Consider the following 61,406-nt stretch of genomic DNA (forward strand, 5'->3'; position numbering starts at 1 on the left):
AGCTTTAACCGATATTCAGTTTTGATGAGGAGTAATTTTTGTAACTCCGCTTTTTGTGTTTGAATCTTGTTAGCCAATTCTATTGTGGGTTGAGAGTAATAGTCATGTTCCAGATCAGTAAGGACTTGTTGAATCGTGCGTATGTTATGATCACGCTGTTTTCGGAGGTTGGCAGCTTGAGATATAATTTCCCCCCTCATTGTCGCTTTATGTGCGAGCCATATTGTTTGATAATCAACATCTGGAGTCACATTTGTCTGAAAATATGAGTTCAGAGAAGATTTTAGGTGCTCCAATATGCCTTGATGAGACAACAGGGAGTCATTCAATCTCCAGGGGGTTAAAGTCCTCTTAGAAGGAAAAGACCCTACATCAATTCCAATTGGAGCGTGGTCGGACCATGACTGGATTCCGATCCAGGCTTTAGTGGTTTGTGCTGTGGTTTGGGGATCCAGGAGGAAAATGTCACTTCTCGTGTGGGTTAAGAAGCTGGGGGAGTGATACGTAAAATCCTTTTCTAACGGATGTCGGGCCCTCCATACATCAATTAGGGCAAAACTATGAAGCAGGTCCCTGAATTTCTTAGCTTGTATCAATTGTTGTTTGCTTACAGGTTGTGAGGCAGTTCTATAGATATCTATAGGGGGGTCAGGTGCAAGGTTAAAATCTCCTGCTACAACACATTTGCCCTTCCTATATTGCAAAAGATGTGTCAGTGTTTTACTTAGGAATTGCAGCTGGTTTTCATTTGGGGCATAGATATTAATCAGCGTGAATTGTTGATTATCTAGCATGCAGACTATCAGCAGGAATCTACCCAAGGGATCAGCCACCATGCGATGCATCTGAAATGTAGTAGAGGCACCAATTAGAATAGAAACACCTTTAGTTTTAGTATTGGATAAGGCATGAAAGTGATGTGGGTACCTTCTATTAAAAAATGCTGGTTGGTGGTGTTTTTTAAAGTGAGTTTCTTGAAACATCAAAACATCGGCCTTAGCTTTATACGCCTCATTAAGCGCTAAGTTACGTTTTTGCGGAGTATTCAACCCCCTAGCATTTAGTGAATAAAACTTAAAATAGTTTTGTTTTTCAGTGTAATCATCCAGCTGGGCAGCCAGTATCAGGGCTACAGGGAGCTGTCTTTAAGCACACCTCCCAACTGTACCATTTTTCGCAGGACAGCTCAGATTTTGACAGCTCAACCAGCATTCCCGGATTGTTACTGAAATGTACTGACTTTCTTTTTCATCCCCTGCACTGTACAGCCACAAAAAGATACAAAGTTTCTAATACTTAATTGGCATTTGGCAGGGAGTCCAGAATATGTGGCAGGTGCACTTCTATACATTTGTTACAATTTAAGATGAGCAAAGAAGCAATTGTAACTATTTAAAGTGGACCTGTTACCCAGACACAAAAATCTGTATAATAAAAGTCCTTTTCAAATTAAACATGAAATCCAATTTCTATTTTTTATAAAAGCATTCATAGCTGTTGTAAACTCATTTTAAAATCTCAGCTGTCAATCAAATATTGTCTGCCCCATCTCTTTGCCTTAGGCAGACAATTACTTTCACTTTCCATTCAGCACTTCCCAGATGTCACTGCTCTCCCCACATTCCCCCATTCACTTCACCATTTAATTGTATAGCCAGTGCATGGGGATGGACATCAGGTCCCCCATTCTGGTACACAAACAAGATTCTGAGATGATACAAGGCTTGTCTTAATAACAGTGTCCACAAAATGGCTCCTGCCTGCTTGCTATAATTATTAGTTCCCAGACTGAAGGAAACAAGATTCATATAATTTATATAGTGTAATTAAAGTTCATTTTGTTGGACTGATGTAATAAAATTATATATATATATATATATATATATATATATATATATTTCTATATATATATATATATTTCTATATTTCTATATATATATATATATATTTCTATATATAAATAAATATATTTATTTAAAAATATTTCTATATATAATAAATATATATATATATATATATAATTATTTTTTTCAAGAGGTGGTCTTTGTGGGTGTAGCTATGGGTGTCAACTGATACCAACGTTAAAAATTATTTATATTATTCATAAGGAACACAAAAAAGTGATTAAGAAAATAATTTTTATTTTAAAAATGTTAAGGTATGACAGAAAAAAATAGGCATCAAAAGGAAATGGTTGGTTGGACTATTTCTTCCTCCAAGACTCATCCCACTAGCCACCTGTTATGGATCAGAGATGGTTGTTATCTTCAGATCTCTAAATGTTTTTTCTTTACTGAGAATCCCATTTCCAGTATAATTTGCCTAGAAAAAAAACAGAAAGCGTTTAGCACTAAAATATATATATATTCCATTAGGCTTAAATGAATCATTTTCATTATGTATTCAAAATGATGTCTCCTATACTCAGATGTAATACCAAAAGTTATACCCAGTGTCCTAGTGTTAAATCTGTGTTATATTGCCTACAATCTTAATTTGTATGTTCTCACGTAATACCTTCCTATAATTATAAGGTAGTTGAATATTTTACTGTTCTGGATACTATTAAAACATATTGGCTTACAAATGTCTGTAACCTTGTTCTAAGTTAAGAGGAACTGCTTAGATTTGGGTTGAGCGTTACAACTAATAGCCATTTCCAAGGCTGAGGCGAGTGCTGGTGGCATAACTACTTGCCTGGGTGCAATTGCAACCCCCTCATCCCCTTGGGGCCAGTGTTAAACTTATCAGGGGGTTGGACACCTATTTTGTCCAATCTGCAAGACATTCCCATGGGGGAAGAGAGCCTGAAGTAGCAAGTACCCACCCATGGCATACTTATATAAATAAACACAGCCCAAAAACATTATGTACTCAGATTATATGCCTGAGGTTATATTATTCTTTAGACATTCATCAGTATCAAAGTTTCTGTCCCTTGACTTGCACTTACCTGTTTATATATAAGTTCAAATCCTCCCACATTACAGTTAGGGTCATCCTTGTAATCAATCACCACACGTAGCATGTCCTCTACCATTGGTGGAACAATTTTCCACATTACTGACGTGTCTTTGGTTATGCCAGGTTTGTATTGTATCTCAAGTAGCCAGGGCTGGAAGTTTTCTCCAAACAGAAAATCTGAACCAAAAAGGTCAAAACTGTTTTTCCTGTACTTCACATTTTCCCGAGTGGCCTTCATTGTATGAATGAGGGCTTTCTTCATCCCTGGTATAATGATTGAATCCCAGACTTGCTCTTTTCCGATTGTACAAAGATACTCTTTGAATTCGTCACTGTGCCACATGTTTTCTTCAGGCAGGTTGGGGTGACGATTTGGTGCATTCTTTAATTTTTTCTGTATGGCGTAATTACATACATGGGTGGCGCTGGAAGGATAAAACAATACAATTGTCAGGTTTATGTGCCTGATCCATCACTAGTAATCCAGTGTCGGTATCCAGTGAGTCACTAAATATTCTAATCTTGCCTTAGCCATTCATTAGATTTAGCAAGCTGACTACCATAGTTACAGCAAAATTATAGAGCCCTGTAACCAATGCAACTGCTACAGAATCAGAGGTTAGAAGAACAGAGTCTTTAGCATATTCATCCACTTCACAGATGTAAAGGAAACAAGCAAATACATTTCATGCCATAAAGTGATTTATCCCAAACATTATCGTATACACCGTGGATTAAACCTATAAATTACCTTTAAATTACAAGCAACAATGGCACAATTGTCCAAGGTGTTTTATAATGTAATTCTTACTTGTTCAATTAAAAAAGGTCTTATGATATTTATACCAGTTTGTAACATGCTAAAATAAGGCAGAGAGTAGTCTTATTTCTGTTTGTACATGAGCCTCTGAGAGTACAAAGCAGTGAAGTCATATCAACATCACGTCATTACTGTATAACAAATAAATAGAATGCAAGATTTTGCACCCTCTACTTACGTATCTAAACTCTCCAGCGTGAAGGGCTGAGATGAGAAACGGAGGAAACTGTGCTTATAGAACCAGATAGTTAAGGGGTACCAGTCCGTTATGAGGAAATGCTGACGGAGATCAAATTTGGTTCCATATACAAGAAGTGGCCTCTCTATGTACTTTTCAACCACCCATTCCCTTCCCAAGGAACATATGTCTTTCAGATCATTTCTGCAACGTATCCCTGTAATAACATGTAAAACATGAATCAATCTCTGTTTAAATCAATATTGTAGTAAACCATTCTGTAACACCTGAAGCAACAAAATCAGCATGCGTTGGACCAATAACTAAGGTTGCTCCTTTGAAACCATATTGGTCCTACATCTCACACATCTAATTAGGAATTCATTTATACATATTCTGCATTATTGCACAGAAATAACCATAATCATAACTGTGAATTGGCCATGAAGAATGGGAATTTATTATGTGCCAAAATGTATGAGATGAGATGAAAACCCTCATGGATCCTCCCAAAACCTCACTGGCGGTGAGGTTCCTCACCCTTGTATGGATCATATAGAAATAGCTATTACTATATAAGCCCTTGCATGATTTTCTGCATTAGTTACTGTATGTGAGTCATTTAATGTCCTGTGGGGGCACCCACCAGTAACCTGAACTTTTGTTTCCCCCTAAACAACAATTGAGTACCCATTTCACAGATTCTCTTACCTCTTCCTCTAGATAAATTTCTTGGTTTTGAAATCCAGATGTTTTTTTCTCCATCTATATCTAGTTGTGGGTTCACTCTTCTCAGCTTACATAACAATTGGTGGCAGTAATCAACATACTTGTCTGAATTCTGTATGTGCGCACCATGACTGTAACAATACAAGGGCAGGGATGAGAGACAGTTATACATAATACACATCACACTATTGCAATACAATGTTTATGGAGAATATTATAATGTATACCAATAAGTTTATTATTTACGATAAATATCTGTTCTATGTGATTTGTTTTAGGCCCTTGTATTCGTAGATTTTATGGTTTTTACACTTGCTAAATAACTAAAAAATCATGGATTAAGTAACTATAAGAAAAATTCATGAATTTGCGCAAAAACTATGATTCGAAGAAACAAACATTCTATGAACATTCATAAATCACCCCATAGAGTGTTCACTGTCATTGTTTTCCTATAATCAGGACAATTTCTTTCTAAATCTAAATTGTTATGAATGGTTTCATCTGACATTACTTACTGCATAACCTGATAGTAGTCACTTATGAAATGTTTTCTATCAACTATCCCGGCACATATTATGTCGTCTTCATCCTCATGTGTCAAGTCGTACAGATGAAACTGGCAAGCCACAAGGGCTGTTACTATAATATCTTCTGGAACAATTCTTGCAGGGCCATGATTGTTTATTTTAGCATCTACAGAAAAGAACATAACAGGAGGAGATTAATAAGAAGTGAGAACAATAAACAAATATAGTTGGTTGGAAAACCATGAGATGCCAGTGACTCTATTTCAAGTCTAATCTTACAGTGTAAAAATGAACAAGGTGTTATTGTCCAATTATAGTCACTGCAAAGAAGGGGTCTTGTTTAAATACTACAAGTAACTCATTTTCTGTTATCAGAGTAGCTGTAGCTATACCAGGTGCCGCTGCTTTTCCCTTACCTGACATGCAAATAGCCGTTTTTTCTTCCTTTTCTTTCCGGCTGGGAATAACTTCATCTTGCAAAGACTTTCTATTGGTTCTCAAAACCCATTTTAGGATACCACAAGCCGCAGTCATGGTAAAGTCATCTAAATAAAGAAACATTTTTTTGTTAGAATACTCTATTTAACCAAAAGATGAGACTAACTATAACTGTGAAAACAAACAGGGCCAATATTTCGTTTCTAAAAAGAGATGGAACTTTGAATTATATTTCTAAGCAGGTGATATTATGGATTTATTTTCCTTGACATATTAATGTATATAGGCACAATTTATAGTAGATACAGAGAGTTGGCGTTAACATGCACTATAATATACTTATGGGAACTTGTAATAGTCATTACATTAGAGCACATTGTATTTAGGGTGGAACATTATTTCATATGGACAGCTATATAGAACCAGTGGTTTCAGAATCCCTCTTAAACATTCTAATGACTAGGTGATAAGTGAGAGACATCAAGGAGAGGGGAGGGACTAGTCATGGCCTGGTCAGTGTTCTATATTGGAATGTGTGCTCTGTTGCCTTTTCAAATGTTATATAAATACATTTGTGTAAAAGCTAAACCATAATAACTATTCCATGAAAAAAATGCAATATATAAAATAACCTTAGTGTTAAACAAGGGGCCCCATCCATTTTTTACCCATGAGCCACATTCACATAAAACAAGAGTTTTGGAGCAATGCAAAAATGATAAAAGTCCCTGGAGGTACCAAATAAGTGATGTGATTGGCTATTTGGTAGCCCCTACGTGGCCTGACAACATACAGAGTCTTCTACATGGCAGTACACCTAGTTTATATGCAATTTAAATTTGCCTGGAATTTAAAAATAAGTGCCTGTTTCTAGGCCAACGAGAGAAACATCCAAAGAGTTGGTGAGCAACTGGTTGCTCATAAGCCACTGGTTGTAGATCACTAAGTTAAATAATACTTTGGTTTTGAAGGATATAAAGCCCAGATTTAAGATACTATACCCAAGACATAATGATATGATACAGTATTTTATGCACACTTACCAATGAATGCTTGTTTTTCATTTTTCTTACAAAACATGTAGCAACGAGGGAAGAAAGTGTTTGGATTTGCATCACACGACAAACACCATTGCCTTAATACTTTGCACAGACCACTCTAGAATACAAAGAACATATTTAGTTATGCATTTTATACATATAAAAAGTCAAAAAAGATTATAGAAAATAAATATACAAAAAATTCTAGGAATTAGAATGCGACAACATCGAGAGAGCCACTGATTGGCCATATTTCTGGCTTCTATATTCCCACCAGGTCACCTGTGTCTGAAGAAGTTACATTGTGAGTATGACCAGTAACAAGAGGCATCATATCATAGCCTTGTTTTCTCTTGGAAACCCTATGTAAAATAATTTCCACTTCCATTTACTGGAAACCGTCTTTGACTTGGAAATAATGGGTTCCAATCATGTTAACTAGAAGCCATATGATTCAGATGAAAGAAGCAGTCCTGCACAGGCAGACTGTAAACATGCAAATATCAAAATGCAATGCACCAGTATTTATTAATGGGCCAATGTGGAGCTATTTGGGCCTTTACACTGGTTAAATACTGGGGCCTCCAGTTCAGACATGGATCAAATCATCTAAAACAAGTTGCTTTTTATTTTTTGTTGGGCTATTATAATAAAACAGCAAATTTGACTGAGAATGTGGGGTTGAATTACGAATACATTTACAAATAGTATTTAATAAGCAATTCATTTTGATCAGTCTACTGCAAGATAGAAATGAAAGCTCTAATTGGTTGCTATGGGTCATTGTAAGTCACTGCAGTTGGCTCACCTTGCTTGTGGCGTACACACTGCAAAAGTGATTGGTTATCTGATCCTCTTTCAGAAGATGGAGTTCAATTCTTTTGCGTGTCAGGATGAGGTTGGGTTGTATGTCATAACGACTTATAATCTTAAAAAGAAAAATAAATACAAAGTTTATTCATGGAAGGCAAGTACACTCAAATGATTAGTAAACTTCTGGAGCATTATATTACTACTTTTACCACAGAAGAAATAACAACTGGCCTAGTAACTGCTAGTTATGCTGCTACCATACTCTGTAATTAAGTTGCACTAAGTACTGTAGCTTGCTAACTTGCTTGGCTCCTCTCCACCAGTCACATCATGCACTTTAACTGAATAGTAAATGTAGTGCATTTATATTTATGTTCATAGAAAGAAATATGTTTAGCTATAGGAAAGAGCAAGTCATTGTACACTGTTCTGGGTTGAACAATGACAATGGTGTGATAAAAGAAAGCATATAATAGTAAACATTAACAATATTTATCTTAATGCTCAATTAAATTGGCCATATCCATAAATGGTTAGATTAAGATTACCCACACATTTCTTACATAGATCTTTGTATTGTACAAACATAAATATGAATTTACCTTATGTCCATATGTTGGGTCACGAAATACAGTTTTCTTGGGACCATCATCTATAAAGAGAAAAACATTGCATTAGTATCATTATAGCAGTTTATTAGATTGCTCAGAAAGGTTCCACTAGTAGCAGATTCTGCCCATATTTCCCAGGCACATTAGGGAATATAATATTATCTCTATAATATTAAGGCTTAAGACTAGAGTACTCAACTGTGTAACAAAACCATGTTTTTTGGTGTCAGGTGCCTACAGAAAAAGTATTCCTTATAAATTCTGGCCTACGGATATGTTTACATGGAATATTTTCAGATCAGAAAGTCACTGGAAGATAAAGTTGGAAGCAACTTTCATGCAATTGTTGCCTATTCCATGAGGTTTTATCCAACTCTACTTCATCAACTTTGTGCTCATGAAACCCCAGGGCAGACATTTATATGCTAGCATGTGGGGAGCACTAGGTTCATTTTTATCATTAGCAATTCAATATCTTTAAAATCCTTGAAGAGATTTGTTTTTTTTTAAAGCAGACTTACTGAAGGTGGGGGCGATTTTCTTCACCCATCCTCTACTCAATAGGCCTCTCTCGAAGTCAGTGGATCCTTTAAAGTCAGTCCAGAAAACGTTCTTTTTCTGTGGGATATTTAAAGAGAAACGCATTAGAGATTCCAAATACAGTAATTTCTTAAAGGTGGCTTATACAGAATAAATTGCTTGCATGGGATCATGTTTCTTCTGTGTGATATTAAGGGACCTTAAGGTATATAAAAGAAACAAATTCATAAGTCTTGGGGTTTGGAAATAGCTGTAGTGGAAGAACATAATAGTTTGTTATACAACCAATACTAACTGTGTACTTGTTGCATATTGGGCAGATATCAGGGATAAATGTAACAATGCTCTTCCCATCTACCTATTTCCTTATGAGTTGGCTATCAGCATATCTACTCACAGCAATACACTGGTACCAATGTAAAATGTTTTTTAATATTGTCATTTGTAAAAATGGCCATTGCAGGTATATTCAGAATTTCTATGTTACTTTAGTGGATTGTGTCTATGTTAGACCCAGGTGCCTCCTTCCAGCCAATCATGGCTCTCACAACAGGACACATGAAGAGCAGAATGTGGCTTATCTGTTATTCACTTCTAGTGTTCTTTAACTTTTCTATGTAAAGTCATTATAGCCTTGGGGAAGTCAGGCACCAAACTAAGATCATTTACATTGTAGATGATGGACTCTCTGTGCAATGTCATTTTTAGGTTTTTTTCTCCTAATATACTTATATTCACAACATAGGCTAAAAGAATTCCTGGTGCTGGTACATTACTTACCGCAATTGCTGTTTTAACCTGATCTTCGAAGCATCTCTTCTGTCTGGATACACATTCGTCACAGTACAATTTATCCCGTTCAGTTGAAACTGCATGTGCAAAAGAGATATAACATACATATATTATATTATCATGAGTGATGATATAATATTTTAACAAACCACAAAGAGTACAAAATGAAGATGGCAATTTACTACAAAATTCTCAGGACTGGAGAAATTCAGAATAAAACCATAAACATATTTTATGAAGCCACATGATAACACAAGACAGTTCTTTGAAATAATCTTGTAGAACATCATGTACTAGGACATATACAGGGGCAAATCTATTTAGGAAAGTGTTAAGTAATCACAACAAATTTTCACAGTTGATAAAGGTGAAGATTAGAAGTTAAACACATTTATTCATCTAAATCATGTTCTGCCACTAATATGAAAGAAGTGTTGGACTATAAGGTTAAAGATGGGACATGGAGTAGTAACAAGTACCAACTAGTTCATTTCTAGTAACAGGTAGAAACTGTTCAGCCAATCAGAAGATAGCATTTAAGCATTTAACTAATTACCATTAGGCTTCTTAGCAGTTTTTCTTGTACTATTAGATTTGTTAGCCGCCTTTCTTTTCCTATCAGCTTTATTAGTAGTTTCTCTTTTCCTCTTAGCTTCAACAGTTGTTTCTCTTTCGCTATTAACTTCATTACTGGTTTCTATTTCACTATTAGCTTCAATAGTTGTTTCTCTTTCGCTATTAACTTCATAACTCGTTTCTCTTTCACTATTAGCTTCAACAGTTGTTTCTCTTTCGCTATTAACTTCATTACTCGTTTCTCTTTCACTATTAGCTTCAATAGTTGTTTCTCTTTCACTATTTACTTCATAACTCGTTTCTCTTTCACTATTAGCTTCAATAGTTGTTTCTCTTTCGCTATTAACTTCATAACTCGTTTCTATTTCACTATTAGCTTCAACAGTTGTTTCTCTTTCGCTATTAACTTCATTACTCGTTTCTATTTCACTATTAGCTTCAATAGTTGTTTCTCTTTCGCTATTAACTTCATTACTGGTTTCTATTTCACTATTAGCTTCAATAGTTGTTTCTCTTTCACTATTTACTTCATAACTCGTTTCTCTTTCACTATTAGCTTCAATAGGTTGTTTTTCTAGTGATTCCTGTTTGATCTGTTAAGATAAAATATTGCAAGAATAAGAGATTCACAAAAGTAAGGTAAAAGTGTAAAGTAAATGCTACAGTTCCACACGTTAGGCCCATAACCCACTGGTGCAATGTGGAAATGTGTCTAATTTTATAGGAAAACCCAAAGATTCATAAGCAGCCAATGTCCTCTCTTGTATAACTGTGTATATACAGGTATGGGACTGGTTATCCACAATGCTCGGGACCTTGAGTTTTCTGGATAACAGATCTTACTGTAATTTGGATCTTCATACCTTTAGTCTACTAGAAAATTGTGTAAACATTAAATAAACCCAATAGGCAGGGCCGCTCCGGCCATGAGGCAAGGTGAGAATCTTGCGTCAGGCGGCACGGAACGGCCAGTTACCAAGGGCGGCAAAAAAAAATGGAAATTCGGCTCTTCTAGTGCAGCGAGCATAAAAGCGCTCGTTTCACTAGCGATGAGGCCCCTCCTCCACCTGCTCCGACGCTAGAAGTTAGAAGAGCGGAGCAGGAGGAGGGGCGGCATTGGGGCTGCTGCCTCAGGCGGCAGCAGCCCCTGAAACGTGCCTGCCAATAGGCTGGTATTTCTTCTTAGTTGGGATCAAGTACATGGAACTAATTTATTATTGCAGAAAAAAAGTAAATAATTTTAAAAAATTTGGAATTATTTGGATAAAATGTAGTTTATGGAGATGGCCTCTCCAGATAACGGATCCTGTACCTATATATGTATATATATATATGTAAATAAGGTGTTTTTGACAGCAATACATGTGCCTTTTCATAAAGCAGCAGTGTAGAAGTTTATTATATATATATATATATATATATATATACACACTCTTTTTTATTTTTAAAAAAGAAGAGGTAAAAAGGAGGAAAAGGGATTTGGTCTGCACTGAAGATACGTTAAAAACTCCACATGCACCTTAAACGTCCATTATATATTAGGTCAGTATGTAGGAAAGTTGCTAAAGTAAATCTGTACTATGAAAGGAAAGGCAGTCTGAAGAATAAAAGAATGTTCTGTTTTAATTTACAAATATCTCCTGCCTACCTCAATTTCTTCAACAGCATTGTCATTAGGTTTCTGATAAAGAAAGAAAATATATATTATCAGTTTATAGTTAAGTGCTTCATTTGACAGTAAAGAATCTGCTAATACTGGGTATTTAAACATAGCTCCTATATTCATCGCACCCCCGTGTTTGCGGCGCTGATCCTGGACAAAACTCGGACAGCAGTGTTGAATATAAAATTCAGGCTTTATTCCATACACACAGATAAGTGATTAAGCGGTGGGTGGGTATACACGCTGTCAGCGTGTATACCCACCCAACGGTAACCCATGGCAACCATTGTGACCTCACAATGGTAACCCATGGCAACCATTATGATGACCTCACAATGGTAATCCATGGCAACCATTGTGATGACCTAATGGTGGTAACCAATGCAACCATTGTGATGACCTCACAAAGTCTTTAGTCTATTTTGTTGTTATTTTTTGCAGTTGTTTTGAATGAAACAGATTATGCACTTTTGTGAATAAACCCAATAGAACCTTAAGGTCCAGAAATATAGTCTTTGATGAGGTGTCAAAGATTCTCCATTGTATGTTACTAGCTTTTCCATGAAATAAGATCCTGATTTAAGAGATTTCTAAGAAATACATATAACACCGCCTGTACTGTATTTCACGGAATCGTCGCTTTGTAACATTTTTAAACCCAATGAAATCTATAGATAGCATTATCTTTGTTCTAATATAAACATACTGTAAATTACTCATGCTCAATGGAGCACATGGGAATTAAATATATCAACAAATTAGTGATTAGATTTTTCTAGCCAACTACAGGTAGAACATGAAAACAAAACTTTAATGGTTGCCATGGGTTACTGCTAGGGATTCCACCTTTTACCAGTCAGGAGGCACTGGGATGCTGGAGGTGGGTAATGACATAGAATTCAGCAGATCGATGATGTAATGGGGCAAACATCACAGCAGACATGCGGTAAAATGAGAATATATATTTGGGGTGGATCAGGGATTAGGTAGGCAGGCAAGGGTAAAATGTATAGAAATGTATTAACAAGTACATTGTTGCTAAATTTGAAATTCAAGCCCCTTTTTAGTTAGGCTACTGAAATACCAGCCAGGTGCCAACCCTAGTTACAGCCCAGGTGCAAATTTGCCCATTGAGTTCAAATCATTTATAGTCCAGTTTGTGTGCAAGAGGTGCAGGAACATTAACAATTCCAATGGAAGCCAGCATTGTTTTGCAGTTATATGTGTAAATATCTAAAGGGTCAGTTGGAATGTAGACTTCCAGATATCTGAGTTATCGCCCAATTAACTTCAAGTGAGGGGGGAAGAAACGCTGGAAGCACTTCTGATTTGTTCATATTGATTGTATAGTTGAAGGGAGCTTTCTAGGAGAAATAGTCATTGGCCTAGAGGTTAAATGATCAGCCTTGAGGTGGGATCTCATATTAGAGACACTGGTTTGATTCCCTGTTACAACTCCTTAGACCAGTAACTCAATCTCCTGGTGTCCCGGCTTACTTTGTGCACCTATAATGGCTGCATTGTTTGCTGTGAAAAGTGCTTTGAGGCCAACAGGAGAAAATTGCCATATAAATGATTCCCTTGTGTTTCTGTAGCAAGGAGGGTAATGACTCCAGTAAGTTGGGCATTACAAAGATCAAATTATCAGCGAAGACTCTTGTCTGGATACTGGTCAACCATGATAACAACTTAACCCAATGATGAAGCTTGTTCCATTTTTAATATCAGATGGACTTCATTCTCCTCACATATAGTGGGCAGTTTGCAGCATACACCAATAATCATTTTCTGTAACTTTAGTCCAGGTGAATTCTCTACCAAGAAGGATTCCACACCCTCCCCAATTCCATTCTTTTTCATTTATTTTAGTGCATGGCTTTAATTCTGGCTGTACATAAAGATGAACTCCTCTGCCCTTCTATTCCTGTAATAATATAATATCCTCCTTGTTTCTCCACAATAAAGTAATTACGTCTTCTCTTCTACTGAATATTCAGTCCACTCGTATCAAGTGGAATCTTTTCAGGTCATCCATTATACAGTTATTTCAGTAAGTGTGCCGAAAACACCTAGAGGCCTATTTACTAACATTCAGATTTCTTTTATTTACTAATCATATTTTTTTTCTAAATATTTGAGTTTTTAAAATTTCTCTTATACTCTACTGAGATTTATGAAGTGTAAAAACCACGAAAAACTCTGATACAAAACTTCTCCAAGTAAAAGCAGTCCAGGTCCCATAGAAGTGAATGGGACTTTCTTTTTTGAGCCATTCAGACTTTTACAGGTTTTCTGATATTTTTTGCTATTAATCATTTGAAAAACTAAAAATTGTTAGAGGCTTTAGAAGTATTCATATTTTTTCTGCACTTTTCTCCATTCATACTTTTTATATTCAGATCTTTTAATAAAGTTCATGGCATTCATAAATTTTAGAGAAATAGGGGGATCGTTTTGTAATAGATCAGCATCATAATATAACTTAAATACTTAATACTAAGCTTTTAGTGCACCACTGCAGTCCCTTTCAGTTGAAGTTATTTAAAAGTCCCCTATACGTCATTGGTAGTGATGGGCGAACTTCTCCAGGCAAAAAAATTGGCGAAATTGGAAATTTCATGGAAAAAATCTTGAAATTCGGTCGTTTTCACAAAAAATCGTGATATTTGGAAGTTTTCACTCAAAAATCGTGAAATTTGAAGGGTTTCACTAAAAAATCATGAAATTTGAAGATTTTCACAAAAACATCATGAAAATCTGACATTTTCATTAAAAAAACTTATGAAAATCGGAAATTGATGTCGGCGAATTTTCACCAGCGAATTTTCACCGGCGAATTTATTCGCCGGAGGCGCAACCCGGAAGTTCACCGCAAATTCATGCCAGGCAAATTTATTCGCCCATCACTAGTCATTGGGTCCATTGTCTCCATTGTCAACATTGGGACAGAGTTTGCTCAGGTATTTACCTGCTTGTTTGGCACATGGTTAAAAAAATCTTGTACTACTGAGATAATTGAATTATGCATATTATTTTTGGGAAATTCAAACATACCGTATATACCCGCGTATAAGCCGAGTTTTTCAGCACCCAAAATAAGCTGAAAAACGCTGCCTCGGCTTATACGCGGGTCAGTTAAAAAAAATTACCTGTTTGACTGATACGCGATGCGCATGACTGTTCCCTGCTGATCGCTGCGCTTCCGACCTGCAGCTGAGCTCTGACCTGCTTACGGGTAAAATCTTTGGCGCGTCTCTCTCGCTGTGTGCATTTGACTGATGCGCGATGCGCGATGAGCGATGCGCGTGACTCTACTCTTCCAGCTATTAACTACTTATGTCCCAAGGCGTTGCCTAGTTTGCAGCATGACGCAAGAGCTGAGTGCGTGCCAGAAGATGGCCGCCCTCCTACCATCCCTCCTGCATGTAGTGCTGAAGCAGGCACCATTTCAAACAGTGATCACACAATGGCGCTTTTAAAAGTCTATTATGCCCTGAGTCTTATGATAATTAGCCCTGCCCCGGAGCTACCGGTAGCTAATACTGAGCCACGCAAAGAGACTTTTAAGTATAGCCAAGATAAAAGGATGCATGAAAGCTCTTACTAAAAGTAAAGCAATTGCTGGATTTATAAAAAGAAAAGAGCTGTTTAAATATCAGCTAAACATTAGGAAAGGAAGAGATCCACACAGTACCTTGCCTGATAATTCCTTCCATCTACTCTTTAGAAAACTGAAACTGACATCACATCAGGGAGCAAAGCAGTCAGACAGCAGCTGGGCAAGGCAACCAACCAGCACACTCAAAGAACAACTATTTGCATAGGGCCCGAGCCATAAAAGCACAGAACATCTTTCATTATGCAGCTTGCTTTTAAAGGCACAGTTATCATTACTGACAGAAAAGGCCTAACATTGACGCATTGAAAGAGAACAGAAAGTTATTTTTTATTTAATGTGTAAAGATAAGTTTGCCGTTGCTGTAAGGATCACATACAACAGCAAGATTAGCAGATGATTCAGAAAATATAAAATCTGTGATATAAATACAAGTTGAGCAGAGCTCCACTGATATATTATGATCCAGTAAACCTTGGAACACATATGGCATTGTGCAGCCTTTGCAAAATAAATGAAATATGCAAAAATGTTGTCTTTTTTTTACATTCATTTACCTGGGTTAACATCATAACATTACTGAAATAATTGGCTGCCCCCCTCTTAGCTACCGTATCTGTATAACAGAGCATTCTGTCCCAGTGGCTGCGCAGATCCTATCTGATCCCCATTGTAAGCAGCAGTCCTGTCCTGCTTTATGGCAGCTGAGATTCTACGGTAGCTATCTGTATAACAGAACATTCTGTCCCAGTGGATGCACAGATCCTATCTGATCCCCATTGTAAGCAGCAGTCCTGTCCTGCTTTATGGCAGCTGAGATTCTAGCTATCTGTATAACAGAGCATTCTGTCCCAGTGGCTGCGCAGATCCTATCTGATCCCCATTATAAGCAGCAGTCCTGCCTGGCTTTTTGTTAACACACATTAAAGGCTTGTGTCTATAGCATAGCCATGTAAGGGGTGAGTTTCTCTAGTGGGCAACCAGTGATACATTAGGAAATTCCTAACCACCAACTGAATTCATAAATATATACCGTACATGGGCTGTTTTATAAGGTTTTTTACTGTATATATGGGGGGACTGACTTTTTTTTTTCTTATAGAAATGGATACCGATACCACTAATCCTAGACCAAAACAAAAACGCAGGTCATACGAAGCTAGTTTCAAACTGAAGGTTGTGTCAAGAGCAGAAGAAAGCAATAACAGTATTGCAAGTAGGGAATTTTGTGTTGATGAAAAACAAGTGAGGGAGTGGCGGAAAATGAAGGCTGACTTGGAAAAGATCCCAAAGGCTAAAAAAGCTCGACGTGGTTCAACAACTTCTTATGGGGCTTTAGAGACTGAATTGCATAAATGGGTTATGGAGTGTCGTCAAAATGGTTACTGCGTAACACGCATGGGAATTCGCTTACGTGCCCTTCAAATGGCTAAGGATGACAAATATAAAGTACCAGGCATTGAAAATTTTGTTGCGTCAGCAGGATGGTGTACCCGCTTCATGAATAGGTTTGACCTATGTTTGCGACAGAGAACAAAGATTTCACAGAAGTTGCCGCAAGACCTTGAAGAAAAAGTGATGTCATTCCAATCATTCATCATAAAACAAAGAAGGATTCATAACTATGACCTGGGAAATATTGGGAATATGGATGAAACACCTATGACTTTTGATCTTCCAAGCAACAGAACTGTGGCAAGTTTAGGAGACAAAACTATTTTCCTCAGAACCACAGGAAATGAAAAAAATCATTTCACAGTTGTTCTGTCATGTTTGGCTGATGGAACAAAGCTGCGGCCTGTCATTATTTTTAAAAGAAAGACCTTGCCTAAAAAGGTAAAATTCCCACCAAAAATTACAGTGCGTGCACATGTTAAAGGCTGGATGGATGCAGACGGAACAAAAAAATGGCTGGAAGAAATTTGGAATGCACGACCAGGAGCAGCCTTAAAAAAGAAACCATCATTGCTAGTTTGGGATATGTTCAGAGCCCATACATCTGATGACATAAAACAATTGGCAAAGTCTTCTCAAGTTACTTTGGCTGTTATTCCAGGTGGGCTTACATCTGTATTGCAGCCCCTCGATGTGTCTTTAAATAAACCTTTCAAAGACCGTGTGCGAAAGATGTGGCATGAATGGATGTCATCTGGTCAAGCTAAACTGACAAAAGCTGGAAATCTAACAAAGCCTGACATTGAATTAATAGCAAAGTGGGTTCGAGATGCATGGGAAGATATTCCAGAGGACATGGTGCAACGCGCCTTCCAGAAATGTGGCATTAGTAATGCTTTGGATGGCAGTGAAGACTGCGCATTGTATGAGAATGACAGCAGTGATAGTGATGCCTGCGAACTCAATGATGATGACAATGTCTATGCTGACATCCTCACACCAGCTGAAATTGAAGCTCTGTTTGGACAAACAGATGAGGAGGAGGAATCCAGTTTTGAAGGATTTTAACTTTTTGTGATTTAACTTGGTTGCAGATTGAGCTCAGGTGGTTGTACTTTTAAAGTATCATTGTTGATACCATATTGACCCTTTCTTCACTTACAGAGTTACAGTAGTTTACTGTTTTTATTTGAAATAAAACATTTCAAAAACATTTAACCCACTCATGTCTCAATTTTTGATTATTGAAACTTACCAGTAGCTGCTGCATTTCTCCCCCTAGGCTTATACGCGAGTCAATAAGTTTTCCCAGTTTTTGTAGGTAAAATTAGGTACCTCGGCTTATACACGGGTCGGCTTATACACGAGTATATACGGTACTTTTATTATTAACAGATGGGATCCATAAGCTTCATGATGGTAGGGCGCTCGTTTAGTTGACCTTTTAACTAATTTCTGCAATTTCATTTTTTTTTAATAAAAGGGATTTGTTTTATTATTTATGCTGCAGATGACCCTGTAACAGCTATGGGCCACAAGTGCATTTCAATATATTTGCAAAAATATACATCTGTATGAAGCTTTGGGACCCTAAAAAGATTTTACTGTTAAGTGCATGTTGAGTTAGTTTATTACTTATTATGGGTGAATTTATTTGGCAGACGCAAATTCACGGCGAATTTCAATGATTCGAAGCATGTGAATAAATTCGCAAAATTTGCCAGCAATTAAACCACGCCCATTAACTTTATTGTGCATCCGAATTGTCGCCAGTGTCAAAATTCATGATTCGTGGATTTTTCGCTGTTTCACAAGAAATTTGCACATTTTTTGGCAAATTGAAACAGTACAAATTAGCCTATCACTATTTATTTGCAATGTTTGCAGCAGTTTCACAAGAAATTTGCACATTTTTTGGCAAATTGAAACAGTACAAATTAGCCTATCACTATTTATTTGCAATGTTTGCAGCAATAAGAAGCTGAGCTACATAGACACACTCATATATATTCATTTTTAACACAAAGATTTAACAATAAAAAATATATGCATTCATTAGTTTTGGATTTGGGCAAATACTGAAGCTCTTGGCATGATAATTAGAATGAATCTGAACTGATTCCAAACCCTCATTTGTATATTGGAATCTGAACAAACTCCTTAAAAAATTGCATAATCTGGAACAAAAATTGTTGTCCCAGTTTAACAGTGCTTTGAAGTCACATTTGCATTCACTGAGAAAGAGCACTAAGTATGATATAGCTCGATCCTTAATAAATCTGCCAATTAGCGTGTATGTAGGAAATATATATTTTTATAAATGAAATCTAACAATGGTTAAAAATAAAAAAAATAATGATAAATGTTGTTTTTAATTTATATATATATTTTAATATATTTTAATATATATATATTTTAATATATATATTTATAAAGGCTTCTTCCATAGAATGTTCTGTGCTACTGCATAACATTAGTCATTATACACTCACATTCCCCAGTCACATGATACAAATGCCTAATTAATACACTGCTTCCTCATTGGGCTGCCGACACCTTCCCACCCTGCCTCTATTCTCTGCCCACACTCACTTTACCGGCTGCCTTACTGAACCACGTACAGATTTGGCCCCCGACAAACCCCTCCCCCATAACCACTTTTCTAAATAGGTATGGTACCGGGGTTAAAGTGAACATATTCACATTTCATGTAGCTGGCACTTAAAGGGTAACTTTTGCGAAAATGAAAATGGAATACAAGCTTCATCATACTGAAATAAGAAACTTTCTAAATACAATCAATTAAATATTCTGTACTCTTTCTGAAATAATCAAGTTTATCTTACGCCCCACCTTACGCGTTTCGCACCTTCAGGCGCTTAGTCATAGGTGTCTCCATCACCTATGACTAAGTGCCTGAAGGTCCGAAACGCGTAAGGTGGGCCATGTGAGGGTCAGTATGTATCTATATTTTAATGTGAATTTAAATAAAATATTTTTTTACTGAAGAAAAAAGCCTTGGGACAGATATCTTTTGATATAAATCTTTTTGAAATCCTTAGCAGACAGAGATAAAGATACATCAAATAAAAGTACATATCTTACCTGGACAGTGTCTGACTGAGGTCATCCTGGAGATCACAATACTGTAACAGCCACAAGAAGGAAATGATTGGTCAGAGACAAAGAAGGCATGCTGGGAGCAGGGTTGCCACTTCACCCCTTTAAAAGATATGGAAGCCACAGCGTGCATGGCTAATTAGCAATTAATTTAGAGGCATGATGCATGGCTGCACAGAAAATCAGTTCAGTCTGCAGCATGCATCTAAATGAATTGCTAATTAGCCATGCAGGTTGTGGATTCCATTTGTGTTAAAGAGGTGAGGTGGCAATCCTAGCTGGGAGGTATTACAGTAAATGATGTCTTCATACAAAACAATGTGATGTAGCCCGCTCGCACAACCCTGGCCTTCAGCAGTTCAGCGCCTGGTGCACGGTGTTGGAGGGATCAGCACCCCCCTCAGCAAACTGTCCAAGAAGACACTGGCACACAAAGGCAAGTAACAGCAGGGTTATACCCTTGCGTGTTTATTCTGCAAACGTGCAACGTTTCAGGGTCAGACCCCTTTGTCAAGCATAGCCTATGCTTGACAAAGGGGTCTGACCCCGAAACGTTGCACGTTTGCAGAATAAACACGCAAGGGTATAACCCTGCTGTTACTTGCCTTTGTGTGCCAGTGTCTTCTTGGACAGTCTTCATACAAAAGGCACAGACAATTCCCCTTTTAGCCTTAGCCATTATTACCTCTTGAATCTGATCCACAATACTTTCTGCCTTCTCCAAAGTGACATCTTTTAGGGCCTGTTTAAGAGCAGAGACTCCCATCTGGTACGCAGAGACAACCTAAGGCCGTAAACATATCACTATCATTAGCCCAGTTTGTTAATACAAGTCACTTCTTGTGGGTCTCTTGCTCTTTCAGTGCTAAATGCCATCACCTTGCGGTCTGTTTCGGCAGCCGATATCCTCTCCAAGATTCCCTGTATGTTGTCCTGCTTGTTCTGCAGCTCCGTAATGCGACGCTCCACTAGCTTTCTCTTCCGCAAACAACGCAGAGCCTGGGAATAATATTAAGGGCAGACAAACGAGCACCCATTTAATGAAATATAATTACTAGCAGATCTTGTAACCAACCATTGTCAGCAGCAGGACATTAGTTGTACTTCCAGGTTTGACAACCATGTAGGCAAACAAAGCACAACAAGATGCAAAGGTGGAGAGACTAGAGGCAGATCTTAAAGGATAAGTAAACCTCAAAAGTAAGTGAATTTAAAATCGATGAGAGTGCTATTCTATGAACTTTTGCAGTGTATGTTCATTATTTATTTTATTTTTCATTCCAAGATATTAAAGGATATATGTACTGTTAATATAAATAAATTTTGTTACAACAGCGCCTGATGTTCTTTTGGTTATTAAAGATATGATAAAGGTTTCTAATTTCCTAACCAGAAGAACATCAGAGCAGCCTCCTTCTTTCTCCTGACAACTTCCTTGACTACTTGGTGGTCAGACTGGTCAGAAAATGACCAGCAGGTGGCGCTGTTGTAACAAAATTCATTGATAATAACAGTATATGTATCCTTTAACATCTTGGAATGAAAAAAAGAAAAAAATGAATGTACATTGCAAAAGTGCTTACAGCACCCTCATCAATTTTACATTCACTTATTTTTAAGGTTTACTTATTGAGCAGGCTGGAATGGACAGAAGAAACAGAGGGATATAAAGTCTGATCTGCTCACCTGGTTCTTGTTTCCTGCCCGATTATAGGTTCTGGATTCCTCCGTCAGCCTGCAGAGCAAAGAGACGGCTGCTCTAATAGTCAGAGCTTCACATAACAGTCTATGTTGTCAGTCCCTATGTCTGTATCATTTGGAAGAAGGGGCAGGACATGATAGAAAGTGGCAGGTGAGAGGCCAAATGCAACTCTAAAATAACCAGTGCCAGAATATTTTCTAAACCAATGGAAGATCTTAGTTACCCACCAGTAGTAACTGTATTAAATGCCAGATTTCTCCCTGTATCAGGTTTATATGTATCATCTTTCTTTTTATATTGAGCCTGTATTAGTATGCCAGTTCTTCTCCTTGTATTATTAAAGGGGTTGTTCACGTTTGAATTAACTTTTAGTATGATGTAGAGATTGATATTCTGAGACAATCTGATTTTTTATTATTTTTGTTTTTTGTTATTTAGCTTTTTATTCAGCTGCTCTCCAGTTTTCACTTTTACAAATTACCCTGGCAACCATGCATTGATTTGAAAAGAGACTGCAATATAAATAAAAGAGACCTGAATAGAAAGAGGAGTAATAAAAAGCAGCTATAACAATACATTTTTAGCTCTACAGAGCATTTGTTTTTAGATGGGGGTCAGTGACCCCCATTTGAAAGCTGAAAAGAGTCAGAAGAAGAAGAAGGCAAATAATTCAAAAACTATAAAGAAGAAAAAATAAAGGCCAATGGAAAGTTTCTTAGAATTAGCTATTCTATAACATACTTAACTTGAAGGTGAACCACCCCCTTTAATGAACTAGCGTATCAGCCCTTTTTTCCTTTATTTCCTTGTATTAGAATGCCAGCTCTTCTGAATGTGCCTGAATTATAGTGCCCATTCTCCTCAATGTATTCTGCCGGTATTATAGGGTCACTTGTCGTGCCTGTATTAGAGCACCAGCACTGTGTATTCTGATTGCATTAGGGTGTCTTTCTGTATTTTACAGGAAGCAGCTATGGATGCTTAGAAGTATATATATATATGTCACAATATAGAGGTTAGGAAATGCACACAAGCAGAATAACTGCTATTTTAAGCTTTTATTGTGCGTCCACACAACATGTTTTGGGCATCAAGGGCCCTTATTCAAGTGTGTGAAAAAAAGGCCCTTGATGCCCCAAAACTTGTTGCGTGGACACACAATATATACTTAAAAAAACAGGATTTTTGATACTCACCGTTAAATCTGTTTCTCTGTAGTCGATAGAGGGACACAGGGACCTTAGGGGTTAAGCTCCATCCTCCAGGAGGCAGGACACTTATGAAAATCATTCAGGGGGCGTGTCTGGATAGCCAGCTTAACCCCACACACTTACTTATTCCATCAGTTTGTACCAAGGATACTGCTATAATAACTTCATAAAACCATAGCCGAATGGCAGAACAGGTAAGAAAACAAGAAGAATATTCCCATTTAGACCAACGTGGTCAACCATTCCTCAATGGGCGGGAAGCCCTGTGTCCCCCTATCGACTACAGAGAAACAGATTTAACGGTGAGTATGAAAAATACTGTTTTCTCTGTCGTCTCTGGGGGACACAGGGACCTTAGGGGACTTAACAAAGCAGCCCCAGACAAACGGGTGGGAATTGAGGAATTAAACTAAGTTGAAAAGAGATGACACCTTTACTGCACTATGGAGTGCAGTACTTTGCGGCCAAACGCCGCCTCCGCTGAGGAGTACGTGTCAAGATTGTAGAATTTTGAGAATGTATGAACGGAAGACCAGGTGGCCGCTCTGCAGATCTGCTCAATTGAGGCAGAGTTGCGCCATGCCCAGGAAGCTCCGACTGCTCTCGTCAAATGAGCTCGTATATTCAGGGGTGGAACCTTCCCTTTGGATAAGTAGGCTTGCCGTATTGTCTCTTTGATCCATCTTACCAGTGTTGCTTTAGAAGCTGCCTGGCTTTTTTTAGGGCCCGCTGGTAGTATAAACAAGGATGTAGAACGCCGAAATGGTTTTGAGAGTTTCACATACCAACAAAGTGCTCTGACGACATTTAATCTGTGTAGTCTGCGCTCTTTGTCGTTCTTGGGATCAGGGCATAAGGTTGGCACTACTATTTCTTGATTGATGTGAAATTGACATACCACCTTTGGTAGGAAGGAGGGTAGTGTTCTGAGTATGGCTTTGTCCTTGTGGATAATGATGTACGGTTGGTTCTTCAGAAGACAGATCGCTGAGTTTTGATACTCGTCTGGTTGAGGATATTGTCATCAGGAAAAGCACTTTCTTAGTCAGAAGTGATTCAGAAATGGATCCCATTGGTTCAAACGGTGGATCAAGTAGTGCTTCAAGTACTAGGTTTAAGTCCCACCCTGGGACTGGGGATCGGAACGGAGGTTTTAGATGTTGTACTCCCTGCAGAAATGTCCGTATGGATTCATCTAGTGCCAGTCTTGTCTGAAGAAGTACAGATAAGGCTGATATCTGTACTTTAAGAAAGCTGAGCTTGAGATTTAGTTGGAGGACCCTCTGAAAAAAAGACAGAATCCTAGGGATGTTGAGTTCTAAAAATGCGAAACCCCCTTCGTTGCACCAGTTGTGGAAGGAGTGCCATATTCTGTGGTAGGACCTGGATGAAGTTGCTTTTCGAGCTTTTAGCATGGTAGCAATGACTTCTTCTGACAGTCCTTGTTTTCTCCAGATGTTGGATTCAATAACCACCCCATCAAACGGAACAGGCCCAGGTTGTGGTGAGCTATGGGCCCTTGAAGGAGGAGATCTGACCTGGGGGTTAGTCGTATTGGATGGGCGACCGACATGTCCTGCAGGTCTGAGAACCAAGATCGTTGTGGCCAGTATGGTGCCACTATGATTACAGTGAGTTGTGACTGTCTTATCTTCTTTAGTACCCGAGGTAACATTGGAATGGGTGAAAAGATGTACGCTAGCTTGAATCGCCAGGGTTGATTCATTGCATTTGTCCCCGCTGCTGTCGGGTCCTGACAGAGGGCAAAGTACCTGGGTACCTTGTGATTGTCTCTGGAGGCCATGAGGTCTATTTTTGGAAGTCCCCAGTGATTTACTAGCTCGGCAAACACTTCCGGGTATAATTCCCACTCTCCGGCTATTTGATTTCGGCTGAGGTAATCAACCTTTGTGTTGGATACCCCCGGGATATGTATTGCGGACAACCTCACCATGTTGATTTCCACCCAGTGTAATATTTGCTGTGCCTCTGCTAGTGCCGCTTTGCTGCGGGTTCCTCCCTTGCGATTTATGTATGCCACTGTTGTGGCGTTGTCGCTCTGTACTCCATACTTCGAGTGCCAGTCTTACGGCTCTTAATTCCAGTATGTTTATTGGAAGTTTTGAGTCTTCTGTGGACCATAGTCCTTGTGCTGATAAGTTGTTTCAGGTCGCTCCCCATCCCCCCCAGCTGGCATCCTTGGCTATGACTGTCCAGTCTGGTGTCGCCCATGACTGTCCTGTGTTTAGGTTGCAGGGTTTCAACCACCAGAGCGACCTCCTGGTCTGTTGGGAGAGGAAGAATGTTCGGGAGAGGGGTCCCCCTTTCCAGACGGCAAGTGTGTTCGACTGTAATGGACGAAGGTGCATCTGTGCAAATGGCACTGCCTCTATGAGATCATCACCCCTAGCACCCTCATTGCTGTTTGTATTGTGATCTTTTGAGGTACAAGTAGGCGTTGTATCTGATCTCTGAGTCTTTTATGTTTGTCGTGGGGGAGACAGACCAGTTGAGTGCTCGTATTGAATTCCAGCCCCAAAAAGGTCATTTGGTGGCTGGGGTGTAAATTCGATTTCGACCAGTTCACTGTCCATCCGAATTGCTGGAGCAAGGAGATTGCTAGAGAGAGATCTTCCTTTGCTTTTGTTGCTGTTCTGGCCTTTATGAGCAGGTCGTCCAGGTAGGGAGTGATTGAGATCCCTTGTAGATGTAGAGCCGATGCCGAGACTGACATCAGCTTAGTGAACACTCGGGGGGCTGTTGATAACCCGAATGGAAGGGCTACAAACTGGTAATGGTTGTTGGCAAAGGCAAAACATAGGAAGCGGTGATGCGGTGGCCATATCGGCACATGTAGATGCGCGTCCTTTATGTGCCGATATGGCCTCTTCCATTCCCCTGATCACAGACCCTATCTGGGGGGTTTATCTATGATACTGCCATTATTTCCCCCAGCATTTGTCATTGGAAGAATAGGGCAACTTTAGGCAACTTTTCTCCGGGACAGGCCAGGCCTAACAGTGTCGGCAGATATTTAGCCAGTACCAAAACAATGCAGGCAATAGGATAGTCTGTTTAGTAGGAAAATCAAATACTGTACATGACATAAATATCTGTACATATGTTTAATAGGGAGGGTTGCCACCTTTTCTGGAAAAAAAATACCGGCCTTCCTATATTTTTGCAGGCTGCTAAAATTCCAGTCAGGTAGCAACCCTAATAATAGGGAGGCCCTCCAGCTGTTTAGCACTATACGCATTGGGGTATTCTCTAGTGCAGCCTGGACATGAAATCAAACAAATGCCAATTCTTATCTATCTACTGTGATCATATTGTGATATTGTGACACCCTCTGCATATCCATTCATACTCTTTACATTATTGTATAAGATGTAACTGTTGCTTTAAGAGTTACACATAATATGCTTTCAGTATATGCAGACGTGACCTTGTAGAAAATAGTTTTGTTTTTCTGTGTAATCATCCAGCTAGGCAGCCAGTATCAGGGCTACAGGGAGCTGTCTGTAAGCACACCTCCCAACTGTCCCATTTTTCGCAGGACAGTCCCAATTTTGACAGCTCAACCAGCATTCCCGGATTGTTACTGAAATGTCCTGACTTTCTCTTTGATCTCCTGCACTTTGATCTCCAGCCACAAAAAGATACAAAGTTTCTAAAACTGACTTGAGTGAGTCCAGAATATGTGGCAGGTGCACTTCTATACATTAGTTACAATTTAAGATAAGCAAAGAAGCAATTGTAACTATTTAAGATAAGCAGGTCAATTGGGGAAATTGTATAAGATATAGAGAGAAGGCGCACACCCATTGAAGTAAAAAGAGTGTTGCTAATTGGCTAGGTACTCCCTGGAGCCTTAGATAGAGATGACACTTATCTAATGCGTTTCTTTAGATAATGAGTTGAAACGCATATGCGTTAGAAATGTGAGGAACATATGCGCAAATAGGATGAATGACAGGAAGTGACGTGTTCTCTATATTTCAGACCTTCGTGAGGATCCATTTGATGATCCACAATTCATTGCTTGGCCTCTTTACTATCTGGGGAAGCAGAAGTGACGTTAGATGCCGATTTGTGAACGAAGACACACAGCTTGGGGTATAAAACCCTTATGGACAGTAAGGCTCGTTCTGCCTTTTTGTTTTTTTGTCTATTTGTGCCCCTGAGGAAGACCCTTAAGGTCAAAACTCGTTGGGCTCTTTGTTTTGTTAGTATTTTTGTATAATTGTTTTGTATTTTCTTTATTTTTTGTAATACATTTTTCCATTATTTTCTTGATATTGGGTGTGCTATTCATTACTTTGAGCATTTATTGGGGAAATTGTGTGACTTGCAGCTTAGAATGGCTAATTCTAAGCAACTTTTCAATTGGTCTTCATTATTTATTTTGTATAGATTTTTAATTATTTGCCTTCTTCTTCTGACTCTTTCAAATGGGGGTCACTGACCCTCATCTATAAACAAATACTACAAATGTATTGTTATTGCTACTTTTTATTACTCATCTTTCTATTCAGGCCTCTCGTATTCATATTCCAGTCTCTTATTCAAATAAATTTTGAAACTGTTGGGAGATATGTGTAAGTAATAGGTAAAGCATATAGGCACCATCTTGTAGGAGACAGAATTCCTTGAGGTATGAGCCCCCCTTTTTCTGAGTGACAGCTGAGAGACTATAAAAACCTTGTAGGCTGCAGGGTTAAATCAAAAGTGGTTGCTCATTTCTCCTTCACACGTGTTGCAATAAAGACTTATCTTACAAAGCAGCATCAAGTCTCCAAAGGGTCCACTCACAACTCCAACAATATTTTTGGTCCGGGGGGGGTAAACAATCACCACCATTGTCCACCGCCATATTCCCTTCCATTGAATGGGAAAGTATGACAGAACTAAGGGTGAGGGGCAAGGAGGTGCCACATCTTTGTCCTTACTGCCATTTTATTTACACTTTGCAAATTGCATCCAGCATTAATCCTAACATGAGGAGTGTCCACTGACATCACAGGTCCATCCTCGCAATGTCACAAACCTGCCCTCCATGATATCATTGACCCACCACCCGGCCTGGAGTTAACAGCGGGGAAAGATGGAAAATGGTGACACGTTCAACCAAAAAATAGTTACATAAATAACATGATCAATAAATCAAATACCACAAAATAAATGGCATACTCTTTGGAACATTACTCTCTGCATCAAACTAAATGTGCTTTTGATGGAATTATTGTACCTATTGTACCTATATATATATATTTTTATTTTTATTTATTTTTTTTTAAGAGGTGATCTTTGTGGGTGTAGCTATGGGTGTCAACTGATACCAACGTTAAAAAGTATTTCTATTATTCATAAGGAAGACAAAAAAGTGATTAAGGAAATAATTTTTATTTTAAAAAAGGTATAACAAAGAAAAAAATAGGCATCAAAAGGAAATGGTTGGTTGGACTATTCCTTCCTCCAAGACTCATCCCACTAGCCACCTGTTATGGATCAGAGATGGTTGTTATCTTCAGATCTCTAAATGTTTTTTCTTTACTGAGAATCCCATTTTGTAAGGCACTAACCCTGGTGGTCTAGCGGCAGCGGGGTCCACGCCGCGTTGCTCCCTGCTCCATGCTGGTTCCAGTTCCCTAGGGCAATTCATAAAGGCGCAGGCGTGCTGACGTGATTGCGCCAGCGTGCATTGGCGCGGAAATTCAAATGTATAAAAGGGGATTTTTAGTATTAGCTCATTGCCCGTTGTAGGTTCAATTAGCTTGTTCCTGGGAGCTTATTGTTGTGAATCCTGATTGATCCTTCGTGTTTGACCCATACCTGCTTGCTTACTACGCTGATCTCTCCAATCCTGACCTTTGCCAGAATCTCTACTACTCTCATGCTGAATCCTTCCGATTGATAACCTGGTTTATACCCTTGTCTGCCTGTCGATTCCTACTGCTGGTCTGGCCTGCCTGTTCCTGGTGGCTTCCTATCTTCCAGCATCCTTGTAAAGAGTCGTGCCCCATTGCCTGCCAGAACTTACGCCTTACACCTCTCGTTAAGTCCAGGTGGCATCTGAGTAAGCTGAGGGCTCCTTCCGAGGCCAAAGGCGGTCACTTAACTGGTGAAGTACGAGCTGAGACCAGGGTGCCTGGCATCTGTTCTGGTGTTGGGTGCTGACCGTGACACATTTCCAGTATAATTTGCCTAGAACTGAAAAACAGAAAGCTTTTAGCACTAATATATATATATATATATATATATATATATATATATATAGTCCATTAGGCTTAAATGAATCATTTTCATTATGTATTCAAAATGATGTCTCCTATACTCAGATGTAATACCAAAAGTTATACCCAGTGTCCTAGTGTTAAATCTGTGTTATATTGCCTACAATCTTAATTTGTATGTTCTCACGTAATACCTTCCTATAATTATAAGGTAGTTGAATATTTTACTGTTCTGGATACGATTAAAACTTATTGGCTTACAAATGTCTGTAACCTTGTTCTAAGTTAAGAGGAACTGCTTAGATTTGGGTTGAGCGTTACAACTAATAGCCATTTCCAAGGCTGAGGCGAGTGCTGGTGGCATAACTACTTGCCTGGGTGCAATTGCAACCCCCTCATCCCCTTGGGGCCAGTGTTAAACTTATCAGGGGGTTGGACACCTATTTTGTCCAATCTACAAGACATTCCCATGGGGAAGAGAGACTGAAGTAGCAAATACCCACCCATGGCATACTTATATAAATAAACACAGCCCAAAAACATTATGTACTCAGATTATATGCCTGAGGTTATATTATTCTTTAGACATTCATCAGTATCAAAGTTTCTGTCCCTTGACTTGCACTTACCTGTTTATATATAAGTTCAAATCCTCCCACATTACAGTTAGGGTCATCCTTGTAATCAATCACCACACGTAGAATGTCCTCTACCATTGGTGGAACAATTTTCTTCATTACTGGCGTGTCTTTGGTTATGTCAGGTTTGTATTGTATCTCAAGTAGCCAGGGCTGGAAGTTTTCTCCAAACAGAAAATCTGAACCAAAAAGGTCATAACTGTTTTTCTTGTACTTCACATTTTCCCGAGTGGCCTTCATTGAATGAATGAGGGCTTTCTTCATCCCTGGTATAATGATTGAATCCCAGACTTGCTCTTTTCCGATTGTACAAAGATACTCTTTGAATTCGTCACTGTGCCACATGTTTTCTTCAGGCAGGTTGGGGTGACGATTTGGTGCATTCTTTAATTTTCTCTGTATGCTGTTATTACATACATGGATGGCGCTGGAAGGATAAAACAATACAATTGTCAGGTTTATGTGCCTGATCCATCACTAGTAATCCAGTGTCGGTATCCAGTGAGTCACTAAATATTCTAATCTTGCCTTAGCCATTCATTAGATTTAGCAAGCTGACTACCATAGTTAGAGCAAAATTACAGAGCCCTGTAACCAATGCAACTGCTACAGAATCAGAGGTTAGAAGAACAGGGCCTTTAGCATATTCATCCACTTCACAGATGTAAAGGAAACAAGCAAATCAATTTCATGCCATAAAGTGATTTATCCCAAACATTATCGTATACACCGTGGATTAAACCTATAAATTACCTTTAAGTTACTAGCAACAATGGTACAATTGTCCAAGGTGTTTTATAATGTAATTCTTACTTTTTAAATTAAAAAAGGTTTTATGATATTTATACCAGTTTGTAACATGCTAAAATAAGGCAGAGAGTAGTCTTATTTCTGTTTGTACATGAGCCTCTGAGAGTACAAAGCAGTGAAGTCATATCAACATCACGTCATTACTGTATAACAAATAAATAGAATGCAAGATTTTGCACCCTCTACTTACGTATCTAATCTCTCCAGCGTGAAGGGCTGAGATGAGAAACGGAGGAAACTGTGCTTATAGAACCAGATAGTTAAGGGGTGCCAGTCCGTTATGAGGAAATGCTGACGGAGATCAAATTTGGTTCCATATACAAGAAGTGGCCTCTCTATGTACTTTTGAACCACCCATTTCCATCCCAAGGAACATATGTCTTTCAGATCATTTCTGCAACGTATCCCTGTAATAACATGTAAAACATGAATCAATCTCTGTTTAAATCAATATTGTAGTAAACCATTCTGTAACACCTGAAGCAACAAAATCAGCATGCGTTGGACCAATAACTAAGGTTGCTCCTTTGAAACCATATTGGTCCTACATCTCACACATCTAATTAGGAATTCATTTATATATATTCTGTATTATTGCACAGAAATAACCATAATCATAACTGTGAATTGGCCATGAAGAATGGGAATTTATTATGTGCCAAAATGTATGAGATGAGATGAAAACCTCATGGATCCTCCCAAAACCTCACTGGCGGTGAGGTTCCTCACCCTTCTATGGATCATATAGAAATAGCTATTACTATATAAGCCCTTGCATGATCTTCTGCATTAGTTACTGTATGTGAGTCATTTAATGTCCTGTGGGGGCACCCACCAGTAACCTGAACTTTTGTTTCCCCCCTAAACAACAATTGAGTACCCATTTCACAGATTCTCTTACCTCTTCCTCTAGATAGAGCTCTTGGTTTTGAAATCCAGATGTTTTTTTCTCCATCTATATCTAGTTGTGGGTTCACTCTTCTCAGCTTACATAACAATTGGTGGCAGTAATCAACATACTTGTCTGAATTCTGTATGTGCGCACCATGACTGTAACAATACAAGGGCAGGGATGAGAGACAGTTATACATAATACACTTCACACTATTGCAATACAATGTTTATGGAGAATATTATAATGTATACCAATAAGTTTATTATTTACGATAAATATCTGTTCTATGTGATTTGTTTTAGGCCCTTGTATTCATAGATTTTATGGTTTTAAGACTTGCTAAATAACTAAAAAATCATGGATTAAGTAACTATAAGAAAAATTAATGAATTTGTGCAAAAACTATGATTCGACGAACATTCTATGAACATTCATAAATCACCCCATAGAGTGTTCACTGTCATTGTTTTCCTATAATCAGGACAATTTCTTTCTAAATCTAAATTGTTATGAATGGTTTCATCTGACATTACTTACTGCATAACCCGATAGTAGTCACTTATGAAATGTTTTCTATCAACTATCCCGGCACATATTATGTCGTCTTCATCCTCATGTGTCAAGTCGTACAGATGAAACTGGCAAGCCACAAGGGCTGTTACTATAATATCTTCTGGAACAATTCTTGCAGGGCCATGATTGTTTATTTTAGCATCTACAGAAAAGAACATAACAGGAGGAGATTAATAAGAAGTGAGAACAATAAACAAATATAGTTGGTTGGAAAACCATGAGATGCCAGTGACTCCATTTCAAGTCTAATCTTACAGTGTAAAAATGAACAAGGTGTTATTGTCCAATTATAGTCACTGCAAAGAAGGGGTCTTGTTTAAATACTACAAGTAACTAATTTTCTGTTATCAGAGTAGCTGTAGCTATACCAGGTGCCGCTGCTTTTCCCTTACCTGACATGCAAAAAGCCGTTTTTTCTTTCTTTTCTTTCCGGCTGGGAATAACTTCATCTTGCAAAGACTTCCCATTGGTTCTCAAAACCCATTTTAGGATACCACAAGCCGCAGTCATGGTAAAGTCATCTAAATAAAGGTACATTTTTTTGTTAGAATACTCTATTTAACCAAAAGATGACACTAACAATAACTGTGAGAACAAACAGGGCAAATATTTAGTTTCTAAAGAAAGATGGAACTTTGAATTATATTTCTAAGCAGGTGATACTATGGATTTATTTTCCTTTACATATTAATGTATATAGGCACAATTTATAGTAGATACAGAGAGTTGTCGTTAACATGCACTATAATATACTTATGGTAACTTGTAATAGTCATTACATTAGAGCACATTGTATTTAGGGTGGAACATTATTTCATATGAACAGCTATATAGAACCAGTGATTTCAGAATCCCTCTTAAACATTCTAATGACTAGGTGATAAGTGAGAGACATCAAGGAGAGGGACTAGTCATGGCCTGGTCAGTGTTCTATATTGGAATGTGTGCTCTGTTGCCTTTTCAAATGTTATATAAATACATTTGTGTAAAAGCTAAACCATAATAACTATTCCATGAAAAAAATGCAATATATAAAATAACCTTAGTGTTAAACCAGGGGCCCCATCCATTTTTTACCCATGAGCCACATTCACATAAAACAAGAGTTTTGGAGCAATGCAAACATGATAAAAGTCCCTGGAGGTGCCAAATAAGTGATGTGATTTAGTAGCCCCTACGTGGCCTGACAACATACAGGATCCTCTACATGGCAGTACACCTAGTTTATATGCAATTTAAATTTGCCTCCAAGCCTGGAATTTAAAAATAAGTGCCTGTTTCTAGGCCAACGAGAGAAACATCCAAAGAGTTGGTGAGCAACTGGTTGCTCATAAGCCACTGGTTGTAGATCACTAAGTTAAATAATACTTTGGTTTTGAAGGATATAAAGCCCAGATTTAAGATACTATACCCAAGACATAATGATATGATACAGTATTTTATGCACACTTACCAATGAATGCTTGTTTTTCATTTTTCTCACTAAACATGTAGCAACGAGGGAAGAAAGTGTGTGGATTTGCATCACACGACAAACACCATTGCCTTAATAGATTGCACAGACCACTCTAGAATACAAAGAACATATTTAGTTATGCATTTTATAAATATAAGTCAAAAAAGATTATAGCAAATAAATATACGAAAAATTCTAGGAATTGGAATGCAACAACATCTAGAGAGCCACTGATTGGCCACATTTCTGGCTTCTATATTCCCACCAGGTCACCTGTGTCCAAAGAAGTTACATTGTGAGTATGACCAGTGACAAGAGGCATCATATCATAGCCTTGTTTTCTCTTGGAAACCCTATGTAAAATAATTTCCACTTGCATTTACTGGAAACCGTCTTTGACTTGGAAATAATGGGTTCCAATCATGTTAACTAGAAGCCATATGATTCAGATGAAAGAAGCAGTCCTGCACAGGCAGACTGTAAACATGCAAATATCAAAATGCAATGCACCAGTATTTATTAATGGGCCAATGTGGAGCTATTTGGGCCTTTACACTGGTTAAATACTGGGGCCTCCAGTTCAGACATGGATCAAATCATCTAAAACAAGTTGCTTTTTATTTTTTGTTGGGCTATTATAATAAAACTGAAAATTTCACTGAGAATGTGGGGTTGAATTACGAATACATTTACAAATAGTATTTAATAAGCAATTCATTTTGATCAGTCTACTGCAAGAAATGAAAGATCTAATTGGTTGCTATGGGTCATTGTAAGTCACTGCAGTTGGCTCACCTTGCTTGTGGCGTCCACACCGTAAAAGTGATTGGTTATCTGATCCTCTTTCAGAAGATGGAGTTCAATTCTTTGGCGTGTCAGGATGAGGTTGGGTTGTATGTCATAACGACTTATAATCTAAAAAAGAAAAATAAATACAAAGTTTTTTCATGGAAGGCAAGTACACTCAAATGATTAGTAAACTTCTGGAGCATTATATTACTTCTTTTACCACAGAAGAAATAACAACTGGCCTAGTAACTGCTAGTTATGCTGCTGCCATACTCTGTAATTAAGTTGCACTAAGTACTGTAGCTTGCTAACTTGCTTGGCTCCTCTCCACCAGTCACATCATGCACTTTAACTGAATAGTAAATGTAGTGCATTTATATTTATGTTCATAGAAAGAAATATGTTTAGCTATAGGAAAGGGCAAGTCATTGTACACTGTTCTGGGTTGAACAATGACAATGGTGTGATAAAAGAAAGCATATAATAGTAAACATTAACAATATTTATCTTAATGCTCAATTAAATTGGCCATATCCATGAGTGGTTAGATTAAGATTACCCAAACATTTCTTACATAGATCTTTGTATTGTACAAACATAGATATGGATTTACCTCATGTCCATATGTTGGGTCACAAAATATAGTTTTCTTGGGACCAGCATCTATCAAGAGAAAAACATTGCATTAGTATCATTATCGCAGTTTATTAGATTGCTCAGAAATGTTCCACTAGTAGCAGATTCTGCCCATATTTCCCAGGCACATTAGGGAATATAATATTATCTCTATAATATTAAGGCTTAAGACTAGAGTACTCAACTGTGTAACAAAACCATGTTTTTTGGTGTCAGGTGCCTACAGAAAAAGTATTCCTTATAAATTCTGGCCTACGGATGTGTTTACGTGGAATATTTTCAGATCAGAAAGTCACTGGAAGATAAAGTTGGAAGCAACTTTCATGCAATTGTCGCCTATTCCATGAGGTTTTATCCAACTCTACTTCATCAACTTTGTGCTCATGAAACCCCAGGGCAGACATTTATATGCTAGCATGTGGGGAGCACTAGGTTCATTTTTATCATTAGCAATTCAATATCTTTAAAATCCTTGAAGAGATTTGTTTTTTTTAAGCAGACTTACTGAAGGTGGGGGCGATTTTCTTCACCCATCCTCTACTTAATAGGCCTCTCTCGAAGTCATTGGATCCTTTAAAGTCAGTCCAGAAAACGTTCTTTTTCTGTGGGATATTTAAAGAGAAACGCATTAGAGATTCCAAATACAGTAATTTCTTAAAGGTGGCTTATACAGAATAAATTGCTTGCATGGGATCATGTTTCTTCTGTGTGATATTAGGGACCTTAAGGTATATAAAAGAAACAAATTCATAAGTCTTGGGGTTTGGAAATAGCTGTAGTGGAAGAACATAATAGTTTGTTATACAACCAATACTAACTGTGTACTTGTTGCATATTGGGCAGATATCAGGGATAAATGTAACAATGCTCTTCACATCTACCTATTTCCTTATGAGTTGGCTATCAGCATATCTACTCACAGCAATACACTGGTACCAATGTAAAATGTTTTTTAATATTGTCATTTGTAAAAATGGCCATTACAGGTATATTCAGAATTTCTATGTTACTTTAGTGGATTGTGTCTATCTTAGACCCAGGTGCCTCCTTCCAGCCAATCATGGCTCTCACAACAGGACACATGAAGAGCAGAATGTGGCTTATCTGTTATTCACTCCTAGTGTTCTTTAACTTTTCTATGTAAAGTCATTATAGCCTTGGGGAAGTCAGGCACCAAACTAAGATCATTTACATTGTAGGAGATGGACTCTCTGTGCAATGTCATTTTTAGGTTTTTTTCTCCTAATATACTTATATTCACAACATAGGCTAAAAGAATTCCTGGTGCTGGTACATTACTTACCGCAACTGCTGTTTTAACCTGATCTTCGAAGCATCTCTTCTGTCTGGATACACATTCGTCACAGTACAATTTATCCCGTTCAGGTGAAACTGCATGTGCAAAAGAGATATAACATACATATATTATATTATCATGAGTGATGAATAATGATATAATATTTTAACAAACCACAAAGAGTACAAAATGAAGATGGCAATTTACTACAAAATTCCCAGGACTGGAGAAATTCAGAATAAAACCATAAACCTATTTTATGAAGCCACATGATAACACAAGACAGTTCTTTGAAATAATCTTGTAGAACATCATGTACTAGGACATATACAGGGGCAAATCTATTTAGGAAAGTGTTAACAAATAACAACAAATTTTCACAGTTGATAAAGGTGAAGATTAGAAGATGAACACATTTATTCATCTAAATCATGTTCTGCCACTAATATGAAAGAAGTGTTGGACTATAAGGTTAAAGATGGGACATGGAGTAGTAACAAGTACCAACTAGTTCATTTCTAGTAACAGGTAGAAAGTGTTCAGCCAATCAGAAGATAGCATTTAAGCATTTAACTAATTACCATTAGGCTTCTTAGCAGTTTTTCTTGTACTATTAGATTTGTTAGCCGCCTTTCTTTTCCTATGAGCTTTAGTAGTAGTTTCTCTTTTCTTCTTAGCTTCAACAGTTGTTTCTCTTTCGCTATTAACTTCATTAGTTGTTTCTCTTTCACTATTAGCTTCAACAGTTGTTTCTCTTTCGCTATTAACTTCATTACTGGTTTCTATTTCACTATTAGCTTCAACAGTTGTTTCTCTTTCGCTATTAACTTCATTAGTTGTTTCTATTTCACTATTAGCTTCAACAGTTGTTTCTCTTTCGCTATTAACTTCATTACTCGTTTCTATTTCACTATTAGCTTCAACAGTTGTTTCTCTTTCGCTATTAACTTCATTACTCGTTTCTCTTTCACTATTAGCTTCAATAGTTGTTTCTCTTTCACTGTTTACTTCATAACTCGTTTCTCTTTCACTATTAGCTTCAATAGGTTGTTTTTCTAGTGATTCCTGTTTGATCTGTTAAGATAAAATATTGCAAGAATAAGAGATTCACAAAAGTCAGGTAAAAGTGTAAAGTAAATGCTACAGTTCCACACGTTAGGCCCATAACCCACTGGTGCAATGTGGAAATGTATCTAATTTGATAGGAAAACCCAAAAATTCATGAGCAACCAATGTCCTCTCTTGTATAACTGTGTATATACAGGTATGGGACTGGTTATCCACAATGCTCGGGACCTTGAGTTTTCTGGATAACAGATCTTACTGTAATTTGGATCTTCATACCTTTAGTCTACTAGAAAATTGTGTAAACATTAAATGAACCCAATAGGCTGGTATTTCTTCTTAGTTGGGATCAAGTACATGGAACTAATTTATTATTGCAGAAAAAAAGGTAATTTTTTTAAAAAAAATTTGGAATTATTTGGATAAAATGTAGTTTAGGGAGATGGCCTCTCTATAATTTGGAGCTTTCCGGATAACGGTTTTCCAGATAACAGATCCAGCACCTATATATATATATATATATATATATGTAAATAAGGTATTTTTGGCAGCAATACTACATGTGCCTTTTTTATAAAGCAGCAGTGTAGAAGTTTAATATATATATATACACACTTTTTTATTTTTAAACAAGAAGAGGTAAAAAGGAGGAAAAGGGATTTGGTCTGCACTGAAGATACTTTAAAAACTCCACATGCACCTTAAACGTCCATTATATATTAGGTCAGTATGTAGGAAAATTGCTAAAGTAAATCTGTACTATGAAAGGAAAGGCAGTCTGAAGAATAAAAGAATGTTCTGTTTTAATTTACAAATATCTCCTGCCTACCTCAATTTCTTCAACAGCATTGTCATTAGGTTTCTGATAAAGAACGAAAATATATATTATCAGTTTATAGTTAAACGCTTCATTTGACAGTAAAGAATCTGCTAATACTGGGTATTTAAACATAGCTCTTTGCCAAATTATCCCTATTAATATGGGCCAGGTGTAGTGATGGGTGAATTTATTCGGCAGGCGCAAATTCGCGGTGAATTTGCGCGATTCGCCGCGGGCGAATAAATTTGCGAAACGCCCGTGAAAATTTGGGGTAAATATTCGCCGGCATCACCAATTTTTCTTCTAAAAAACGGACGCCGGCGTCAAAAACGAGATGCCGGCGTCGGTTCGCTAATTTTTCGCCGTTTCGCGAATTTCGCAAATTTTTCGGCGAAGCAAAACAGCGCAAATTCGCCCATCACTAGCCAGGTGTAGAAAAATGGAGTGTAGAAAAATTTAATTAATAACAGTCAGAGGCAGGACTAGACCTCCCCAGGCCAGAAAAACCTATTTGTAGGACCCTTTACAGCCCATGATTTCCATATACCCAACATGTACTGTATACATCTGGCAGCACAAGTCAAAGGAGAGGTATCACTAAATCGTAACAGACCTGAAATGCTACACATTGGTATACACTGAACATACATATCAACTGTAGCATATTAAAGTATGTTCATGTACCTACATTCTCCACAATATGTGGCCCAATATGGAGTGGGTGCCAACTGACAAATACCTGAATCCAAATTTTATATAGACTTTTATTTTTAATTATTCATGAATAAACAATATGACTTATTTACTAACACTAGGGAAATCTGCACCTGTGGCCACAAAAAATAGCAGCCAGTCAGTGACTATATTTGTTCTGCCAGCTACAAGTACAACAATGAAGCAAAAACTCTATTGGATACGGCCCAGGCAAATATTTGTGAAATTCTGATAAATTCTCACTGCAGATTTTACAACTTTTGAGACTTTTTATTGGTGAGCTGATTCTTATAACTTGACAACATATTACATTTAATTATATTAAATATATTATATATATTATTTGAAATCTTACCTTTTTACGAAATGGAAAGCAATAAGAAATACATTTCCAAAGTCTTTTCGTTAAAGTGTTCATTGTAGAATGTAGATGTTATTTGATTTTCTTATTTGATTTTGTTATTTGATTTTCTATAAAGGAAGAAAAAAATATATATATGTTATACTATATATATATAATAATATACAAGAGCCATAAATATCCTGTAAATTATATCCTTATAAATAAAAGTTATAAACGGTGAGTAGTGATGTCATTTTTGTCACACAACTCACTAAAACGTGTGTATTATAATAAATAAAGTACCTCTTGTTGGAAAATATGAGAATATTAGAAGTTACCACTGAGTTCCATGAACTGTATAAAAGCACTTGGCCTTCGACCTTATATGGTCATTGAATTGATGTTATTGTTGCAATCAGAGCTTAGTGATGTCATTGTTGTAATCAGAGTTTAGTGATGTTATTTCTGTCATGACTCACACAAACTGTATTATTACTGTATATATTATGATAAATAAATATCCCCTGTTGCAAAATATGATGATATTAGAACTCACTTCAGACTTCCATGGCCTGAACTCCTCGCTAACTTATAATATCCTTATATTTTACAAGGGGTACTTTATTCACTATATATACTCACTATATATACAACTCTGTTTCTCTTATGTATTTATTTATATATTTCTATCCTTAATATCAGTGTTAGTAATTTTAATATACCTCACTCTCTGCCTCTGATACTTACCTCAGTTGGCTGGAAAATCAAATGACAACTTGGATCCTGTTTCCTGTACTACATGTACAGAAAGCTTAGGGTCCATTATGACATCACTATGGAAGCACTCAGCCTTTGACCTTATATGGTCATTGAATTGATTTCATTGTTTTAATCAGAGCTTAGTGATGTCATTGTTGTAATCAGAGCTTAGTGATGTTATTTCTCTCATGACTCGTAATAAATAAAGTATCCCCTGTTGCAAAATATGAAGATATTAGAACTCACTTCAGAGTTCCATGGCCTGAATGCCTCGCTAACTTATAATATCCTTATATTTTACATGGGGTACTTTATTCACTATACAAGGGGTACTTTATCCACTATATATACACCTCTCTCTCTTATTTATTTATATATTTCTATCCTTAATATAAGTTTTAGTAGTTTTAATATACCACACCCTCTGCCTCTGATACTTACCTCAGCTGGCTGGAAAATCAAATGACAACTTGGATCCTGTTTCCTGTGCTACATGTACAGAAAGCTTAGGGTCCATTATGACATCACAATGTCATATGATGACATCACAATGGCAACCATTGTGAGGTCATTACATTGTGATGACCTCACAATGGTAACCCATGGCAACCATTGTGATGACCTCACAATGGTAACCCATTGCAACCATTGTGATGACCTCACAATGGTAACCCATGGCAACCATTATGATGACCTCACAATGGTAATCCATGGCAACCATTGTGATGACCTAATGGTGGTAACCAATGCAACCATTGTGATGACCTCACAAAGTCTTAAGTCTATTTTGTTGTTATTTTTTGCAGTTGTTTTGAATGAAACAGATTATGCACTTTTGTGAATAAACACAATAGAACCTTAAGGTCCAGAAATATAGTCTTTGATGAGGTGTCAAAGATTCTCCATTGTATGTTACTAGCTTTTCCATGAAATAAGATCCTGATTTAAGAGATTTCTAAGAAATACATATAACACCGCCTGTACTGTATTTCACGGAATCGTCGCTTTGTAACATTTTTAAACGCAATGAAATCTATAGATAGCATTATCTTTGTTCTAATATACACATACTGTAAATTACTCATGCTCAATGGAGCACATGGGAATTAAATATATCAACAAATTAGTGATTAGATTTTTCTAGCCAACTACAGGTAGAACATGAAAACAAAACTTTAATGGTTGCCATGGGTTACTGCTAGGGATTCCACCTTTTACCAGTCAGGAGGCACTGGGATGCTGGAGGTGGGTAATGACATAGAATTCAGCAGATCAATGATGTAATGGGGCAAACATCACAGCAGACATGCGGTAAAATGAGAATATATATTTGGGGTGGATCAGGGATTAGGTAGGCAGGCAAGGGTAAAATGTATAGAAATGTATTAACAAGTACATTGTTGTTAAATTTGAAATTCAAGCCCCTTTTTAGTTAGGCTACTGAAATACCAGCCAGGTGCCAACCCTAGTTACAGCCCAGGTGCAAATTTGCCCATTGAGTTCAAATCATTTATAGTCCAGTTTGTGTGCAAGAGGTGCAGGGACATTAACAATTCCAATGGAAGCCAGCATTGTTTTGCAGTTATATGTGTAAATATCTAAAGGGTCAGTTGGAATGTAGACTTCCAGATATCTGAGTTATCACCCAATTAACTTCAAGTGAGGGGGGAAGAAACGCTGGAAGCACTTCTGATTTGTTCATATTGATTGTATAGTTGAAGGGAGCTTTCTAGGAGAAATAGTCATTGGCCTAGAGGTTAAATGATCAGCCTTGAGGTGGGATCTCATATTAGAGACACTGGTTTGATTCCCTGTTACAACTCCTTAGACCAGTAACTCAATCTCCTGGTGTCCCGGCTTACTTTGTGCACCTATAATGGCTGCATTGTTTGCTGTGAAAAGTGCTATAATATCCTCCTTATTTCTCCACAATAAAGTAATTATGTCTTCTCTTCTCCTGAATATTCAGTCCACTCGTACCAAGTGGAATCTTTTCAGGTCATCCATTATACAGGTCTATCAGTAAGTGTGCCGAAAACACCAAGAGACCTATTTACTAACATTCAGATTTTTTTTATTTACTAATCATATTTTTTTTTCTAAATATTTGAGTTTTTAAAATTTCTCTTATACTCTACTGAGATTTATGAAGTGTAAAAACCATGAAAAACTCTGATACAAAACTTCTCCAAGTAAAAGCAGTCAAGGTCCTATAGAAGTGAATGGGAGCTGTGCTGATCCTATTGAACTTTCGTTTTTTGAGCCATTCAGACTTTAGAGGTTTTCTGAAATTTTTTGCTATTAATCTTCTGAAAAACTAAAAATTGTTAGAGGCTTTAGAAGTATTCATATTTTTTCTGCACTTTTCTCCATTCATACTTTTTATATTCAGATCTTTTAATAATGTTCATGGCATTCATAAATTTTAGAGAAATAGGGGGATCATTTTGTAATGGATCAGCATCATAATATAACTTAAATACTTAATATTAAGCTTTTGGGCACCACTGCAGTCCCTTTCAGTTGAAGTTATTTAAAAGTCCCTTATACTTCTGCCACCTCAGCAGTCATTGGTAGTGATGGGCGAACTTCTCCTGGCAAAAAAATTGGCGAAATCTGAGATTTCATGGAAAAAATCGTGAAATTCGGTCATTTTCACAAAAAAATCTTGATATTTGGAAGTTTTCACTCAAAAATCGTGAAATTTGAAGGGTTTCACTAAAAAAAATCGTGAAATTTGAAGATTTTCACAAAAAAATCATGAAAATCTGACATTTTCATTAAAAAAACTGTGAAAATCGGAAATTGATGCAGACGGCGCAACCCGGAAATTCACCACAAATTCATGCCAGGCGAATGTATTCGCCCATCACTAGTCATTGGGTCCATTGTCTCCATTGTCAACATTGGGACAGAGTTTGCTCAGGTATTTACCTGCTTTTTTGGCACATGGTTAAAAAAATCTTGTTCTACTAAGATAATTGAATTATGCATATTATTTTTGGGAAATTCAAACATACTTTTATTATTAACAGATGGGATCCATAAGCTTCATGATGGTAGGGCGCTCGTTTAGTTGACCTTTTAACTAATTGCAATTTTAATAAAAGGGATTTGTTTTATTATTTATGCTGCAGATGACCCTGTAACAGCTATGGGCCACAAGTGCATTTCGATATATTTGCAAAAATATACATCTGTATGAAGCTTTGGGACCCTAAAAAGATTTTACTGTATGGCTTACTGTCTTTCAACTTGCCATTGATTATTGCAGAAAATGAAGTGCATGTTGAGTTAGTTTATTACTTATTATGGGTGAATTTATTTGGCAGACGCAAATTCACAGCGAATTTCAATGATTCGAAGCAGGTAAATAAATTCCCAGCAATTAAACCAATGCCATTAACTTTATTGTGCATCGGAATTGTCGCCAGTGTCAAAATTCATGATTCGTGGATTTTTCGATGTTTCGCAAGAAATTTGCACATTTTTCGGCAAATTGAAACAGGACAAATTAGCCTATCACTATTTATTTGCAGTGTTTGCAGCAATAAGAAGCTGAGCTACATAGACACACTCATATATATTCATTTTTAACACAAAGATTTAACAATAAAAAATATATGAATTCATAACTTTTGGATTTGGGCAAATACTGAAGCTCTTGGCATGATAATTAGAATGAATCTGAACTGATTCCAAACCCTCATTTGTATATTGGAATCTGAACAAACTCCTTAAAAAATTGCATAATCTGGAACAAAAATTGTTGTCCCAGTTTTACAGTGCTTTGAAGTCACATTTGGATTCACTGAGGCAGAGCACTAAGTATGATATAGCTCGACCCTTAACAAATCAGCCCCATAGCGTGTATGTAGGAAATATATATTTTTATGAATGAAATCTAACAATGGTTAAAAATAAAAAGAAATGATAAATCTTGTTTTTAATTTTACATCTGCCCATATTTCGGACACCCCTGAAAAATATCAACTTAATTTGGTAAAATGAGAGTATTTTTATCCCTCCTACAATTAACAAGGCAAATCCATAAGCATGGGTAGACAGCGAAGCCATTGGAGAAGAAGGAAACTAGGTTCAGATTAGCCATTTTAGAGAGGTATTCTAGGGGGTCACAAATCATTCTCATATTGAGATTTGCAGTTTTTTCAAGTATCTCTTTATGTTGCTCCCCCATGATCCCCTTCAGGACATGGAGATCTCAATCTCCAGTAGATCTTCAGTTGGTAGCCAGTTGATCACATGAGCAAAAAAACAATAAAAAATAAGGTAAAAGTAGCTAAATGTTTTCTAAGTGGCATTATAATAGCACCTTGAAAATGTTATTGCAGTCGTATAACCTTATGGAAAAGGATAATAAAAGTAGTGTCAGCTTCAGTAAGGGCTGGGCAGCCATCAGAGAAGAACAGGTCTACAAACACAGGTTGCCACCATCTTGTCTGGGGCCCTGATCATCAATGTTTATATGGTTCAGTATGTCGCTTTTATGTCACAAATTTACTTGCACTCAGCCTCCAGAGAAAAGAAGGATTCTAAAAGCAGCCCACGTGTAATTATAGCACTCACTAGTGATTTCACTGTAAATGTGCAAACACCAACATTTTTATGTAATAATTGCTGTAATATGCTTAAAACCCAACACTTCCCAAAGACAATTATAACAAGCACTTTGCTCCTAATATTTCCATCGTTCTATACCACAATAATCATTGTGATCACACAGTCCTGTATACAACAGTTCTAAAGTATAGCATTGGGATTCCTATTACTGAGGATCAGTTTCTTGATTCAGCATATTATTCTCAACAACAGTTGTCCCTGGGACAGTGTTGCCTTAAATCTGTTTCAAATGACAAACCATACATTTGCTCCACAATTAAGCAATACAGTTTAATATGAAGAATTTCCATGTCTGTTTAGTAATGAAGATGATTTAATTTTAATTTGAGAACAGAGTAATAAGACAAGCAATAGCCTACCTAACTGAAAATTCTACCTTTCAATTTGTACATTTCTTTATTTTTGGTGTAAACATGGGAGAAGAAATTAATCTTTGGAATAATTAAGATTGAAACCAAGACTGTTGCATTGCTTTTCTCAAATGCTTGCAAATTGTGCTTTGCTTGTTTTTGGCAAGTGGTACAAAATGTTTATACTTTATCCCAGATATCACATCACCCCCTTCCAGGGACGTTCCTGCCATGAGCAGAGGCAATCCGTGGGCTGCTGCCATCTGAGCACCTTGCCTCAGGCAGCAGTGACCAGTTATAAAGGACTGCAAAAAGCCGCCTACTGTATCTTTAAGAGCCGAATTTCCATTTTTTTAAACCGGAAATTCGGCTGTGCTAGTGCAGAAAGTGCAGTATGCGCTCATTGCACTAGCGATGCCGCCCCTTTTGACCCGCTCCGACGCTAAACTTTTAAGCGCGGAACTTGAGAGGGGGGCAGCATCGGGGTTGCTGACTCAGGCAGCAGCAGCCCACAGATCGCCCCAGCCCCCTTTACAAGTGTCCCACAGCATGATAGCCACTTGGAAGGTAGTAGGCAAAAGGAACAGATGCTACTCCGTGGAGTACATTTTTTTTTTTTTGAACCAACTATTTTCAAAGTCCTTCAACAGATAAAGCTGTACTTAGCGTTCCTTGCTGGGGCATCCAAATCCTCCCATCCATATAAACCATACGCCATTATGGAAATACATGTGGAGGGTGATGAACAGGAATCAGCTCTCACCTGCAACCGCAGGATAGAATATGCGAGATGCACGACAGCCCACAAAGGTGTATCCAGCCACAACTGCGGTCCAGTAGTGTGTGTAAGCACAATAAATTGCTTCCTAGCAGCTGCTAGAGGTAGTAAGCACCCCCGGATCAGGGACAGTGCAGACACATCCGCCTCCGGCAACTTTTCTACAAAATGGAGGCATTGATGAACATCTGGACCCGTCTTCCCCCAAGTGTTTCAAAGTGCTTCTCGCACCCAAAGAATGGAGACGCGGAAGTCTCGCACAACTGGGCTGATTGACACAGGCGCTGGCAAACGAGAGTACTCCGGAATGAACCCACAGCCAAATAATTTAGAGCAAAAAATGCAGCACTGTCTTCTCCTATTCGGTCCAGCAGCCTGCCATGAGGATTTAAAGAAACAGTACACACAGCAGCTCAGCCTTCAGAAAAATCTTTAACCCATGCCTTTGGGCACCAAAATGTAACTGTTTTTTTGGGCTATTTTAGATCCAAAGGGTTAATGTCTGCCAGCTATGGGAATAGAGCATGTGTACATTGGACTCTAACACACCAGGCTGGAGCCTGAGATGTAGAGCAACAGGAGCTTCTTGCAACAAAAATGTAACAGATTATTTGTCCAAGACAAATGGTCCACTGGTTTTGCACATAGCTTAACACCTGGATAGATACACCCTCAGGATCTCAGATTTGTAGCTGGCCTCATTCACAGGGTCCCTGCCCCTGGACTTTACTTTTTTAGAGGTACTGGTCCCTCTAGGACAGAATGGCTTTACTGGGCCTTGTTGCACCCAGGCTCCCTGGAAATATCCAGCTGGGTCAAACACCAGACGCCAAAGAGTATAATCCACCCCTTCTCTCTAACTATAAATTTGCTAGTGTAACCCTATGGAATTTTGCTCAATAGCAGTGCCACCACCTAGTGGGATCCAGGGATACACCTACCTACGATGGACCCCACTAAGAAACAAATAATACACACCAATGTAGTAAAACAGATACATTTCTGTAATTTGTATCTTTATACCTTAAGTCTACTAGAAAATCATGTAAACATTAAATAAACCCAATAGGCTGGTTTTGCCTCTGATAAGGATTAATTATATCTTAGTTAGGATCAAATACAAGGCACTGTTCTATTAATACAGAGAAAGAGGAAATCATTTTTTTTAAAAAAAATTTGGATTATTTGGATAAAAAGGAGTCTATGGGAGATGTGCTTTCTAGATAATAGATCTCCAGATAATGGGTCGCATACACGTGTGTGTGTATGTGTGTATATGTATTTGGAATGTAATAATTAAAAATCTGCCCTACCTGATCCAGCGCCCACCGTCCAGCATAATTTGTTTGCTAGTTCTGCTTTGTACCTGTGAAATATAAGTGTGTAAGTACGAGGTGTTACATTCTGTCAGTGTAGTCATATATTCTGAGAATAAGCAGAGCACCATAACGTGTTCTAAGAGAATTACAGCAGAACCCCCATTTTACATTTTTCAGGGGACCAGAAGGATCTAGGAAAATGTAAAATCAGGGAAATGTATTATGCATAATATATAGGTGGGACCACAAAACAACAATATAAAATGAAGGGGAAACTCAAAATCAGTTACTGTATTAGTAACTGGTGTGAGGAACAATTTGTGTGATTTAATGATATGGAAATGTATCAGGTTTGCAGACTCCCAATTATTTATTATTTCTTGGGAAATATTATTTCTTATCCTACAGACATCTATTGGATATTGGTTTCTCACAATTAAAAAAAGGAACTTTTGCAAAATAACAATTAGAGCCATAAAGATGATCAACCATGCAGAATGTCATTTGCTTTATTGGAATCCAACTGTCAGGAAGTTCAGAAAAATAACGGGCTGTGCAATATGGTTTGGTCACTTCTCTACTGGTGTAGAATTTACCTGAGCCTAAACAGGAAAATAAACAAGTCTTAGGGGTTATTTATCAAAGTCCAAAGTTATCTCAATATTTTCTACTACAAACTCCAATCAAATCCGCTTGGGTTTTTTACGCTTATTTATTATTACATTTTCCAGAAAATAAGCTTTGTGGGTAAAAATTTTATTTTTTTTTCGTTTTTTTTCATCCGGTTTTCATGAATTTTGCATTTTTTTCGGAATTTCCACTCAAAAATTCAGTGAACTTGCTGGTATTGCACGAAAACCAGCGCACATCAAAAAATCATTGGGACTTCTCCCATTGATTTTTATGCAACCCTCGGCAGGTCTGAGATTTTGGATTTTCAGATTCAGACTTTTTGTGTTTAATAAATTCAAAAGAATTTGTGATTTTATAACAAAAAAAATCATGAATTGTTCGTTATTTTTGCATTCGGAGTTTAGTAAATAACCCCCTTAGTGTAACAAACAAATCTTAGTATAAAAAGGCTACAGCACTATATAAATGCAGGGGAGATGTGTATATTTGTCTCTCCTCTGTGTTGTTTCTGTGCAAGGGGGGAGGAGTCCCCACCTCTGTGAGCTGACAGGAAGGAAGTGCTACACAGGACAGGGTTGTCAGGTTGGCGTGTTTCCAGCCAAATTGGGCTACTAATTTAAAGCCCAGGCGGGTTTTAAAAGTACAAACTAGCCAAAGTACAGATTTGGGCCTTTGGCTAGTTTGTACTTTGGAAAACAGCCAAAGTTTTTTTGTTGCCCGCCCCTAATGTGCCAGGCCTGCATCTCCCAATGCATGTTGGTTAATGTCGTTTTTGTTTAACAATTTGCTGACAGCCAAGTTTAATGTAAGACTACAATACCCAGCATGCAAAGGGACGGACTTGTGTAGAAGTCAGGAGTTACCAGATTTTCGGCTCTGTACCCCAGTCTTCCGTCCCTCTTAAGCATTCTCACATTTTCTAGTGACTTTTCTCAATTTCAGCCAATTTTAGGGCAAAAATCTGCTGGCCAACAAAATGTCTATAGGTTGACCTGTTTTACCAACATTTATTGAAATTGTATATGAATTAGGGCCTCGTGGGTTCCCTATACCTCCTGGGTCCCCCTCTGTAGTTACGGCCCTAGTGACGGGCGAATCTGTCCTATTTTACTTCATGGGAAAATTAGCAAATCGGTGAGAATTTGAAAAAGGTGTATTTTTACATATATGTATTTTTTTTTAGATTTTCCCACTGCACATATTGTGCTATTTTTGGGCTACTTTTGAAGTGACTCTTGGCTAGTTTGGGCTGGTTTTGTAGCTGATTTTGGCTGGTTTTGGAAATTAGACCTGACAACCCTGGTGCTGACTCACCACCTGTCCGTTATTCCCTGGGACAGATAGACAGGCAGGTTTGTTAAAGTGATCTAGTTCTTTCTTGCTCACACTTGACAACAAATACTAGTGCTCACCACATCCACAAGTCTTTCTAAGATGAAGTCCACCTTTGTGTAAGAAAACAGAGGAACGCAGAATCTTCAGTGAGCTAGATAAACCTGCCTTTGAGAAGAAAGCCTTATAGGAACAGTAATACCAAAGAAATTAAAGTGTTGTAAAGTAATTAAAATATAATACAGTGTAAAATATGGTGGAACGCTATTTGGGAGAGGACATGGAGCGAGGGCCGCCATTAGAAATCACGGGGCCCAATACAACAATACAACAAAAATTTGAGGGCCTCCAAGCCCCATCCCAGATCCCGCCCACTCCATAGGACAGTTAAAAGACCACACAGACATCAGCGCAAAATTATGGCCCCAGAGAATACTTTTTTAAAAAACATTGGTGGCAGGGGCCTACAGATTATTAAAATAATACATTGGTGTTCCATAGAATTGAACTCGTGGCTTCAGGACTTCAACTTCGACTCCTTTAGTGACTTTGGGTCTTTTCCCCGCTTCAGGACTTACATTTCAGCTGTTTTCGTGACTTTTCTTTCATTGTCACATGGTGGGACTGACTTAAATCCAGAATCCAGGTCTATAACCTTTTAAAACTGGAATAGTCCAACTCATCCCCTAATAATGCTTCTAAGCCTGCCAATCCAGTGCTAGAACAAACACGGCAACTTACCCAGCATGCTCGCTCCTGCCAAATGAAATCTGATCCCTGATTGGCTGCAGGAGTCTCTGCGTAGCCAATAGGAAAAACCCTACTCACTAGGATGATGATCTTTAACGTATGTTATGGACAAGTCAAAGCAACTGTTCTATTAGTCTTCTTTTTTTTTTTTTTATAGTTTTTTTTTAATTATTTGCCTTCTTCTTCTTTTTCCAGATTTCAAATGGGGGTCAGTGACCCATCTAGACAACAAATGTTCTGTAAGGCTACACATTTGTTGTTGTTGCTACTTTTTATTACTCACCTTTCTAATTAGGCCTCTCCTATTCATATTCCAGTCTCTTATTGAAATCAATCTCTGGTTGATAGGATCATTTGGACCCTAGCAACCAGATTGCTGAAATTGCAAACTGGAGAGCTGCTGAATAAAAAGCTAAATAACTCAAAAACCACAAATAATGAAAAATGAAAACCAATTGCAAATTTTCTCAAAATATCACTCTCTACATCATACTAAAAGTTAACTCAAAAGTGAACAACCCCTTTAAAGTTTATGGACATTTTCTCTCATTTGACCATATATATTGAAAGAACTACCTTGGGTAGGATGACTGCAGCCATTGCCCTTTATCACAGGATCTCCATTTCCCCTTTACTTCCTTTTTTTATGCCTCTTCTAATACTCATGAACTAACAGTTCCACTTTGGCAATGTTCTGCATGATTTCTACTTCTGCAATTAAGAAACAGTAAAGAAATTCAGTGATCTTTGCTATTTATACCAATAATGATCAACTCTGCAGTCCAGCCTCACAGATGTTGTTGAACTACAACCCACCGGACAGAAGTACTAGTTACAGATCAGCAGCTTATAGTATATGTACATTTATTTACATTTTAGACCCAAAGTGACCCCCCGTAGATCTGGAAGCCCGAGGCAATTGCTCTGAATCAGTCCATGAAGCTGCGGGGCAGGGACATAGGATTTCCAGGTAAATTCCCAGCGCCTGTCACATTTAGCAGAGCCGGCGTGTAATCTCACATTGCTGGCAGCTCTCCAAACATTCTGAGAAATTATATGAGGAAAGGAAAAGCATCACCACCGCTTAGAGTTTCCTATTCATCTGCTACATGGGATTATTCAATACATGACCCTCCCCTTTCTCTAAATCCAAGTCCTGTAAAATTCCCCTTAATTACAAAGCACTATTTGTATACAGTATGTCTTCCAGAAAAAACAATATGGTATTCATTAAAGGGCCATAAACATCCTTTACTGTATATTTGTGTTACGTAGGACAGAGCTACTGTACTCTTTGTGATGTACAACAGGGAGCATCTCTCTTACATACTGTACTTATTACTTACTATAAAATATGATAAATCAATGGCCATATATATTTATAAAGCGCCACAGTAGAAACAAGTACTCCTTTTACTATAATGTTATTTTGGGAGTGGGAAATATTTACTTTAGTTATTAAATAGTGCCCAGATTGAGCCAGGGAAGGGTTAATAGGTGACCAAAAGCGTTTGGGTTAGTGACGGCACAACAGAGCAGTGATGGAAACACTAAAGTTCTGCCCAGGCCAATAATTTGTTTACAAATGACTATTTTCTAACCTAGGTGCCACCTTGCATAAATACAGTTGCAGACAACAACTAATCAGGTATTTGTTTTCATTTATCAACTTGTAGGTGACTATATAAAACTGCTGGCTGCCATAGTAACATGTTATATCTGCTCTTTGTGTTGGGTCAGACTGTGCTGCATGTGCAAATGTTTGGCTTCTTCCATAGAATGTTCTGTGCTACTGCATAACATTAGTCATTACACACTCACATTCCCCAGTCACATGATACACATGCCTAATTAATACACTGCTTCCTCATTGGGCTGCCGACACCTTCCCACCCTGCCTCTATTCTCTGCCCACACTCACCTTACCGGCTGCCTTACTGAACCACGTACAGATGTGGCCCCCGACAAACCCCCCCCCACATCCACTTTTCTAAATAGGTATGGTACCGGGGTTAAAGTGAACATATTCACATTTCATGTAGCAGGCACTTAAAGGGTAACTACTGCGGAAATGTAATACAAGCTTCATCATACTGAAATAAGACATTTTCTAAATACATTCAATTAAATATTCTGTACTGTTTCTGAAATAATCAAGTTTATCTTCACTATTTCTCTCTCAGCATCTTTTTCTCTTCATTCTGTCTTCATGCAGCAGTTGGGTGTCAGATATTCATTGACAGTTAGATCCAATATATCTTATAGGGGGGTTCCTTTTGCCTAGAAGATGTATTAGAGTTCACTCTATTAAAATCACCAGACATCATGTCTCTCTACATGCAGAATTTGTGCTAAAGGTAGTTATTTTGTTAGATTTTGTTTGTACTGCGGACAAATCGAAGGAATATGTTGGCGCTATATAAATACATGTTAATAACAGGCAAAAGGAGCCCCCTATAAGATATATTGGGTCTAACTGTCAATGAATATCTGACACCCAACTGCTGCATGAAGAGAGAATGAAAAGAAACAGATGCTAAGAGAGGGATAGTGAAGACAAACTTGATTATTTCAGAAACAATGCAGAATATTTAATTTATTGTATTTAGAAAGTTTCTTATTTCAGTATGATGAAGTTAATATTACATTTTCATTTTCGCAAAAGTTACCCTTTAAAGGGATTCTTTCATGATTTTTATGGTGCAGTTTTTATTTCTAAATTATACTGTTTACACTGCAAATAATTCACTCTACAATATAAAATTTAATTCCTGAACCAGCAAGTGTATTTTTTTAATTTATAATATTGGTGTGTAGGCGCCATCTCAGGTCATTTTGCCTGGTCATGTGCTTTCAGAAAGAGCCAGCACTTTAGGATGGATCTGCTTTCTGGCAGGCTGTTCAAATGTAAATTAAGGAGTCGCAGTGGGACCTGGATTTTACTATTGAGTGCAGTTCTTAGATCTACCAGGCAGCTGTTATCTGGTTACCTTCCCATTGTTGTGATGATGGACTGCTGGGGTGAGGGGAAGGGGGTGATATCACTCCAACTTGTAGCACAGCAGTAAAGAGTGACTAAAGTTTATCAGAGCACAAGACACATGAAGGGGAGCCCCAAAAAATTTTCGATCTTTTTCAGCCTATCACCCATCATGTAGAAAGCACGCCAGCGTTTTTTGGGACTTAGAAAAAAAAAAAAAAGACTTTTTTTTAAACAATCCCTATCTACTCTATTGCGCTTCGCCAGGTCTGAGGTGGCGAAGGAAGTCTAGCGTAAAAGGTAGCGTTCACTACACTGCGCAAGTTAGTGAATTTGCGTAGTTTCGTCGCTAGCGAAGATTCGCCTGGCGTAAGGTTGCGAAGTAACACTAGCGAAACTACGACAGCGTTCGTTAGTGAATTTGCGCAGTAGCGAAAATGCCAAACGCTAGCGAATTAACGCTAGCGTTCGGTGCTTCGCGCCTTAGTGAATTTGCCCCATGGAATCCACAGCGTGCATGGCTAATTAGCAATTAATTTAGAGGCATGATGCATGGCTGCACATAAAATCAGTTCAGTCTGCAGCATGCATCTAAATGAATTGCTAATTAGCCATGCAGGTTGTGGATTCCATATGTTTTAAAGAGGTGAGGTGGCAATCCTAGCTGGGAGGTATTACAGTATAATGATGTCTTCATACAAAAGGCACAGACAATTCCCCTTTTAGCCTTAGCCATTATTACCTCTTGAATCTGATCCACAATACTTTCTGCCTTCTCCAAAGTGACATCTTTTAGGGCCTGTTTAAGAGCAGAGACTCCCATCTGGTACGCAGAGACAACCTAAGGCCGTAAACATATCGCTATCATTAGCCCAGTTTGTTAATACAAGTCACTTCTTGTGGGTTTCTTGCTCTTTCAGTGCTAAATGCCATCACCTTGCGGTCTGTTTCGGCAGCCGATATCCTCTCCAAGATTCCCTGTATGTTGTCCTGCTTGTTCTGCAGCTCCGTAATGCGACGCTCCACTAGCTTTCTCTTCCGCAAACAACGCAGAGCCTGGGAATAATATTAAGGGCAGACAAACAAGCACCCATTTAATGAAATATAATTACTAGCAGATCTTGTAACCAACCATTGTCAGCAGCAGGACATTAGTTGTACTTCCAGGTTTGACAACCATGTAGGCAAACGAAGCACAACAAGATGCAAAGGTGGAGAGACTAGAGGCAGATTTTAAAGGATAAGTAAACCTCAAAAGTATGTGAATTTAAAATGTGTTATGAGTGCTATTCTAAGAACTTTTGCAGTGTATATTCATTATTTATTTTATTTTTCATTCCAAGATTTTAAAGGATACATGTACTGTTAATATGAATGAATTTTGTTACAACAGCGACTGATGTTCTTTTGGTTATTAAAGATATGATAAAGGTTTCTAATTTCTTAACCAGAAGAACATCAGAGCAGCCTCCTTCTTTCGACTGACAACTTCCTTGACTACTTGGTGGTCAGACTGGTCAGAAAATGACCAGCAGGTGGTGCTGTTGAAACAAAATTCATTCATAATAACAGTACATGTATCCTTTAACATCTTGGAATGAAAAAAAAAAAAACTTAATGTACATTGCAAAAATGCTTAGAATAGCACTCTCTCATCAATTTTACATTCACTTATTTTTAAGGTTTACTTATTGAGCAGGCTGGAATGGACAGAAGAAACAGAGGGATATAAAGTCTGATCTGCTCACCTGGTTCTTGTTTCCTGCCCGATTATAGGTTCTGGCTTCCTCCGTCAGCCTGCAGAGCAAAGAGACGGCTGCTCTAATAGTCAGAGCTTCACATAACAGTCTATATTGTCAGTCCCTATGTCTGTATCATTTGGAAGAAGGGGGCAGGACATGATAGAAAGTGGCAGGTGAGAGGCCAAATGCAACTCTAAAATAACCAGTGCCAGAACAATGGAAGATCTTAGTTACCCACCAGTAGTAACTGTACTAAAATGCCAGATTTCTCCCTGTATCAGGTTTATATGTATCATCTTTCTTTTTATATTGAGCCTGTATTACTATGGCAGTTCTTCTCCTTGTATTATTAAAGGGGTTGTTCACGTTTGAGTTAACTTTTAGTATGATGTAAAGAGTGATATTCTGAGACAATCTGCAAATGGTTTTCATTTTTTATTGTTTTTGTTTTTTGTTATTTAGCTTTTTATTCAGCTGCTCTCCGGTTTGCACTTTTACAAATTACCCTGCCAACCATGAATCTCCTGTAGCAGGGATCGCCTTTTCCACACTGTTAGAATGTTCCATTGAAGCTCGCGGAGATGGAACTGGGCGAATGGTACCGCTTCTATGGTGGAAACCATGACTCCCAGAGCCTTCATGCAAAACTTGATAGAATGTTGTCTTTTTGTATTAGGGATCTTACTAATGATTGAAGACGATGGGCCTTCTCCAGAGGAAGGGATATTCTCTGTGTTAGAGTGTTGAATTGCATCCCGAGAAAAACCATGGATTGATTGGGTATCAGAGAAGACTTGGCTAAGTTGAGTACCCAACCTAGTTTCTGTAGCATGTCCAGAGATATACTGAGGAAGCGATAAGCCTCTGGAATCGATGGAGCTTTGATCAGCAGATCGTCCAGATAAGGGGTGATGGAAACCCCCTGCACCCGCGGATTACCGCTGTGGTTGCGGCCATAATCTTGGTGAAGACCCGAGGGGCCGACGTTAGTCCAAAGGGAAGACTTGTGAATTGGAAATGATGATTCTGGTAGGCAAATCTCAAGTATTTCTGATGGTGAAGGAAAATGCAGATACGCATCCTTTATGTCTATTGAGATAAGAAACTGTCCCGGGGACATTGCTGCAATGACCAACTTGAGAGACTCCATTTTGAAGCATCAGGGTCGAATGAATTTGTTCAATTCCTTTAGGTCTAGGATGGGCCGGACTGAACCGTCCTTTTTGGGCAGTGATCACCTTTGAGAGAAGGAGTTTGGAGATGACACTTTGAAATGCTGTTCGCTTGTCTGGCTGAACTGGAAGTCTGGAACATGAAAAACCGATGAGGAGGTTCTGTTGAAAACTCTAAGTGATAACCTCGAGTCACCACTTCGTGGATCCAGGCGTCCTGAACAAGAGTGAGCCAAGCGTCGGCGAACAGACTTAGCCTCCCTCCTATTCGTGTGGTTGGAGGCGTAATGACACCGTCATGCTGAAGTAGACTTGTCCCCGGACTTAGGAGTGAACTTCCTGTTTTGCCAGACTGGTCTTTGTTTGTTAGCCAGGCGTCCCCGTGCCAAGAAGGATTGTCTCGGAGGGGAGGATCTCGAGCCCTTTGTTTGGGAGCCACGAAAATGTCTTCTTCTGCGAAAGGTAGACCGAGCCTTGGGCTGAGGTACGAGAGTACTTTTGCCCCCAGTAGCTTGGCTGATGATCTTGTCCAAATCAGGCCCAAAAAGCAACTTACCCTTGAAGGGTATGGAGGTCAGGGATTTCTTTTGTCACTCAGCAGACCATAACTTCATCCATAAGGATCTACGGGCTGCAATTGCGAGTGCCGAAGACCTACTGATGACTTGAGCAGCGTCTAAGGAGGCTTCGGAAATATAATCATTTGTTTCCTTTATCTGAGAGGCCCATTGAGAAAGTTCGTGTTGGGGAGCCCCCGATTCGATAGCGTTGAGAAGAGAATCAGACCAGGATTGAATGGCTCTGCTCACCCAGGCTGTTGCTAAAACAGGTTGAAGGGAAGTGCCCAAAGCTGAAAAAAGAGACCGCAGAAGGCTTTCTAGTTTTTTGTCCATGGAATCCTTGAATGAGGAGGCGTCAGGGACTGGGAGAGCAGTATTTTTGGACAGTCGAGAGACTGGTGCATCCACTGAAGGTGGCAGCGACCACTTCTCAGTAACCTCGCTAGGGAAAGGATAGAGCTTTTGGAAGCGGTGGTTTGTTTGAAAACGTCTCTCAGGTTTGTCCCACTCTTGCTGAATAATATGGTCGAACTGAGAGTGAGAAGGGAAAACAGCGGAAGTCTTACTGTGCCATTTGAAAGAGTCTTAGAAGAGTCGGCTGAGACTTCTGGTTCTTCAAGGTGAAGAGTCTCTAAAACAGAGGCAATCAGAGAATCCACCGAGTCTGAGGATGGTCCTGAGGGATTCCTCCTCCTCTTGATCTGAATTAAAAGAAAGCTCTCCTTCAGATTGGTCGTCCTCATCCCCCGAAACTAAAGGGTGTAAGGAAGAATTCCTGGAAGGAGAATCACTGTCTTCGTCAGAGGGAGATGGGGCTCTGTGTTTAGTTGCCCTTCCCTTAGGATTTTCAAGCCTCGACAGAAGTTTGTCTAGAGATTGTGCAAGCTTTGGAATACCGGTGGCCAGTTGGGTAGCCCATTCTGGAGGAGAAGGGGGGACCTTGGGAGGGGGAGAGTCCCTGGGTTGAGGAGAGGGTTCCCCTTGAGCGGCCTGGTCTGCCAGGGGGATGAGAGGACCTGCGGAATCAGAATAATGCTCAATAGGCTTGCACCTGGAACAAATGGGGTCTTTGTGCCCAGAAGGCAAACGTTTGCGGCATTTGGCACAGGCTAGATATCTGACAGAGGTAGTGAGAATCTTTTCCCCCCCGCTGCCCTGGAAAAAAGGGTGTCACTTTGACCCTCAGACATGATAGCAGTCTAGTAGCCCGTAGGGAGCAGCCTTGGAGGGTCCCTAGTGGCCCTTATGCGCAGCAGAACACTAACCTGCAAGGGGTTAAGCAGGGAAGGAGGATCAGCTGTCTGGTGTGCGTGTCTGGAGTGCTTGTCCCAGAAGTACCAGTAGTACCCCACTGTCTTCTGGAGCTGTAGGCAGGATGCGCAAGTAAGCAAAACTCCGCCACCCTTAAGAGGGATAGCGGAGAAAAAAACAGGCGTGACCGCGTTGGCGAGGAGCCTGAGTAAAATGGCGGCCCGCAGAGGAGTTTGCGCGCTATTATGCGGGAGAGAATGCCGGCGGTGACGTCATTGGGAGTCCTGGCGCCTGAAAAAGGGAGCGTGATAGCTAGGGGAACGAACGGCAACGCTCCAGTGCGGCTCAGACTGCAGGCCTGAGAGACGTGCACCTGTTAAATAAAGGTTCGTCCCTTCCTCTCCCTGCTACCTTGAGCGTCTAGCCAGGAAACTGCACAAACACGCACACTGCTTCTGAGGAGGCCCCAGGGGGATAGTAAGAATCTGTAACTTACCCCATTAGGGCCCTCAGTATTCTGTCATCTGGCCAGCAATATCCCCCCCTTATCCTGAAGGGGAAAGAAGAGACAATTAAGCTGGGTGGTCTATGCCAAAAGGCAGGCTTGACCCCGGCTACAGGTCCCTCGTGGGGGGTTGTCAGTATGGACCTCTACACAGTGTAGAGGGCCTGAACAACCCCGGGTGTCAGTCTAGCTGAGCAATAATATAAAAACAAAAAAAAACACACTGAAGAGAAAATATGTCCTATCCTCCTGAGGACACAATTTAAACTGAGTGGAACTCTGCCTACTGGGGGGTATAGCCAGTGGGGGAGGATCCAGTTTTTTTTTTCGAGTTGTGTCCTGCCTCCTAGATGCACCAGCTATACCCCACTGTCCCTGTGTCACCCAAGCAGACATGGAGAAAACAAGAAGAATATTCCCATTTAGACCAACGTGGTCAACCATTCCTCAAAGGGCGTGAAACCCTGTGTCCCCCTATCGACTACAGAGAAACAGATTTAACTGTGAGTATCAAAAATACTGTTTTCTCTGTGGTCTCTGGGGGACACGGGGACCTTAGGGGACTTAACAAAGCAGCCCAAGACAAACGGGTGGGAATTAAGGAATTAAACTAAGTTGAAAAGAGATGACACATTTACTGCACTACTGCCAAATTGAGGAGTACGTGTCAAGATTGTAGAATTTTGAGAATGTATGAACGGAAGACCAGGTGGCCGCTCTGCAGATCTGCTGAATTGAGGTAGAGTTGCGCCATGCCCAGGAAGCTCCGACTGCTCTCGTCCAATGAGCTCGTATATTCAGGGGTGGAACCTTCCCTTTGAATAAGTAGGCTTGCCGTATTGTCTCTTTGATCCATCTTGCCAGTGTTGCTTTAGAAGCTGCCTGGCCTTTTTTAGGGCCCGCTGGTAGTTTAAACAAGGATGTAGAACGCCAAATGGTTTTGGGCGTTCCACATACCAACGAAGTTCTCTGACGACATCTAATTTGTGTAGTTCTTGGGATCAGGGCATAAGGTTGGCACTACTATTTCTTGATTGATGTGAAATTGAGATACCACCTTTGGTAGGAAGGAGGGTAGTGTTCTGAGTACGGCTTTGTCCTTGTGGAAAATGATGTACGGTTCTTCAGAAGACAGAGCGCTGAGTTCTGATACTCGTCTAGTTGAGGATATTGCCATCAGGAAAAGCACTTTCTTAGTCAGAAGTGATTCAGAAATGGATCCCATTGGTTCAAACGGTGGATCAAGTAGCGCTTCAAGTACTAGGTTTAAGTCCCACCCTGGGACTGGGGATTGGAACGGAGGTTTTAGATGTTTTACTCCCGGCAGAAATGTCTGTATGGATTCATCTAGTGCCTGTCTTGTCTGAAGAAGTACAGATAAGGCTGATATCTGTACTTTAAGAGAGCTGAGAGATTTATTTGGAGACCCCTCTGAAGAAAAGACAGGATCCTAGGGATGTTGAGTTCTACCAGTTGTGGTAGGAGTGCCATATTCTGTGGTAAGACCTGGATGAAGTTGCTTTTCTTGCTTTTAGCATGGTAGCAATGACTTCTTCCGACAGTCCTTGTTTTCTCCAGATGTCAGATTCAATAACCACCCACATCAAAAGGCCCAGGTTGTGGTGAGCTATAGGCCCTTGAGGGAGGAGATCTGACCTGGGGATTAGTCGTATTGGATGGGTGACTGACATGTCCTGCAGGTCTGAGAACCAAGTCTGTCGTGGCCAGTATAGTGCCTCTATGATTACAGTGAGTTGTGACTGTCTTATCTTCTTTAGTAACCGAGGTAACATTGGAATGGATGGAAAGATGTACGCTAGCTTGAATCGACAGAGTTGAGTCATTGTATCTGTCCCCACTGCTGTCGGGTCCCGACAGCGGGCAAAGTACCTGGGTACCTTGTGATTGTCTCTGGAGGCCATGAGGTCTATTTGTGGAAGTCCCCAGTGATGTACTAGCTTGACAAACACTTCCGGGTGTAATTCCCACTCTCCAGGTTCTATTTGATTTCGGGTGAGACAATCCGCCTTCGTGTTGGATACCCCCAGGATATGGATTGCGGACAACCTCACCTTGTTGATTTCCGCCCAGTGTAATATTTGCTGCGCCTCTGCTAGGGCCGCTTTGCTGTGGGTTCCTCCCTGGCGATTTATGTATGCCACTGTTGTGGCGTTGTCGCTCTGTACTCGTACTGGTTTTGTTCAAAGAGGGTGAGTCCATACTTCGAGTGCCAGTCTTACGGCTCTAAATTCCAGTATGTTTATTGGAAGTTTTGAGTCTTCTGTGGACCATAGTCCTGGTGCTGGTAGATTGTTCCAGGTCGCTTCCCATCCCCGTAAGCCGGCATCCGTGGCTATGACTGTCCAGTCTGGTGTCGCCCATGACTGTCCTGTGTTTAGGTTGCAGGGTTTCAACCACCAGAGAAGAGACCTCCTGGTCTGTTGGGAGAGGGAGAATGTTCGGGAGAGGGGTCCAGGCGGCCAGTATGTTCGACTGTAATGCACGAAGGTGCATCTGTGCAAATGGCACTGCCTCTATGACTGAGACCATCACACCTAGCACCCTCATTGCTGTTTGTATTGTGATCTTTTGAGGTACAAGTAGGCGTTGTATCTGACCTCTGAGTCTTTTCTGTTTGTCGTGGGGGAGACAGACCAGTTGAGTGCTCGTATTGAATTCCAGCCCCAAAAAGGTCATTTGGTGGCTGGGGTGTAAATTCGATTTTGACCAGTTCACTGTCCATCCGAATTGCTGGAGCAAGGAGATTGCTAGAGAGAGATCTTGCTTTGCTTTTGTTGCTGTTCTGGCCTTTATGAGCAGGTCGTCCAGGTAGGGAGTGATTGAGATCCCTTGTAGACATAGAGCCGCTGCTGAGACTGACATCAGCTTGGTGAACACTCGGGGGGCTGTTGATAACCCGAATGGAAGGGCTACAAACTGGTAATGGTTGTTGGCAAAGGCAAAACGTAGGAAGCGGTGATGCAGTGGCCATATCGGCACATGTAGATACGCGTCCTTTATGTCCAGGGACATCATTAGTTGACCCTCTTCCATTCCCCTGATCACAGACCCTATCTGGGGGTTTATCTGTGATACTCCCATTATTTCCCCCAGCATTTGTCATTGAAAGAATAGGGCAACTTTAGGTAGCTTTGTCTCCAGGACAAGCCAGGCCTAACAGTGTCGGCAGATATTTAGCCAGTGCCAAAACAATGCAGGCAATAGGATAGTCTGTTTAGTAGGAAAATCAAATACTGTACATGACATAAATATCTGTACATATGTATAATAGGGAGGGCTGCCACCTTTTCTGGAAAAAAATACCGGCCTTCCTATATTTTTGCAGGCCGGTAAAATTCCACTCAGGTAGCAACCCTAATAATAGGGAGGCCCTCCAGCTGTTTAGCACTATAAGCATTGGGGTATTCTCTAGTGCAGCCTGGACATTAAATCAAACAAATGCCAATTCTTATCTATGAACTGTGATCATATTTTGATATTGTGACACCCTCTGCATATTCATTCATACTCTTTACATTATTGTATAAGATGTAACTGTTGCTTTAAGAGTTACACATAATATGCTTTCAGTATATGCAGACGTGACCTTGTAGAAAATAATTT

General features: G+C 38.9%; 2 protein-coding genes across 8 annotated transcripts; both read right to left on the bottom strand.

The window, feature by feature from the left end:
• Positions 1–2,121: 2,121 nt before the first annotated feature.
• Positions 2,122–20,526, bottom strand: LOC108705866 (tubulin monoglycylase TTLL3-like). Its single transcript, XM_041587038.1, has 14 exons — positions 20,511–20,526; positions 19,811–19,851; positions 11,680–11,712; positions 9,444–9,532; positions 8,645–8,741; positions 8,115–8,164; positions 7,508–7,627; positions 6,703–6,817; positions 5,638–5,766; positions 5,210–5,387; positions 4,674–4,822; positions 3,963–4,179; positions 2,954–3,389; positions 2,122–2,322 (listed from the first exon to the last, which is right to left on the bottom strand). Exons 8-14 carry the CDS (start codon positions 6,737–6,739, stop codon positions 2,242–2,244), a joined length of 1,227 nt encoding a protein of 408 aa, XP_041442972.1. The 5' UTR covers positions 6,740–6,817; positions 7,508–7,627; positions 8,115–8,164; positions 8,645–8,741; positions 9,444–9,532; positions 11,680–11,712; positions 19,811–19,851; positions 20,511–20,526; the 3' UTR covers positions 2,122–2,241.
• Positions 20,527–28,128: 7,602 nt separating this feature from the next.
• On the bottom strand, positions 28,129–56,598 carry LOC121401589 (tubulin monoglycylase TTLL3-like). 7 transcript variants are annotated; one of them, XM_041587035.1, is made up of 20 exons: positions 54,301–56,598; positions 53,489–53,608; positions 53,295–53,393; positions 50,149–50,283; positions 46,852–46,904; positions 39,023–39,138; positions 37,963–37,995; positions 36,650–37,142; positions 36,075–36,163; positions 35,277–35,373; positions 34,749–34,798; positions 34,142–34,261; positions 33,344–33,458; positions 32,283–32,411; positions 31,855–32,032; positions 31,324–31,472; positions 30,613–30,829; positions 29,604–30,039; positions 28,930–28,945; positions 28,129–28,307 (listed from the first exon to the last, which is right to left on the bottom strand). In XM_041587035.1, exons 6-20 carry the CDS (start codon positions 39,083–39,085, stop codon positions 28,243–28,245), a joined length of 2,250 nt encoding a protein of 749 aa, XP_041442969.1. In that variant the 5' UTR covers positions 39,086–39,138; positions 46,852–46,904; positions 50,149–50,283; positions 53,295–53,393; positions 53,489–53,608; positions 54,301–56,598; the 3' UTR covers positions 28,129–28,242. The 7 variants fall into 7 exon arrangements, with proteins under 7 accessions (XP_041442969.1, XP_041442965.1, XP_041442966.1 ...); XM_041587031.1 differs by lacking the exon at positions 28,129–28,307 and having other exon boundaries at positions 28,852–28,945; XM_041587037.1 differs by lacking the exon at positions 28,129–28,307 and having other exon boundaries at positions 28,866–28,951.
• Between the last annotated feature and the right edge of the window lie 4,808 nt (positions 56,599–61,406).

Source organism: Xenopus laevis, chromosome 3L (genome assembly GCF_017654675.1).
Source record: "Xenopus laevis strain J_2021 chromosome 3L, Xenopus_laevis_v10.1, whole genome shotgun sequence".
Lineage (NCBI taxonomy): Eukaryota > Metazoa > Chordata > Amphibia > Anura > Pipidae > Xenopus > Xenopus laevis.

What these genes read in the sequence shown, in the direction of transcription:
- LOC108705866 (XM_041587038.1), bottom strand. Translation starts at nt 6,739, where the DNA reads ATGTTTTGTAAGAAAAATGAAAAACAAGCATTCATTG. An exon ending in AACGGCTATTTGCATGTCAG is followed by an intron (nt 5,388 to 5,637) that starts GTAAGGGAAAAG and finishes TCTTTTCTGTAG; the next exon opens with ATGCTAAAATAAACAATCAT. An exon ending in AAATTTATCTAGAGGAAGAG is followed by an intron (nt 4,180 to 4,673) that starts GTAAGAGAATCT and finishes ATGTTATTACAG; the next exon opens with GGATACGTTGCAGAAATGAT.
- LOC121401589 (XM_041587033.1), bottom strand. Translation starts at nt 39,085, where the DNA reads ATGAACACTTTAACGAAAAGACTTTGGAAATGTATTTCTTATTGCTTT. An exon ending in AGGTTAAAACAGCAGTTGCG is followed by an intron (nt 35,374 to 36,074) that starts GTAAGTAATGTA and finishes AATATCCCACAG; the next exon opens with AAAAAGAACGTTTTCTGGAC. An exon ending in TTGAACTTATATATAAACAG is followed by an intron (nt 28,946 to 29,603) that starts GTAAGTGCAAGT and finishes TTTCAGTTCTAG; the next exon opens with GCAAATTATACTGGAAATGT.